Here is a 72,089-nt window from a genome sequence, read left to right as displayed (position 1 = left end):
TATTCTTTACCCGGTTTTCCATTGTGTTCGCATCTGATTTTTCTTTGGTATACTTGTCACAGCTAAGAAACCAACAATAGTATATTATCAGCAACTAAACTCCAGACTTTACTCAGACTTAACTAGTTTCTTCCCTCCCTTCCTATAATGTCACTTTTCTGTTTGAGGATCCTATCCAGGAAAGCTCTTTACACCTACTGTTAATGTCACCTTAGTCTCCATTGGTCTGTGACAGTTTTTTTGCACCTTCCTTGACAGTTTTAAGGAGTAATGATCACATATTTTTAAGCAGATTGAGGCAACTGAAAAACATAAAATTTTTGTATTGAGATATAACCGACATATAATATTACATTAAGATGTATAACATAATGATTCGGTGTTTGTATATGTTGCAAAATGACCACCACCAAAAGTCTAGTAAACATCCATTACCATATATATTTACAGAATTTTATTTTCTTTTGATGAGAATTTTTAAGATTTACTCTCTTAGCAATGTTCAAATATGCAATACAGTATTATTAACTATAGTAGCCATACTGTGCATTACATCGCAATTCTTATTCATTTATTACTGAAATTACCTTTTGACTCCCTTCAACCATTTTGCCCACCTCCCACCCCCCACCTCTAGCAAGCATCAATCTTTCCTGTATCTATGAGCTTGAATTTTTTAATAATCCATATGTAAGTGATATGGTAAATGATATCTCTGCATAACTTATTTCACTTAGCATAATGTGATCAAGTTCCATCCATGTTGTGGGCAAATGGCAAGATTTCATTCATTCATCTCTGAACAATATTCCATTGCATATATGTACCACATTTTCTTTACCCATTTATCAATTGATGAGCACTTGGGTTGTTCCCATATCTTGGCTATTAAAAATAATGTTGCAATAAACATGGAGGTGTGTATATCTTTTCAAATTAGTGTTTTTGTTTTCCTAGGATAAATACCTAGAAGTGGGATTGTTGGGTTATATGACTATGTGATGTTGTGTTTTAAATTTTTTGAAAAACCTCCATACTGATTTCCATATTTGCTTCACCAATTTACATTCCCACCAGCAGTGCACAGGGTTCCCTTTTATCCTTATCCTCATCAACACTTGACATTTCTTGTCATTTTTGATAATAACCATTCTTACGGGTGTCAGGTGATATCTAACCATAGTTTTGATTTGCATTTCCCTGAAGATTAGTGATGATAGGCATTTCTTCATGTAGGTTTTGTATTGATTCTTCTTTGAATGTTTGGTAGAAGAGTGAAGCTGTCTGGTCCTGGACTTTTGTTTGTTAGGAGGGAGGTGTTTGATTATTGATTCACTCTCCTTAAGGTAATTGGTCTGTTTAGATCTTCCATTACTTCATGATTGTTTTGGAGGGTTGTATGTTTCTAGGAATTTGTCCATTTCTTTTAGGTTGTCCAGTGTGTTGGCATGGATTTGTTATAGCAGTTTATTTAATGATCTTTTGTATTTCTGTGGTATCAGCTGTAACATTTCTTCTTTTCATTTCTGATTTTATTTATTTGAATTCTTTCCATATTATAAAAAATTAGTGAGTCAGCTAAAGATTTCTCATTTGAAAAATCTTTTCAAATAACAAAATCCTGTTTTTGACTTTTCTATTGTATTTTTAGTCTTTATTTCATTTATTTATGCATTCATTTTTTTCTTTCTACTAAGTTTGGGATTTGTTTGTTCTTTTTCTAGTTCTTTGTAGTGTATTTTTTAGGTTTTTTTGAGATTTTTTCTGTTTCTTGAGGTAGGCATTTATCTCTATAAACTTTCCTCTTAGAAGTATTTTTGCTATATCCCATACTTTAAAAAAAATTGCAGTATAGTCTATTTACAATATTAGTGTACAAAATAGTGTACAACATAGTGATTCAATATTTTTATAGATTATATTAAAGTTATCATAAAATAATGGTTATATTTTCCTTTGCTATACAATATATCCTTGTTGCTTATTTATTTTATACATAGTGGTTTGTGTCTCTTAATCCCATACCCCTATCTTGCCCCTTTCCCTTCCCTCTCTCCACTGGTAACCACTAGTTTGTTCTCCATTTCAACCCATGCATTTTAGTATGTTGTATTTCTGTTTTCATTTGTCTCCAGGTTTTTTTGATTTCTCTTTTGATTTCTTTGTAGACCCTTTGGTTGTTAAGTAGCATGTTGTTTAATCATATTTGTAATTTTCTAGTTTTCTTCTTGTAATTGATTTCAGTTTCACACCATTGTGGTAGGAAAAGATTCTTGATATGATTTCAGTATGCTTAAATTTGTTAACACATTTTTGTGGCAAAACATATGTTGAACATTCAATGTGACTTGAGAAGAGTATGTATTCTACTGCTTTTGGATGGAATGCCTTAGATATATATGTTAAGTCCAACTAGTCTAAAATGCCATTTAGGGCTAGTGTTTCCTTATTTATTTTCTGTCTGGATGATCTATCCATTGATGTAAGTGGGATATTTAAGTCACCTACAAATATTTTATTTCTGTTTGTTTTTTCCTTTATGTCAGTTAGTACTTGCTTTACATATTTAGGTGTTCCTATGTTGTGTGTATAGTATTTACAAATGTTATATCCTCTTGTTGAGTTGACCACCTTATCATTATGTAATGGCTTCTTTGTGTCTTATTATAGTCTGTGTTTTAAAGTCTACATTGTTGCATATACCTATCCTAGCTTTCTTTTGGTTTCCATTGACATGAAATATCTTTTATCACCCCTTCACTGTCAGTCTGTGTGCATCCTTCCATCTGAAGTGAGTCTCTTATAGGTAACATATTCATGGATCTTCTTTGTTTATCCACTTGGCCACTTGTGTAGCCCTTAACTAATTACTGTAGTTACAGTTTTTTTTTTTACTGCTTTTATCTTTAAACCTACCTACCAGCTTTATAAGTGATTATTCCACTAACTTTACTAGTGATATTTATACTTTCATACATCTTATTGTTATAATGAGTGACCACCCCCCTTAGTTTAGCTTAAAGAAGTCCCTTTAACATTTTTTGGTTTGTTTCTTTTGGTTTAGTGGTGATTAACTTCTTTTCTTTTGCTTGTTTGGAAAACTCTTTATCTTTCCTTCAATTATGAATGATAACCCTCCTGTGACTTAACATATATATGTAAGGCATTCCATCCAAACACAGTAGAATAAATATTCTCTGTTGGAAGTTTTGTTGTTGTTGTTGTTTGTTTCCCCCTGTATTTTGAATACATCATGGCACTTATTTCTGGCCTGCAAAGTTTCTGCTGAAAAATTTACTGGTATTCCTATGGGGGTTCTCTTGTACCTAACCAGCTGTTTTTCTCCTGCTTTTAGGATTCACTCCTTGTCTTTAACATCTGATGTATTAATTATAGTATGTCTTTGTGTGGGTCTCTTTGGTGTTCTTTGGGCTCCTGAATCTGGATGTGTGTTTCTTCTCCAGGTTAGGGAAGGTTTTTTTTTTTAATATTTATTTATTTGTGTATTTATTTTTGGCTGTGTCATGTCTTAGTTGCAGCATGTGGTATCTTTTGTTGTGGTGCGTGAGCTCTTCACTGTGTTGTGGTGCGTGCACAAGCTTCTCTCTAGTTGTGGCACACGGGCTTCTCTAGTTGTGGCGTGCAGGCTCCAGAGTGCATGGGCTCAGTAGTTGTGGCGTATGGGCTCAGTAGTTGTGGCACACGGACTTAGTTGCCCCGCAGCATGTGAGATCTTAGTTCCCTGACCAGGGATCAAACCAGCGTCCCCTGCATTGCAAGATGGATTCTTAACCACTGGACCACCAGGGAAGTCCCAAGGTTAGGGAAGTTTTCAGTGATTATTTCCTCAAAAAATTTTTCTTCACCTTTCTCTTCCTCTTCTCCTTCTGGGCCCCAGTAATGTGAATGTTAGTCTACTAGATACTGTCTCATAAGTCCCTTAATCTATCTTCACTTTGTTTCTTTATTTTTCCTTTTTGTTGTTCTGATTGGATGAGTTACTCTGCCCTGTCTTTGAGTTCACTGATCTTTTCAGCTTCTTTGTGTAGTCTGCTGTTGAACCCCTCTCATGTATTTTTCAATTCAGTTATTGTATTCTTCAGTTTTGTGACTTCTGCTTGAGGCTTTCTTACATATTCTATCTTTTTGTTGAAGTTTTCTCTGTGTTCATTCTTCTCTCAAGTTCAGTGAGCATCTTTATGACCATTACCTTGAACTCTTATTTACCTCCATTTCATCAATTTTTTTTCTGAGATTTTATTTTATTGTTTGTTTAAAACACATTCCTTTGTTTCTTCACTATGTTTGACTCTCTGTGTTGGTTTCTATGCATTTGATGAACAACCAACTCTCCCAGTCTTGAAAGAGTGACCTCATGAAGGAGATGATCCTTATCATTCAGCCTCGTCCTACCTCTTGGTTGTCTCTCAAACTTTTGAGATTGTTTTAGCAGCCTATTTTATTTTTAATAGCTGCCAGTAGTTGAGCGTGTGCCAAGATCAATCAGTGTCCCAAAGGGGAAGATATCAGTTAGCACCTAGATTCAGGCTGATTGGAAGCCAGACACTCTAGCTGCAGTTTTTAAAGAATGTAAATATATACAGTCCTGTGGGACTGCAAACATAAGCCCCACTGACCACCAGAACAAGGTTATCTGGAGGTGTGCCCTTCGTGGCAGTCACAAAAATTGGGGTTCCAGACAAGTATATAAGCTCCTTTCTGGGAGATACTGGTGAGCTGCAGTGAACTGGAGGAAGAGTGCAAAGATGGTGTCCCCAGGCCTACATTCCCTGAGAGCACCTACATAGCCCCTAGATATATGCCAACCTGAAGTCTGCTCCTAAGGCTGAACTCAAGGACAAGCAGGTAGGCCTCTTTCACAGAGAAGATGGACGTTTGTTACACCCTGATGTCTGTGCAGTGCCCTGGAGGTGGTAACCTGCCAAAAACAGTTCATCTGTTACAGTCCCATGGAACCCACCAGAACCAGGTGATCAATGGGTATCCCCTGGGATGCAGCCACAAAAACCAGACACAACCTGTGAAAACTGGGGCACTAGAAACATATAAGATCTTCCTCTGAGAGATGCTGGTGTTCTGGAGTGCAGCAGAGTGTAAAGATAGCGTCTACCCTCCAATGTCTTAGGAAAGGTTTACAGTCAGCCTTTAGATGTGTGTTTAATTAAAAGCCTGCTTCATGCTATAGCTATGATGATAAGCTAATGGGTCTCTTTCATGGAAAGGATGAGCTCCTGGATCAGTTGCTTCTTGCTGTGTTCTGGGGGGTGGTAGCTGCTTAAGAACTCTTTTCCATTAGTTACTGTCTTGTGGGACCTGCAAGTATAAGCCCCACTGGCCACCAGAGCCTAATGATGCAGAGGTGTCTAATGGCAAGGCTCCAAAAATCAGGGCACCAGACAAGGGACATATAAGCTCTATCCTTGAAGATACCAGTAAGCTGGAGTGAGGCAGAGGAAGAACACAAAGATTGCATCTGCCAGACTTTGCTATCTGAGAGCAACTCCATAGGCCCCTATAAGTGTGCCAAACCAGAAGCCTACCCCTCAGATCAAAGCTCCTGGACAAGCAACTAGCCCCCTGTCTCAGAAAGGCTGGGGGGGTGTGTGTTCTAGTCTGCTATGTGTGGAGTGTCCTGAGAGTGGTATTCTGCCAAAAGCTGTCTCTCTAATTGTCTTAGTATCATGGGACCCAGGAACCAAGGACCCCCTGGCCTCCAGAGCAAGGTGATCAAGGGGTACGTCCAGGGTGGCAGCCACAAAAACTGGGTCACCAGACATAAAACGGGGGCACCAGATATGTGTAGAAGCTTCCTTCTTGGATATACTGGTGATCTAGAGTGCAGCAGATGGAGAGCACAAAGATGGTGCACATTGGCTGGGGCAAGGCAGAGAAAGAGGGTTTTCAAAGATGGCACCTGCCAAAAAAGGAAAAAAAGAAATATAAAAGGATAAAATAGAAAAAGAGAACAGAAAACAAAAAAAAAGAAGAAAAAATTTTAAAGTAAAAGGAAAGAAAAAAAAAGAAAAAGAAAAAGAAAAGCAGCACCCACCAGTAGAGCATAAAGATGACACCAATGGAAGAGAGAGAGAAAAAAGATTGTGCCTTCTGAGTTTAGCAAGGCAGAGGAAGAGCAAGAAGATGGTGCTCACAAGCTTTTATCCCCTGAGAGTATCACAGCAGGGCCTGCCCCTTAGACCAACACTTTAAAATTAGCAAATGAGTCCTTTTCATACAAAGCATGGGCACTTTTCAAAGAGCTGCTTCTGGACTGGCCGCTGGGGTGAATGAGTCTGCATGAGCTCTTTAAGAGACATTTCTCAGTCCACCACAGCCCAGCAAGTCTTGTGAGCATAAGCCCTATTGGCTTTCAAAGCCAGATGTTTTGGGGACTCATCTATCAGGTGCCATTCTTCAAAGTTGGGGTGCCAGATGTGGGCTATGATCCCTTCACTCCTCAGGGACTAGCTCTGAGTTTTGAGTTTTCTTCCACTTATGGGTCTTCTCCTTTTTGTGGGTTACCACAGTGGAGGTGGAATTTATGATGAGATTATGTCTCAGACTTTCCTACCTGATTCAGTGTTGTTTTCCTCTCATTTGCCTGATGTGAAGAAGTCACTCCATTAGTTTTTAGGGTTTTTCTCAGAGGAAATTGTTCCACATACTGAAGTAGATTTGGTGTATCTGTGGGGGGAAATGAGTTCAGGATCTTCCTACGTTGCAATCTTGAACCAGAATCTAGACTGTTAATGTTTAAAGTATTATTAATATACTGGACTAATATATGTCACATCTATTACTGTTTTCTATTTGTTGCTCCTGTTTTCTATTTGTTGCTCCTAATGTGGCTAGGATTCAGTATTTTTGCAGATTATACTCCTTTAGAGGTTATTATAAGATAATGAGTATAATTCCTTGTGCTATACAGTATATCTTAATTGCTTATCTATTTTATATATAGTAGTTTGTATCTGTTAATTCCATACCCCTAATTTGTCCTCTCCCACTGCCCTCTCTCCTTTGGTAACCACAAGTTTGTTTTCTATATCTGTGAGTCTGTTTCTTTTTGCATATACATTCATTTGTATTATTTTTTAGATTCCACATACAAATGATATCATAGAGTATTTGTCTCTCTCTGACTTATTTCACTAAGTATAATATTCTCTAGGTCCATCCATGTTGCAAAAGGCAGTATTTCATTCTTTTTTTATGACTGAGTATATTCCATTATATATATATATATATATATATATATATAAATATAAAACCCTGAAGTCTGGGAGAGTTATACCTCCAGCTTTGTTCTTTTTTCTCAAGATTGCTTTGGAAATTTGGGGTCTTTTTTGGTTCCATATAAATTTTAGGATTATTTGTTCTAGTTCTGTGAAAAATGTCATGGGTATTTTTATAGGAATTGCATTAAATCTGTAAATTGCTTTGGGTAGTATGGCCTTTTAAAATATTAATTCTTCTAATCTAAAAGCACAGAATATCTTTCCAGTTCTTTGAATAATCTTCCATTTCCTTCATCAGTGTTTTATAGTTTTCAAAATATAGGTTTTTTTCACCTTCTTGGTTAAGTTTATTCCTAGGGGTTTTTTCTCATGTGATTTTAAATAGGATTTAAAAAAATTTTTCTTTCTCTCATATTTCATTATTAGTGTATAGAAATACAACAGATTCCTGTATATTAATCTAGTATCCTGCAACCTTGTGGAATTCATTTATTAGTTCTAATAGTTTTAGGGTGGAGACTTTAGGGTTCTCTGTGTAGAGTATCATGTCATCTGCAAATAGTGACAGGTTTACCTCTTCCCTTCTAATTCGGATACATTTTATTTCTTTTTCTTATCTGATTGCTGTGGCTAGGACTTCCAATACTATGTTAAATAGAAGTGGTGAGCGTGGGCATCCTTGTCTTGTTCCTGAATTTAGTGGGAACACTTTCAGTTTTTCACCATTGAGTATTAAGTTGGCTGTGGGTTTGTTATAAATTCCTTTATTATGTTGATATCTGTTCCCTGTATGCCCAATTTGTTGAGAGTTTTTATGATGAATGGATGTTGAATTTTGTCAAATGCTTTTTCTGCATTTATAGAGATGATCATGTGATTTTTTTCCTTCTTTTTGTTAAGGTGATGCATCTCATTGATTGATTTGTGAATGTTAAACCATTCTTGTGACCCTGGAATAAATCCAACTTGGTCATGGTGTATGATTCTTTTTATATATTGTTGGATTCTGTTTGTTAACATTTAGTTGAGGGTTTTTGCATCTATATTCATTAAAGATATTGGCCTGTAATTTTCTTTTTTTAGTGTCTTTTTCTGGTTTTGGTATCTGGGTAATGGTGGCATCATAGAATGAATTTAGGAGTGTTCCCTCCTCTTTGATTTTTTGGAATAGTTTGAGAAGGATAGGTATTAGTTCATCTTTATATGCTTGGTAGAATTCCCTTGTGAAGCCATCCAGTCATGGACTTATGTTTGCTGGAAGGTTTTTTTTTGTTTTTGTTTTTGTTTTGTTGTTGTTTTGTTTTTTTAAAAAATAAATTTATTTATTTATTTTTGGCTGTGTTGGGTTTTTGTTTCTGCGCGTGGGCTTTCTCCAGTTGCGGCAAGCAGGGGCTACTCTTCATCACGGTGCGCGGGCTTCTCACTGCCGTGGCCTCTCTTGTTGCGGAGCACAGACTCTAGACGCGCAGGCTCAGTAGTTGTGCCCCATGGGCCTAGTTGCTCTGTGGCATGTGGGATCTTCCCAGACCAGGGCTCGAACCCATGTCTCCTGCATTGGCAGGCAGACTCCTAAACACTGCACCACCAGGGAAGCCCCTGGTTTTTTTTTTTTACAAATTTAATTTCAATTCCAGTGATCAGTCTGTTCAAATTGTCTGTGTTTTCTTGACTCAGTTTTTGCAAGCTGTATGTTTCTGGAAATTTGTCCAATTCTTCTAGGTTTTCCAATTTGCTGGCATACAACTGTTCATAGTACTCTCTTATAATTTTCTGAATCTCTGTGGTATTGGTGGTTATTTCACCTGTTTAATTAATTACTTTGTTTATTTAGGTCCTCTCTCTTTTCTTCTTGATGAGCCTGACTAATAGTTTATTTTGTTTATCTTTTCAAAAACCAGTTCTTGTTTTCATTGATTATTCTATTATTTTTGGTCTCTATTTGATTCATTTTCTCTCTTATCTTTATTATTTCCTTCCTTCTGATGACTTGGGGCTTTGTTTGTTCTTTTTCTAGTTACTTTATATGGTAGGTTAGGTTGTTTGAGATTTTCTTGAGGAAGACCTGTACTGCTATGAACTTCCCTGTTAGAACTGTTTTTACTGCATTCCATAGATTTTAGAAACTTGGGGTTCCATTTTTATTTGTCCAGAAGTATTTTCTGATTTCCTCTTTGATTTCACTGTTGACCCATTGCTTTTTTAGTAACATGTTATTTAGTCTGCACGTGTTTGTTCTTTTCCTGTTTTCTTTCTGTAGTTGATTTCTAGTTTCATACCATTGTGGTAAGAAAAAAGGCTTGATATAATTCTATCCGGAGGGGAGGGGCAAGATGGCGGAAGAGTAAGACGCGGAGATCACCTTCCTTCCCACAGATACAGTAGAAATACATCTACACGTGGAACTGCTCCTACAGAACACCCACTGAATGCTGGCAGAAGACGTCAGACCTCCCAAAAGGCAAGAAAATCCCCAGGTACTTGGGTAGGGCAAAAGAAAAAAGAAATAACAGAGACAAAAGAATAGGGACGGGACCTGCACCAGTGGGAGGGAGCTGTGAAGGAGGAAAGGTTTCCACACACTAGGAAGCCCCTTCGTGGGCAGAGACTGTGGGTGGCAGAGGGGGGAAGCTTCGGAGCCATGGAGGAGAGCACAGCCACAGGGGTGCGGAGGGCAAAGCGGAGAGATTCCCTCACGGAGGATCGGTGCTGGGTGGCACTCACCAGCCCGAGAGGCTTGTCTGCTCACCCGCCGGGGCGGGTGGGGCTGGGAGCTGAGGCTCGGGCTTTGGTGCTAGCCGGGAGGGAGTCCGGGAAAAAGTCTGCAGCTGCCGAAGAGGCAAGAGACTTTTTCTTGCCTCTTTGTTTCGCGGTGCGCAAGGAGAGGGGATTCAGAGCGCCGCCTAAGCGAGCTCCAGAGACGGGCGCGAGCCGCAGCGATCAGCGTGGGCCCCAGAGGCGGGCGTGAGCCGCGGCTAACAGCGCGGACCCCAGACACGGGCGTGAGCCGCGGTTATCAGCGCGGACCCCAGAGACGGGCAGGAGACGCTAAGGCTGCTGCTGCCGCCACCAAGAAGCCTGTGTGCGAGCACAGGTCACTCTCCACACCGCCCCTCCCGGGAGCCTGTGCAGCCCGCCACGGCCAGGGTCCCGAGATCCAGGGACAACTTCGCCGGGAGAACACACAGCGTGCCTCAGGCTGCTGCAACGTCACGCCGGTCTCTGCCACCGCAGGCTCGCCCTGCCTCCTCCGTACCACTCCCTCCCCCCGGCCTGAGTGAGCCAGAGCCCCCGAAGCAGCTGCTCCTTTAACCCCGTCCTGTCTGGGCAGGGAAGAGACGCCCTCAGGCGACCTACACGCAGAGGCGGGTCCAAATCCAAAGCTGAACTCCGGGAGCTGTATGAACAAAGAAGAGAAAGGGAAATCTCTCCCAGCAGCCTCAGAAACAGCGGATTAAAGCTCCACAAACAACTTGATGTGCCTGCATCTGTTGAATACCTGAATACACCGAATCATCCCAAATTCACGAGGTGGACTTTGGGAGCAGAATATATTAATTTTTCCCCTTTTCCTTTTTTTGTGAGTGTATATGTGTATGCTTCTGGGTAAGATTTTGTCTGTATAGCTTTGCTTTCACCATTAGTCCTAGGGTTAGGTCCGTCCGTGTTTTTTTTTTTTTTTTTACTCAAAAAAAATTTTTTTTACTAATAAATGTTTTCTTAATAATTTTTTCCTTATTTTCTATTTCTAGAAATTAAAAAAATTTTAATAAGTTTTTTCATATTTTTTATTTTTAAAAATTAAAATTTTTTTCTTAATAAATTTTTTCTTAATAATTTTGTTCTTATTTTTTACTATAAAAATTTAATAAATCTATTTTTAAAAATTAAAAAAAATTTTTTTTCTGAATACATTTATTCTTAATAATGTTTTTCTTATTTTTTATTATAATAGCTTTATTTTGTTTTATTTTATCCTCTTTCTTTCTTTCTTTCTATTTTTTTCTCCCTTTTATTCTGAGCCATGTGGACAAAAGCTCTTGGTGCTCCAGCCAGGCATCAGGGCTGTGCCTCTGAGGTGGGAGAGCCAACTTCAGGACACTGGTCCACAAGAGACCTCCCAGCTCCACGTAACACCAAACGGCGAAGATCTCTCAGATATCTCCATCTCAACATCAAGACCCAGCTTCACTCAACAACCAGCAAGCTACAGTGCTGGTCACCCTATGCCAAACAACTAGCAAGACAGGAACACAGCCCCATCCATTAGCAGAGAGGCTGCCTAAAATCATAATAAGGCCACAGACACCCCAAAACACACCACCAGACGTGGATGTGCCCACCAGAAAGACAAGATCCAACGTCATCCACCAGAACACAGGCACTAGTCCCCTCCACCAGGAAGCCTACACAACCCACTGAACCAACCTTAGCCACTGGGGACAGATACCAAAAACAACGGGAACTACGAACCTGCAGCCTGTGTAAAGGAGACCCCAAACACAGTAAGAGAAGCAAACTGAGAAGACAAAAAACCACACAGCAGGTGAAGGAGCAGGGTCAAAACACACCAGACCTAACAAATGAAGAGGAAATAGGCAGTCTACCTGAAAAAGAATTCAGAATAATGATAGTAAAGATGATCCAAAATCTTGGAAATAGAATAGACAAAATGCAAGAAACATTTAACAAGGATGTAGAAGAACTAAAGAGGAACCAAGCAACGATGAAAAACACAATAAATGAAATTAAAAATACTCTAGATGGGATCAATAGCAGAATAACTGAGGCAGAAGAACGGATAAGTGACCTGGAAGATAAAATAGTGGAAATAACTACTGCAGAGCAGAATAAAGAAAAAAGAATGAAAAGAACTGAGGACAGTCTCAGAGACCTCTGGGACAACATTAAATGCACCAACATTCGAATTATAGGGGTCCCAGAAGAAGAAGAGAAAAAGAAAGGGACTGAGAAAATATTTGAAGAGATTATAGTTGAAAACTTCCCTAATATGGGAAAGGAAATAGTTAATCAAGTCCTGGAAGCACAGAGAGTCCCATACAGGATAAATCCAAGGAGAAACACGCCAAGACACATATTAATCAAACTGTCAAAAATTAAATATAAAGAAAACATATTAAAAGCAGCAAGGGAAAAACAACAAATAACACACAAGGGAATCCCCATAAGGTTAACAGCTGATCTTTCAGCAGAAACTCTGCAAGCCAGAAGGGAGTGGCAAGATATACTTAAAGTCATGAAGGAGAAAAACCTACAACCAAGGTTACTCTACCCAGCAAGGATCTCATTCAGATTTGATGGAGAAATTAAAATCTTTACAGACAAGCAAAAGCTGAGAGAGTTCAGCACCACCAAACCAGATTTACAACAAATGCTAAAGGAACTTCTCTAGGCAAGAAACACAAGAGAAGGAAAACACCTACAATAACAAACATAAAATATTTAAGAAAATGGGAATAGGAACATACATATCGATAATTACCTTAAATGTAAATGGATTAAATGCTCCCACCAAAAGACACAGACTGGCTGAATGGATACAAAAGCAAGACCCATATATATGCTGTCTACAAGAGACCCACTTCAGACCTAGAGACACATACAGACTGAAAGTGAGGGGATGGAAAAAGATATTCCATGCAAATGGAAATCAAAAGAAAGCTGGAGTAGCAATTCTCATATCAGACAAAATAGACTTTAAAATAAAGATTATTACAAGAGACAAAGAAGGACACTATATAATGATCAAGGGATCGATCCAAGAAGAAGATATAACAATTGTAAATATTTATGCACTCAACATTGGAGCACCTCAATACATAAGGCAAATACTAACAGCCATAAAAGGGGAAATCGACAGTAACACAATCATAGTAGGGGACTTTAACACCCCACTTTCACCAATGGACAGATCATCCAAAATGAAAATAAATAAGGAAACACAAGCTTTAAATGATACATTAAACAAGATGGACTTAATTGATATTTATAGGACATTCCACCCAAAAACAACAGAATACACATTTTTCTCAAGTGCTCATGGAACATTCTCCAGGATAGATCATATCTTGGGTCACAAATCAAGCCTTGGTAAATTTAAGAAAACTGAAATCCTATCAAGTATCTTTTCCGACCACAACGCTATGAGACTAGATATCAATTACAGGAAAAGATCTGTAAAAAATACAAACACATGGAGGCTACACAATACACTACTTAATAACGAAGTGATCACTGAAGAAATCAAAGGGGAAATCAAAAAATACCTAGAAACAAATGACAATGGAGATACAACGACACAAAACCTATGGGATGCAGCAAAAGCAGTGCTAAGAGGGAAGTTTACAGCAATACAAGCCTACATCAAGAAACAGGAAACATCTCGAATAAACAACCTAACCTTGCACCTAAAGCAATTAGAGAAAGAAGAGCAAAAAAAACCCCAAAGCTAGCAGAAGGAAAGAAATCATAAAGATCAGATCAGAAATAAATGAAAAAGAAATGAAGGAAACAATAGCAAAAATCAATGAAACTAAAAGCTGGTTCTTTGAGAAGATAAACAAAATTGATAAACCATTAGCCAGACTCATCAAGAGAAAAAGGGAGAAGACTCAGATCAATAGAATTAGAAATGAAAAAGGAGAAGTAACCACTGACACTGCAGAAATACAAAAGATCATGAGAGATTACTACAAGCAACTCTATGCCAATAAAATGGACAACCTGGAAGAAATGGACAGATTCTTAGAAATGCACAAACTGCCGAGACTGAACCAGGAAGAAATAGAAAATATGAACAGACCAATCACAAGCACTGAAATTGAAACTGTGATTAAAAACCTTCCAACAAACAAAAGCCCAGGACCAGATGGCTTCACAGGTGAATTCTATCAAACATTTAGAGAAGAGCTAACACCTATCCTTCTCAAACTCTTCCAAAATATTGCAGAGGGAGGAACACTCCCAAACTCATTCTACGAGGCCACCATCACCCTGATACCAAAACCAGACAAAGATGTCACAAAGAAAGAAAACTACAGGCCAATATCACTGATGAACATAGATGCAAAAATCCTCAACAAAATACTAGCAAACAGAATCCAACAGCACATTAAAAGGATCATACACCATGATCAAGTGGGGTTTATCCCAGGAATGCAAGGATTCTTCAATATACGCAAATCAATCAATGTGATACATCATATTAACAAATTGAAGGAGAAAAACCATATGATCATCTCAATAGATGCAGAGAAAGCTTTCGACAAAATTCAACACCCATTTATGATAAAAGCCCTGCAGAAAGTAGGCATAGAGGGAACTTTCCTCAACATAATAAAGGCCATGTATGACAAACCCACAGCCAACATTGTCCTCAATGGTGAAAAACTGAAACCATTTCCACTAAGATCAGGAACAAGACAAGGTTGCCCACTCTCACCACTATTATTCAACATAGTTTTGGAAGTGTTAGCCACAGCAATCAGAGAAGAAAAAGAAATAAAAGGAATCCAAATCGGAAAAGAAGAAGTAAAACTGTCACTGTTTGCAGATGACATGATACTATACATAGAGAATCCTAAAGATGTTACCAGAAAACTACTAGAGCTAATCAATGAATTTGGTAAAGTAGCAGGATACAAAATTAATGCACAGAAATCTGTTGCATTCCTATACACTAATGATGAAAAATCTGAAAGTGAAATTAAGAGAACACTCCCGTTTACCATTGCAACAAAAAGAATAAAATATCTAGGAATAAACCTACCAAAGGAGACAAAAGACCTGTATGCAGAAAATTATAGGACACTGATGAAAGAAATTAAAGATGATACAAATAGATGGAGAGATATACCATGTTCTTGGATTGGAAGAATCAACATTGTGAAAATGACTCTACTACCCAAAGCAATCTACAGATTCAATGCAATCCCTATCAAACTACCACTGGCATTTTTCACAGAACTAGAACAAAAAATTTCACAATTTGTATGGAGACACAAAAGACCCCGAAAAGCCAAAGCAATCTTGAGAGCGAAAAATGGAGCTGGAGGAATCAGGCTCCCTGACTTCAGACTATATTACAAAGCTACAGTAATCAAGACAGTTTGGTACTGGCACAAAAACAGAAATATAGATCAATGGACCAGGATAGAAAGCCCAGAGATAAACCCACGCACATATGGTCACCTTATCTTTGATAAAGGAGGCAAGCATATACAATGGAGAAAAGACAGCCTCTTCAATAAGTGGTGCTGGGAAAATTGGACAGGTACATGTAAAAGTATGAAATTAGAACACTCCCTGACACCATACACAAAAATAAACTCAAAATGGATTAAAGACCTAAGTGTAAGGCCAGACACTATAAAACTCTTAGAGGAAAACATAGGCAGAACACTCTATGACATAAATCACAGCAAAATCCTTTTTGACCCAGCTCCTAGAGAAATGGAAATAAAAACACAAATAAACAAATGGGACCTAATGAAACTTAAAAGCTTTTGCACAGCAAAGGAAACTATAAACAAGACCAAAAGGCAACCCTCAGAATGGGAGAAAATATTTGCAAATGAAGCAACTGACAAAGGATTAATCTCCAAGATTTACAAGCAGCTCATGCAGCTCAATAACAAAAAAACAAACAACCCAATCCAAAAATGGGCAGAAGACCTAAATAGACATTTCTCCAAAGAAGATATACAGATGGCCAACAGACACATGAAAGAATGCTCAACATCATTAATCATTAGAGAAATGCAAATCAAAACTACAATGAGGTATCATCTCACACCAGTCAGAATGGCCATCATCAGAAAATCTACAAACAATAAATGCTGGAGAGGGTGTGGAGAAAAGGGAACACTCTTGCACTGTTGGTGGGAATGTAAATTGATACAGCCACTATGGAGAACAGTATGGAGGTTCCTTAAAAAACTAAAAATAGAACTACCATACGACCCAGCAATCCCACTACTGGGCATATACCCTGAGAAAACCATAATTCTAAAAGAGTCATGTACCAAAATGTTCATTGCAGCTCTATTTACAATAGGCAGGACATGGAAGCAACCTAAGTGTCCATCAACAGATGAATGGATAAAAAGATGTGGCACATATATAGAATGGAATATTACTCAGCCATAAAAAGAAATGAAATGGAGGTATTTGTAATGAGGTGGATGGAGTTAGAGTCTGTCATACAGAGTGAAGTAAGTCAGAAAGAGAAAAACAAATACAGTATGCTAACACATATATATGGAATCTAAGAAAAAAAAAAAAAGGCCATGAAGAACCTAGTGGCAAGATGGGAATAAAGACACAGACCTACTAAAGAATGGACTTGAGGATATGGGGAGGGGGAGGAGTGAGATGTGACACGGTGAGAGAGGGTCATGGACATATATACACTACCAAATGTAAAATAGATAGCTAGTGGGAAGCAGCCGCATAGCACAAGGAGATCAGCACGGTGCTTTGTGACCACCTGGGGGGGTGGGATGGGGAGGGTGGGAGGGAGGGAGATGCAGGAGGGAGGAGATATGGGAACGTGTGTATATCTGTAGCTGATTCACTTTGTTATAAAGCAAAATCTAACACACCATTGTGAAGCAATTATACTTCAATAAAGATGTTTAAAAAAAAAAAAAAAGATTTTCTCCTATGAACACATCTAGAAGTTTTATAGGCTTAGGTTTTACATTTAGAGATAATTTTTGAATATGGTTAGTTTTGTATATGGATGTAAATTAATTTTTTTATATAAATATCCAACTGTTGCAGCACCTTATCCAGTGACTTCCCTTTGAACCTTTGTTAAATTCAGTTGTCCATATATCTAATCTGGATGCCTTTTATTTCCTTTTTTGCCTGATTGCACTGCCAGAACCTCCAGTACCATGTTGAATAGAAGTGCCAGGAGCAGACATCCTTATATTTCTTCTGATCTTAGTGAGAAAGCATTCAGTCTTTTATCATTATGTGTGATGTTAGTTGTAGGTTTTTCATAAATGTCCATTTTTAGTTTGAGGAAGTCCTCTTCTATTCCTAGTCTTGGGAGAGTTGTTTTTTTTTTTTTAATTCAGGAATGGATGTTGGCTTTTGTCAAATGCTTTTTCTGTGTCTATTGATATAATCATGTTTGTCTTTCTTTTTTTGTTAATTAATATGGTGAAAATCATCACCTGATTTTTGATTGTTAACGCTGTTGTTCATGATATATTTTCCTTTTTATATACTGTTGGATGTGATTTTGTAAAGTTTTAGAATTTCTGTATCTATGTTCATGAGGGATATTAGTCTACATATTTATTTTCTTATAACATCTTTGTCTGGAGTTGGTATCAGGATAATAGTAGCCTCATAGAATGATTTAGGAACCAGTCCATCTTTTAAAATTTTCTGAAGCACTTTATCTAGAATTGATATAATTTCTTCCTTAGTTATTTATTAAAATTCAGGAGTGAAGTCCTCATGAATTGGACTTTTCTTAGTTGGAATATTTTTAACTAGAAATTTAATTTCTTCCCAATCAAAGGGCACAGAGAGGCTGGAAGGAAAAGACCCAACTTCATGCTGCCTAAAAAGGTCTCAATTCACTAAAGACACACATAGGCTTAAAGTGAAGGAATGAAAGAAGCTATTTTATGCAAGTGGCAAATGAAATAACGTGGGAGTAGCCATACTTATATCAGATAAAATAGACTTTAAGCCCAAATCAGTAACAAGAAAGCAAGAAGGTCATTGTATAATGATAAAGGGTCAATACATCAAGAAGATATAACAATCATAAATATATATGCACCCAACATCAGAGCACCTAAATATATTAAACACATACTAACAAATCTAAAGGCAGAAATAGACTACAACACAATAATAAGGGACTTCAATATCCACTTTCCACAATAGGTAGGTCATCCAGAGAGAAAATTAGTAAGAAAACATTGGAATTCAACCGCACTTTAGACTAAGTTGATTTAACAGACATATATAGGACGTTTCATCCAACAGCATCAGATTACACATTCTTCTTAAGTACATCAGGATAAATTATATGATAGGCCACAAAAAAAGCCTTAGCAAATTTAAGAAAATTGAAACCATATCAAGTATCTTTTCCAACAACAATGGTATGTAGGCAGTAATCAACAAGAAGAGAAAGGCTGGAAAATTTACAACATGTGGAAACTTAACAAATACTCCTGAACAACTAATGGATCAAAGAAATCAAAAGAGAAATTATGAAATATTATTAAACAAATGAAAATGGAAACACACACACCAAAACCTTTGAGATGCTGCAAAACTATTCTTAGAAGGAAGTTATAGCTATAAATGCATATATTAAGAAAAAAAAAGTCAAATAAAAAACCAAATTTTAGGCCTCAAGGAACTAAAAAAACAAACTAAGCCCAAATTTAGCAGAAGGAAAAAATAAAGATCAGAGCAGGAATAAATAATATAAAGATCAGAAAACCAGTATAAAAGATCAGTGAAACTAATAGCTGGCTTTTTTTGGAAAAGATAAACAAAATTGACTAATCTTTAGCTAGACTAAGAAAAAAGAAGAATACCTAAAAAAATAAAATCAGAAATAACAAAGAGGGTGTTACCATCGATAACACAAAAATACAGATGATCCTAATAGGCTCCTATGAACAATTGTTTGTCAACAAATTAAATAACCTACAAGAAATGGACAAATTTCCAGAAATATACAACCTACCAAGACTGAATCAAGAAGAAATTCAAAATCAGAACAGACCAGTAATGTGTAAAGAGACTGAATCAGTAATCAAAAACCTCCCAACACAGATAAGCCCAGAACCAGATGCTTTCACTGGTTAATTCTACCAAATGCTTAAAGAAGAATTAATGTCAATTCTTCCCAAACTCTTCCAAAAAACTGAAGTGGAGGAAACACTCTCAAACTAATTTTATAATACCAGAGTTACCCTGAAACCAAAACCAGATAAGACACTACAAAAAAGAAAATTATAAACCAATATCCCTGATGAATATAGGTATAAAAAATCAACAAAATATTAGCGAAACAAATTAAACAACACATGAAAAGGATCATACTCCGTGATCAAATGTGATTGAATCCTGGGATACAAGGATGGTTCAACATAAACAAATCAATAAATGTGATACACCACGTTCATAGAATAAAAAATAAAAATCATAGAATCATCTCAATAGGTCCAGAAAAATCATGAAAAAATGCAACATTTTTTTCATGAAAAAATCTTCAACAATTTGGGTACAGAAAGAATATACTTCAATATAGTAAAGGCCATAAAAGACAAATCCACAGCTAACATCATACTCAATGGTGAAAGTTTGAAAACTTTTCCTCTAAGACCAGGAATAAGACAAGTATGCCTACTCTCCCCAATCTTATTCAACATAGTACTGGAAGTCCTAGCTAGAGCAACCACAAAAGATAAAGAAATAAAAGTCATCCAAATCAGAAAGACAGAAGTAAAATTTTATTTATTTGCAGGTGATATGATATACATTGAAAATCCTAAAGACTTAGCCAAAACACTCTTGGAATTAATCAACAAATTCAGTAAAGTTGCAAGATATAAGGTCAACATACAGAAATTGTTTTTTGTTGTTGTTGTTGTTTCTAAAGACTAACAATAAAACACTGGATGAAGAAATAAAGAAAACCATCCCATTCACAATAGAACCCAAAAGAATAAACTACTTAGGAATAAATTTAATCAAAACGTGAAAGATCTATACAATCAAAATGACATGATTTTGATAAAAGAAATTGAAGAAGACACAAACAAATGGAAAGATATCCTGTATTCATGGATTATAGGAATTAATATTATTAAAATATTCAGAGTACCCAGAGCCATCTATACATTCAATGCAATCTGTACTATAATTTCAATGGCATTTTTTACAGAAATAGAAAAAATACTCTTGAAAAAGGCACTGAACACCCAAACATCTCTGAGAAAGAACAATCTCAGATGTATCACTCTCCCTGATTTAAAACTATGCTTCATAGCTATAGCTATAAAAATGGTGTGGTGCTAGCATTAAAATAGATATATACACCATAGAGCAGAATAAAGAACCCAGAATTAAACCTCTGTTATATGGTCAACTAATACTTGACAAGGGAGCCAAGTTCCCTTGTTGTGTTGATAACACATATTGTCTCCACCTCACATTGTGCTCTTGAGGATTATGTGACATAATGTAAGTGAAATCATTTATGTCAAATCTAAATTCCAGAACAAGTAAAATTTGCTGTTTCAACTTCAAAGCAGAAACTTGTGGATCTCAGTAACAGACCCCTCCCACAACTCCCATGCACAACTCATTCTGAGCAGAGCCCAGAGCAGGCACCAGGGCAACAGAAGGGTCTACAGGGATCCAGGGAGTCTGATCTCACTGGGTCCTTTGGGAAAAGACAACATACAAAGGGCAGTTGATGGTACTTGACATGGCAGAGAACTCCCGTTCTTAGCTCCCATTAGCTGGTTGAAGTCCAAAATCAGGGAGAACTTCCTGAGCATAAAAAACCTACCTGACTAACAATTTCTGGATTTTCCTGTATGGATGACAACAAAAAATAGTTCTGTCTGCCTGGCAGAAAATGGACAAAAGTGAAGAAATAAATAGGCTGTCAAACTGTGTATTCATGGATTCAGCTAGGAAACTAAGGTAAGATGAAGGAAAAAAGGAAAGTAGTCTACTTTATGACGTAACATTTACCTTGCTTGTATTTAACATGTCATAAGCAGTTTCATCTCGCTTCAGAAATCTATTCTTTTGACTAAGATAAAAAATGTTTCACAAACAAATCCAAAGTTTCAGATTAGAATCTACAAAATGTTTTTGTATCATTGTGAGTTGCCTGTTAAAAACACTGCCTTTAAACCAGAAAAAAGAAGAAAATTGTGTCTTCTTTTTCCTAGTGATTAATTGACTTGAAAGTGATATCGAAGAAATTTCAGAGTGATAATATTTAGAATACTTACTTAAAAAAAACCTCTCAGAAATGACTGTGAATTATGGGTTCCTCTAACCATGTAATGTTCTGTAAAGGAAAGAATGTTCCATCCATCATGATTGTTTAGTCAATAACTAATAAGGAAATAACAAAGCCCATCTCTGTACACCACTGACATATTTTCTGTTAAAATATATTTTCCTCTCCTTTGGCAACCATCAGAGTAGTTAGAGTTTGATTTCCCTCTTAAAGGGAAGGTGAAAGGGAAGAAACAGTGTGTGGTCCTGGGGTAGTTCTGTAGAGAAGCATAGAAAAAAAGAATTAACAGGGTTGGCAGTTAACTGAGAAAAGGAAGTAGAGAGGAATAGTGAGTGGAAGGGTAAAATTTTAAATGAGAGAAAGGAAGATTGAGATGCTCTTTGGAGACTAAACGTGTGGCTTTAAGTGGCATGTGGACTTGAAGTCAATAGGTGTGTGGATAAAGGAGAATCAATAGATGAGAGAAGAGATGCTGATTTTGCTGCGTGCATGCATGAAAGTGTGCCAGGAATGTCCCCACTCTCTGCATCTCTGCCAGTTGGTTCCTGAGGCCAGAATGACTCCTTCAAGGGTCCGTGTCTTTGACTCCTGAATGTATCTCCTGTGGAACTCAGTGCATCCTCACAGAGGACAGGCTGTTATATCATAGGGCATGCATTTACCAGATCTTTTGCTAGAAATATTTAATCAGAGAAAGGGTGTCAGAGTAAGGGGGCATAAGTCCTTCCAGGATAAAAAGAAAGTAATTCACAACAATGCAATGTTGAAAATGGGACAGTTCTCGGGATGAATGTCCCCTGTCATATCATCAACCAAAGAATTCACTGGCACGTGAACTCACCAGAGATGCTAAGGGTGAGCACATTCCACTCTGAGAAATTAACTTGTTTACTACTTTGTTCAGGGCTGCAAGCTGTGGGAAGCAAAGGTATGAGTCTACACATGTGACAATACAAGGGTTAAGACCCAGAAAAAGAAAAGCTGCAGAGCAGGCTATTATGCTTAATAACTTGGGTTTTTATCAAGTAGTGGAATCTACCATAAAATGCAACCACCATGACTGAGTCTTCTAATCTGGTTCTGCTGGTCACATCACTTTGCAGTCCAACTGAAATGATTCATTTACCTAACAATTATAAATAAGACAGTTATCAGAACACTCAATCTGTCAAGGTATGAAAATAACCCAGAATATATTGGCACATCTATTTACAGATCTTCATTCAAGACTTAAGGGCTAAATATGAGTATCTTTTAAATGGGTAGGCATTTTAAAAGTTTTATGCATAAATGAAATTTATAAATATTGAAATTGAATATAAATAAATATAAATTGAATAAATATAGTTGAATATAAATATAAAAATTGAAATACATTGATATTTAGGGTGTGTACCAGATGATAAAAATCCACATATAAACTATAATGAACTAATAATTTGGAAGTTAAAATTTGTTTTTTTCACAGCTTTCTAAACACTTTTTCACCATTCTTACCCATGAGAGTGAATTTTACACTGATGTAGAGCATCTTTGGTTGTTCCTTAAGGGTTCTAGAAGTAAAATAACTAATGTAAATAAGTTGAAAATAAGAAATAATTTATAGTAAAGTCCTGCTAGTCAGGAAAGTCAAGATAATAGTAGACCTGGGTATAGTTCCTTCCTTGTTAACTAGCTGGGTGATATGGGACTAACCATTTAACTTTTCTGAACTGTAAATTCTTCATCACCAAAATAATAGGGAGATAAAAATGACTGGGAATAAGACTGAAGCAGATTTTGCTAAGGTACCTTCTAACTCTAAAATTCAAAGGTTCTACAAATATACAATAAACTTAAAGAATCGTTGCTATAGGCAACCATATCCCCAATGATCCTTGCCTGCCAATATTCATACTGTATTCTGTATTCTGCCCTTGATGAAGGGCTGGACCTTATTACTTCTGATACTAGGTTACAAAAGGACTGTGAGTTCCATCTTGCTCTCACTCTCTATCTCTCTCCCTCTTCCCTCTCCCTCCCCTCTTTCTTAAAGGAAGCTACGATGGTGTGAGCTGCCCCACGGAAAGGCAAGGAACTGAGGGAGGCTCCCAGACAACAGACAGCAAGGAATTGAGGCCCCTCAGTCCAAAAGCCCAGGGGGGATGAAATGAACCCTGACAACAACACCTAAGTGAGCTTGGAAGCAGATCCTCCCCGCAGCTGAGAATTCAGATGAAACTGTAGCACCAGCCAGCACTTTGATTATAATCTTGTCAGAGATCTTTAGGCAGGGGCACCAGCTGAGCCTCACTCAGATTGCTATTGGAAGAGCTGTAAGGTAATAAATGTGTGTTGTTCTATCTTGGGATAATTATTATGCAGCAATAGATAACTAATACAGGCTCCAAAGAAAGATCACAACTATTTTGAAAGGGCCAAGCATTGGGACCATGGAAGGGGAATGAAGAACTTCTCTCCTGAGTGACTAGAAAGTTATGCTCCATTCAGTTCAATGAGTACTGATAGCACCACCATTATGGTCAAGTAAAGTGGTAAAGGAATGCAAAACACTATTCCCACTATGAACCAGCTTATAGGCCTTGTGCAAACACAAGGTAATTTAGAAGTGACAGGGACCGGTAGCTGTTTGCCAAACCTATTTCTGTTCTCTCTGTTAATCAAGCTAGAAACACTTCCCAGCCTGTCCTAAAGTGAGGTATGGCTATGTGACTAGATCCAAATATTAGGAGAGGGCTCATGCAGCAATTTTAGCTTGGCCCATTAACACTTCCACATCTTGCGTGCTGCCTGCTTGGTACAGAGGAACAGAATGACCTTAGAAGTCCGTGTTGAAGGTGGTAAACAACAAAATGGCAGGAGTCTGGGTCCCAGAAATGTCACTCAGAGGAGAGCCATCTGCCTAACAATGATGCCTATTTTGGACTTCATCTTATGAGAAATACATGTCTATTACCTTAAGCCACAGAGATTTGGAAGATTATCTGTTCTGGGAGCTAGACGTATCCTATTAAATGTACCACAGAACAATACAAGGCTATATGTAATAAAAGTGCTACCATTAATATACTTTATGAGGATTTGAAAGCAGCCTGTGATTTTAAAAAAAAAGCCAGGGCGTGAGTTTTAGTCATTTCTCTTCAACGTTAAGTAGTGATGTGACCTTGGACAAGCCATTTTTCTGGGCTAGATAACCTCTGAAACACCCTTCCTTTCTAAATGCCTACAATTCCACGACGCTAAGTCTTAAATTTGATGGTTCAGGTTAAAGGTTGTGTGAGGTTAGACTTTGCCATCATGTAATTCCTCTAGCTTTTGAAAATGAAGAATAGTTTGCATCTCCATTGTACAATGTATCACGTATATTCTTCCATTATACTGATCATATCTTTCATATATTTTTCGTATGTACTTTTCACTGGTCACCTTCTTCAATAAGGCTAAAGGTCTTTGGCATCAGAAATTATACTTTATTCATCTTTGTCTCTCTGAGACTTAGCGTAGTGTCTGGCACAGAGTAGGATGGAAAAACGTGTGATTGAGTGAGGGTGGAACAAATGTCATAAACTTTTCAAAGGTTCAAGTAGGGGAGTGAGACTGCATAAAGAGGAGGGGGGAAAGGAGCCTCTGAGCAATGAGGTGGGAAGGAGGGGAGGTGGTAGTATTGGGTCTGAGCTACTACTATGTACTAGATGTAGGCTGAACGTTAACTGTTCCCGGTGGTGGCAATTTGCTCTGTGAGTAAAGGAGATAGGTGGGGACTTGAGAGAGCCTACTTAACCAAGAAATTGGCTAAAATGCTGTCATTTGCATAAGTATCATAGTCTGCTGACACTTTAATAAGGATTAAAAAGGAAAGAGCTTAGGAACAGAATCCAATAAATCTTCATGAGTTCTACACCTCTGGTTTTTTCCCAGGGTTGATTAATTCTAACAAGGCAGAGACATGGATAAAAGGAATGAGTCTCCAAATACAGATCTCATCCTCTTGGGCCTCTTCCCTGGTATGAAACATGTCAACGTCCTTGTTTCTGCCATCCTCCTGATCTACTCTGTGGCTCTCACCACAAACTCCATCCTTATTCTCCTGATCTGCGTGGATCCTCACCTCCACACACCCATGTACTTCCTGCTCAGCCAACTGGCTCTCATGGACATGATGTTAATCTCTAGCACAGTACCCAAGATGGCAACTGACTTCTTCTCCGGGAGAAGAAACATATCACGAGTGGCCTGTGGGACTCAGATCTTCTTCTTCCTGACTCTAGGAATTGCTGAGAGCATCCTCATCACCCTCATGTCCTATGACCGGTATGTGGCCATCTGCAACCCTCTGAGATACGCCCTCATCATGAGCCAGAAGGTCTGTCTGCAGATGGCTGCCATTTCCTGGGTTGGGGGCACCCTTACATCACTCGCACACACGGCCTACACCATGCATTTCCCCATCTGTGGTTCCAGAGAGATTTCCCATTTCCTCTGTGAGGTCATGGCCATTCTAAAATTGGCCTGTGAAGACGTCTCTGCCTATGAGAAGGCTGTGGTGACGACAACCATCATGGTGCTCTTCATCCCCTTGTCCTTCATCCTGTCCTCTTATGCTCTCATCTTCCTTGCTGTCCTCCGCATGAACTCCCCTGAGGGTAGGAACAAAGCCCTGGCCACCTGTTCCTCCCACCTGACTGTGGTGATTCTCTACTTTGGTCCAGCCATGCTGGTCTACATGAGGCCTAGTTCTTACCACAGTCCCAAGCTGGACGAGGTTCTTTTTATGCTTGGTGCCATCCTCACCCCTATGATGAACCCCCTCATATACAGTCTGAGGAACAAGGAGGTGGTGTGTGCTTTGAAAAAGGTGTTGGGACGCTGCCTAACCTTAAATTAGATACAAATATATGATGGACATTAATTGCTAGCTCTATTTCACTCTAGAACAGCATTGCTTAGATTCCATTTCAGCGCTAGTCTTTTCATACTTGAAATTGCAAAGGGACCACTGACTCCATGGTTTCAGTTCATATATACATAAAATTGGTGAAATGTGTTTATCTTCTTCATGCTTCCTTGAGAATTTCAGGCCCACATTCTCAAATTGTGAACCTCCAGGAGTTAGGTACTCCAGGACTGATGATGATGACGGTGGTAGTGGTGGCAGTGATTGTGGTGGTGATAAGGGTGGTGTTGGTGTTGGTAGTGGTGACAGTGGTGATGATGGTGGTAGTAAATGGTGTAATTGGAGTGGTGGTAGCTGAAGTGGTAGAGGTAGTGATGGTAACGATGATGAAGTTTCACCAAGAGAACTGAATCAATGAAGCTTTATTCAGCTACGAAGGAAATGTGAATCTATTTCAGTCTTTGAAAGAGGCCAACCATGACTCAAAGTCCAGAAATGCTCCAGCTTCCAAAAGACCCTTAAGTGAAGATAAAAACTGAGTTGAGTTCTTGGTGTCAAATCTTTAAAATGAAAGGACTAAATTATAGACCCAAACAAAAATCCAACTAAATTACTCTATTTTAATGTTGTAATAACCTATAATGGAAAAGAATCTGAAAAATACATATTTTTTGAAAAAAATATAGTGAATCACTTTGCTGTACATCTGACACACAATATTGTAAATCAACTACAGTTCAATAAAAATAAAAATAAAATAAAATAATTTTAATTACTCTACTTTTGTTCTACATAACATTTTAATTATTTCATGAAGTTTCCCCCATTAGCAAAAAGAATCTATATTAGGACTCTTTATTTTTAAGAATACATAATGGACAGTTATCTACAAATTTATATCATAAAATGAATTTGAATTTTTTACCTTTCTAGTGACTTTCTGCCATGTAATGTAATAGGAATAAACATTCACATTTCAGCAGAGGGGAAAATAGAGCAAATGTAGCTGAATCTATAAATGTGGAAATATTACTGTCCTAACATCAGACAGTATGAATATAAATGGACTGCAGTTGAATCTAATGGATTTAGTAATTTACTAGTATATCTATCACATTTTAATTGACTTGGTTGGGTGACTGAATTAGCACAATGGAAAACTATTTATAGACACAAGTCATTTAAAATACAGAAGGAAAAGTGAGAAATAAGAAACCTACCTGGACTACGAAAAAAACCAAGGTCTAGGAATTAGAAGGTATATCCATAAATTATCCCTAAATCTCTGGGAAAAAAAGATGATTTATTTTTAAATACAAAATATGTTGAGGATTATATGGAAGAAATGTTTTGATCTAAAAAATGGATAAGTAACAAAGTTTTAGGACATTCTTCATATAAGTGATTAACATAAATTATCTGCAGAAGAAGAAATGTATGTGCCTATCAAGATGTAGAGCAGGGAGGGTTAGGGGAAAGGTATAAACCAGAAATTTTTGACAGTGATTGAGCAAGGACACGTGCTTCAGCCCATAAGCATTTATTCAGGTATCAGTTGTCATGTTTGAGCCCATCTACTTCTGACAAAAAAGCTGCACTTTAGTTGTTTTTATGATATAACCATTATATTATTACACTAAGTGACACGAGAGGGAGTGGTTTATAAATGTCCACACAAAGTTCTATAAGTACCCTCTTCGTCCATGCAAGAACAAAATGAAGTTTTAGTATATTGACTTGTTTTTAAGATAATAAAAGAGGAAGACTGGGAAAAGAAAATCCCTAGGCAAAGCTCTCATCTCTTTGCTCACTATTGCCAATGTCACACCCCTTATCAGCAGACTTCTGGTAAATGAGATGCATAACCAAAGCAGTTAGGAAAAAGACAGCAGCCCCAGTGCCCCTGAAAAGTCCACTGCCCTATCAAAATCTCTCTCCATGGAGAACAAAGCCATGTGGCAGAAACCACTTTTTTTTTTTTTTTTAAATTGGGGTATAGTTGTTTTACAATGTTGTGTTAGTTCCTACTATACAGCGAATTAGAGTTCCCTGTGCTATACAGCAGGTTCTCATTAGTTATCTATTTTATACATATTAAAAATCACTTCTTTCTGATCTAATTGGAAACCTTTGTCTAGAAATGTCTGAAGAGGGAAGATGGTTATCTAGTGAGATATCTTTGTCTCATTCCATAAAGTTACGAAAAGAAATGAGATACCTCAAAAGATAAAAAAAGACTCAGAAAAGACCTGTGACAGAATAGGGGTAAGGCAGAATGGGACACCAACTTTTCTCTTTTCTTAGATTGCAATTTCTTTGGAAGGGAAAGTATTAACAGTTTCTAAAATAAACTTAATCCTCACTGAAACAAACATTACTCTTTGTAGATGACTGAAATTGCCACTGGTCCCTTATTGCCCTTTTCCTCTGAAATGAACAATTAGATGACCAGCATCCTATCAAACCAAATTGAATCACTGAATATAGTAAAGTCATTCCTAAATTCTAAATAATTTATCTAGCACAACAATCTCAGTTCCCTTATTTGAATCTTTTTTTCCTCTTCATGATTTAGATTCTACCTCATTAGCCTTTTTTATTATGATTTAACTATCCTCCCTCCCCCTTTGTTCTCACTAAGCAACATAAATGCTAAGAGCTAACTTTCTAGTGCTGCATATATATATATATATATGGTGCTCCAAGCCTGAATGACTCCAGCTACAGCTGCCCAGTGGTGAACCACATACAGAATCATCTCAGGGAAGGAGGATAAACAGCATCCTCCTCCCCCCGTGTGGACAGGACCTTTCTGTGAGTGACCATTATGTTCTCCCCAATTTTTCTTGCAGCATCCTTTAGTTTGCAGTTTTCATACAATGCTAGAGACGCAATGACACAAATTTTAGATGGGGAAACCAAACCCATCAATGTGAGAGAGAATTTGAACCAAAGAATTAATTTAAAACTAGAACGAATGCCAAAGATTCAGAATGAATAAAACAGAGAGACACTGAAAGAAGGAAAGTAGGGAGGTTGCAGATATATTTCCACTAATTTAATGTCTAGATGACTTCATTCTAAAGATTTGACACTGTAATTTCTCAGATTTAATCCATCTGACACCAGCAACAAGAGTGCAAACCAAAGCCACTTGAATTACAGTGACAGAGCCGCCAAGTTGCTGTCATAGCTGGTAATTCTGCACAGTCACCCACCAAGGATGAACCCAAATGTAGACTGTTCATCCCTATGTTTGCTTATCAGAGCACCTGACACTCCTGGGTCATTTCTGGACCATTCTCACTAAGATCAAAGATGTTATTATGTTCTTGGGGTGAACCAGGCATTGTGCAAGAATATTACATTCTTAGGGTAATCCAGGCAAGAATACAGTCTCTCAATCCTAGGTTTCTGTGCTCACCAAACCAAGTAGCTATTTAGTACCAATAAATGAATTGGAATCTTCCACACATTCAAAATGTTGCCACGTCTGCACATACCTAATAAGTAGAGTCAGAAGTTAAAAGTCTGTATTAACAAAATAGAAAAGTTTTGCAAAAATTTATAAAAACTCACACTCTGGTTTTCCTTCCCGTAATTTTTCAGGTGAAATCAATTGAGGCTAACACATGAGGAAAGGGAATAAAAGTTAACACAGGACTTCCTTTTCCAGAACTGTTCTCTAAGGACTTCTCTGCTAACTCACTTCCACTCACCTTCTTTCCACGTCGCTTCTGTCACTGGAAACACAGTCCTGATTCTCCTTCATGCAATCTGCACCTTCTTCCCTGTCCTAGCATCATCCACTGCCATCCTCCAAACTGCCCCCAGCTTCTAAAGAATATGAAGCACTCACAAAAGGGCTTTTGTTGTTCAATGACGTCTTATTTGCTAAATGTTTCCTCTTGACTTGTGTGTCTTCTGACTGACCTATGGCTGTCACCCTTCCAAGGGTCTGGGTGAAATACCTGCTGAGTGCTATGTTAGAAGTGGCTTGTTTTTCCTAAAACTTATGGTTTGTGCCATATATTCCACTACCAGTGTTCTGGAGCTGGCTTATACTGACTCACAAGAGCTCTTAAATTTTAAATAATTTTGCAAGTTGGTTGTTAAACCATTGGTAACTTACAAATGGCCATGGTGGAAGTATTTAGACCACAGGAACTGATAAACACTACCAACAAAGGCTTTTTGTGTGTTTTGTCTTGGAATTTTTCTTTTTTTTTTTTTTTGGAGAGCTAATTTACCAACACATCACTCTCTCTACCTATGCCTTGAAGGAGATTTCTTCATTTCTTCTGTGAAATCACTGCCCTCCTAAAATTCACTTCTGAAAATACCCTACTAGAAAGTTTTTGGATTTCAGGTTTTGTGTTTCTTTTATAACTTACCCTCCCCAGTCCTCACAAGTACTCCCCCCAAGTGCTGAGCCCCTACTCTTGTCCAGTCACTGTTAAATCTCAGAGGCCACCCATCTACAGAGAGAAAAACAACATCCTTTTCCCTTTGATGCTATATTCACCCCCACACCAACACCCCTCATCTATCATTCAAGAAACAAGGACAGTTCTGAAGAGTACCACGACGTTTAAACAAAACATTTGATGAAAACTATGAACCTACATAACCAAGAAGCTCAAATAACCCCAAGCAACAGGAAGAAATATGAAGAAAACTACAAGGTACAGCATAATAAAATTGCTGATAATCAGTGATAAAGAGACAGTCTTAAAGCACCTGGAGAGAAAAAGACACATTTTGTACAGAACCAAGAGAATAAGAATTACAAGAGACATCAAAAAACAATGCAAGCCAGGAGACAATAGACAGATATCTTTAGAGTATAGAAAGAAAAACTTCTCAACCTAGAGTTCTATATGCAGCAAAAACACCTTTTCAAAAATAATGTTAGCAAAAATGGCAGAGTAAGGACTTCTGAAAATAAATTTTATATCCATAAAAGCAATGAAAACACTGGACATTTTTCCAGAATCAACTTTTTCAGAATTCTGAAAATCAAACAAAGGCAATCTGGGGAGCATTTACTCAAGAAAAAAAAAATGAATCTTACTAAATCAGTGAGTTTTATGGCCTGTTAACTTGTCATTTCTTACTGTCCCTTCTCCTGTTTTGCTATAACCTTGAAAACCAACACCTGCAGTGGTGAAAAACAGGAGCAGGGCAGTAACTAGAGGGGTGGGACAGCACTGGATCTCCTCCAAAGACCAATCCCCAGGGAATTATCATGTAATCTGTTTGTTGATTCCCTGGAAGACCCCACTAGCAAGACCATATATATTTGATCTGACTCGGCACTCATCCAGTACAAATAGGCCCCAGGGGCATTTGGTAAAAACAATCAAAGGCAATTGTTGGAACATCATGACTGCCAAAAGCAACACATAATAATTGGGTAAAAACTGGCTAACCAAAAAGCCTAAAAAGAAAACATGGGGAATGAGATGTCTATAGCAGACTCTGAAAAGCTCTCACATACTTCTGGGATTCTTGAAGGCCATGTGCTTTCATAGGATTGTGCATACTCCCAGAGATGTGTGCTTGCTCAGGAATGACCTGAGAAGCCCTAAACACTCACTTCTGGTTAACGTGGAGGCTCAACACAAGCTAGAAATGAAGGCTGAAATGAAACTGTATGCTGCCTGACTGAATGCTGAAGGCAGGTCCCAACACACAAACTGAGGCCCACCACAACGACTGGGAGACTTCTTGGTTACACACGTCCTGAAGGAAGACGGAAAATGAGTCATTGTTCAATTGGTAGAGTTTCACTTTTGCAAGATGGGAAATTCTTTTGCACAACAATGTGAACATAATTAACACTACTGAACTATATACACTTAAAAATGGTGAAGATGATAAATTTTATGTTATGTGTTTTACCACTTTTTCTTTAAAAAGACATAATAGCCTGGCAATCAATGAAGTCTTGTAGACAAAGTCATTTTCATGGTTCATTTGAAAAGTTTCAATGTTGTGCATGCTTCCACAGTTTGGTGTACTAAGTTTTGTTTTGTTTTGTTTTTAATTTTGTCTAGTTTCTCAACAACTAGAAGAATTTTAAAATGTCATCCAGAATAACCAGGGCAACTTTCATATCCTTTCTAGTTAAAAGATTCATGAATGGTTCTGCAGTACTAGAGTAGACAAGGCAGACAATCTGTTCAAGTGCTTCCCCATTTGTGGGATTGGTGACAGAACATAGTTTCATTTTGTACCTTAAAGTCTTCCTTTGGGAATATGCCAACAAGGAATGTCATCTGGCCTTGACTGCCAGTTGTGATACTTGCTATTGTCTACATAGTCTTCTACTGTGTTAGTTTTGGCATCATTTAGTGGCCTGGGATATACTGCACATGCTCCTACATCAATTACACATGCTCCTACATCAATCCTACGTCAATTACAACCTGAGACCAAACATCTGTCTAAGTGTAAATATTTCCTTTAGCTCTTAAGAGAGGAATCACAACTGGCCATTCTGTAGCTTCTGGAAGCTTCACAAACTGTTTTCACAACCATTCAATTAATTGATTTGGACCATCAGTAAGGTAAAAAACACCTGGTTAATATTTCAGGATCATCATGATGCAAGAGATGAAAACTGAAAAGTAGAATTTGATGAACAAACTTCTCCTTAAGACAAATGTTTTGAAGTGTCCAGGCTAGATTTCTAAAGACGGAAATAATGCACCAAAGGTATAAACATTTTTAAACGTTCACTCTGAAAGTATTTCAAACCTACAAAACAGTTCCAGGGGTACAGATAGGTCCCTTTTACCGATCTTCCCCAGATGCTGACATCTTGCATAACCACAGTACAGTTGTCAAAGCCAGGAAATTAATATTTGTAAAACATTATAACTACGGATCTTATTCAAGTTTCACCAATTGTCCCACTAATGTTCTTTTTGAAAGTTTTGCGGAACCTGGCCAGTATCACACATCACACTTGTTATACTTCCTTGGTCTCATCTAGTCGTGGACAGATCCTCATTTTCTTTGTCTTTTACAGCCTCAACACTTCCAAAAGGTATTCACCAACTGTTTTGTGGAATGTCCCTCAGTTTGTGTTTGTCTCATGTTTTCTCATGATTTAGAATTCAGGCTGTACATTCTGGGCAGGAATATCACAGTGTAGCTACCATACTTGGGGAGAGTGGGGTAGGACACATGATGTCTCTATCTCAATACTGGTGGTATTAACTTTGACTGCTTGGTTTGGTGGTGTGCCTGATTTCTCCACTAAGCAGTTTCTGTTTATTCCCCCTGGATATCTTGTGAGGCAATGCTTTGCCCTCCTAAGTTTAGTATCCACTGACAGTTCTTGCCTGCAAAATTACTGCTGTGGTGTTTGCCAAATAGCAGTAATTTATTTCCATCCTTCCTTCTACATTTATAATTGGGATGCCACTGAAGGGAGGATCTGCCCCTTTTATTTATGTATTCACATCACAATGGACCAAACATTTCCTTTTCTATGGGTATGAACAATTTTTAAGATTTTGGATAGACCTGATAAATTGCCTTCAGAAAGAGTGTACAGATTTACACTCCCTCAGGTACTACATGAGTCTGTCACCTTTCTATACCCATACCAACAGTCATTATGTACAAATAAATTCATTTGTTTAAGAAAAGGATATCTAGTAATTACTTACCTTTGCAGTTTATTGCCTCTTATGTATCTTCACTGTTCATTTGTTTTTCATCTTCCATCATTTGTTATTTTCTATAACATTGCACATTTTACCCTTGTCACCTATGTGTTTATGAGATCTTTTTGCACTGAGGATATTATTACAAATGGAATAATTTGAACATATTTTCTCAATTTCTTTGCATTTTACCTTTACTAATGAATGTCAATTTTACAGTTTTATACGGTCAAATATATTGATGTGTTCCTTTTTTATTTGTGCTGTTGTGGAAAGTTCTTTACCAAATAAAGATACTCAACATGTTCTCTTAGATTTTTGATTAAGTCCAAATTTTTATATGTATTCCTTTTATTCTTCTGAATTATATTCCACTAGGTTTTCCAACATAAACTTTTTTCTTTGTTTCAGTATTTCCCCCCAAAGTTCAGGAATTTTTAAAGGTAGAATTTAAATCACTGGGGAAATATATATATATAACTTTTAATATTAATATGATAACCATCCATTTGGGGGAAAAAACTCCCTACTTCACACTATTTATAAAAATGGATTCCACATGGATATGTGTATTAGAAAAATATTTTTTATCAAGAAAATACAAACTCTACAAATCTAGTCAGCTGGATAAATACATGGCAGATTATCTATCCCTGGACAGTTTGCTAGCATTAGATTAAAGTGAAATAAATATGATTAAGATATCCTTCATCATATTGATACAATATTGCCTGTATCTTAGATTATAACTGAGAGCATACACTATAAAATCTTTTTACTGTTCACGAAAGTTTCTCTAAAGATTTTGGTTACATTCAAGTCTCCTTATCAGGACAGCTATACCCCAAAGCAAGATTTTTATTTGAATAAAAAGGGGCCCATAAGTTGAAATAAATAACAGTATAAAATATATATTTACAAACATTTATGCTTACTAACATAAATATTAATTTATATTACATGTAGGCATAATTGAAGATGATAAAAAGATAACTGTAATGAAGACGAGGAAAAATACAAAACCAAATCAGGGATTCAGGTCTCTTTTTGTCAACACAACACACAAATGCCCCAAATGCTATATGTAATTAGCTGTAAACATCTCATAACAAACCAAACATCCAGGGGGCTCCCTCTGCCCAGGATGCGTTACCGGATGTGGTACGCCCTGAAGCACTTGGCATGGACGCCCTTCTGGCACTTCTCGCAGCGGGTGTTGGTCTGTGAGTGGCACAGGGCACACCGGGTCCTCTTGTCCTGGTGGATGATCCAGTGCCCAATCATGTCAAAGCGGCTCTCGGTTTCCAGCCGCCTGCTTCGTCTCCCTTGGGATGACGTATCCGCGTTGCTCTCTAGGTACACGCAGGCCACATATCTCCGGAAGGCCAGAAGGTCCACCTGGGCATCATGGCAGCATATCCTGTGCAGCTGCCATGCATTGTTAAGAGCAGCGTCAATAACATAGCCAATGAAACTCGAGTACCACTTCATACCCCGGATCTTCACCTTGTACTTGGCGATGTTCTGGTCCATGCGGCCGACACCCCCGACCTTCTCCTGGTACAGCCTCAGCAGTGATGGCTGATGAACCTGGGCCTGTGTCTTGGCTGCTCCCGAGTGATGGTTGGTCAGCCCTGCTGGCTCTATGCCCACAGCGTTGGAGCAGATGTTGACCACACTGCTATCATGCCAGCGGCACACGATGATCTCCTCACTCTCATCAACTTTGTAATCAAACGAACCCCTCTTCATTCTCTTCAGTTCTTTGGGATCTTTAAGGGGACATCGTTCAGTTCTGTACTCACGGACAGTTCCTGTGGCCTTCACTCCTTTCTTCCTTAAAATGGACATCAATTTGACACTTGTAAAAACCTTGTCAAAAAATATGTGGTATGGCAGACACCCACGTGTCTGAAGTGCATCCACAAATTTCACCACCATACTGCCTCCTAGGTCCAGGCCCCTGTCTGGCTTAGTGAACAGTGTGCCCTGTGAGGGCTCGAACCACACCAAATAGCCCCTGCTCGTCGTCCCACACCAGATCTTGTAGCCCAGCCGCACAGGTTTCCCCGCAGGCAGATGCTTGGACCCCCGGTGTCCAAAGTATTCACACATAGACTCGCCAAAGCTGTAGAACTCTTCCAAGGGTGCATGCTTCTGGAAATTGTAGTTCATGCGGACAATGAGAGGCCTCACCTTGGCAAACCTATCACTTTCATCAAGCTCACTGTTATCTGCAAAATGCAGGTATGAGAAGATCAGTTCAAATCTGTCCCTTCTAATTGCATCAGCCACAAGATGATGATGTGAATCAGGGGATGTTTCCCAAAACATCCTTCTCCTTGGATAGGAGATATACCCACTTAAAATCAAAATGCCCAAAACACACTTCAATTCCTGGGCTGTGAGACCCAGGTTGACATTCTTCTGCCAAGCATAACGATTGGTTTCATTAACAATAAAATTAATTGTTCCTTCATCAAAAAACAATTCAAAGAGGCCTACAGGACTCAGTTCCTGGCTTTTGAGATCCTCCATATGAGGATCTGATGCTGTCCAACTGGTGAAGTCCGGGCGGATATCTCTTCTGGTCCAGACATGTGGAGGTTCCACTACTGCCTTTTGCTTCTTCATGGCTGGCTGCAGCTGCAGCTCATCCTCATCCTCCCCGGAGCCAGAGTCCTCAGGCACAACAAAGGCATGCAGCACATTGCCGGGCAGGTGGGTTCCTCGCCGGCCATCTTCATCACCCGAGTCCTCATCAGTGAAGTCCCCTGAAGCATTGTTGGGCGGTGCAATGAAGATCTCCTCCCTACTCTGGCCAGACTCCTCCTCCTCCAGAGCATTCAGAACCTCAAGCAACTTCATGGACTTCAGCTTTGAGCCGGTTCTTCTCCCGGGAGTGAGGCTGCTGCGATGACAGGAAACAGAATGAAGAGAGGCCATGCAGGAAAGCCAGTGCTTCAGCAGAAAACTCCACTGAAGCACTGCCCAAGAGGAGGGCACTCCCGCTGCAACAGCATCCTGGGCCTAACACCGTAAGGCATAGTGCCAGATAAGTGAGTTTTCCAGACAAACACAAATTACTCATCTAAGTGCAGAAGTATTTTAATGAAGGGAGGCATTCTAAAGAGGTATTCCATATTTCCTTTCCTTCTTAAATAAAGTGTCTGAATAGAGGATCCCCTCTAGTGATGAATCCAGGTGCCACTGTTATCACCTGGTTAACAGTAACTGTCAACGGGAAGGCTCGGCTGCTGAAGTGACATCCACCGATGTCTCCTGACTCAGTGGCCCTAGCAGCTCTGCTTTCATGCTTCTGCCTTATCTGTCTCTTCCCTTTTTCTTATTCACTTGGCATATATAAGTTTCCTCACTTCCCAACTTCTCAAACTCTCCCTACTTGAACTCTCACTACCCAAATTCAGGACCTAAACAGATTCAGACAGATTTTCACAAAGCTCCCTCAACATCTGATATCCTACTGCATACTGACTGTTAAATAGATTTGGAAACATGGAACCCCCTGCTATTCTAACTCTCCCTGTGCGTGTAGGAACCAAATACAAGAGATATCTGTATTTAGTGGGCACCAACCACGAGCAGGTGCTGCCCAGGGGCTGGCAGTGGGCACACTCCACTCCCTGACCTGCATAGCACTTGTTTCCAAATGGAGGAGACAGAAAACACATCAACAAACACGTAGCTATGCAGGACGGCATCAGGTAGCGATGAGGGCCATCCTGAATAAGGGACAGAGAATGCAGCAAAGGAATAGGGCTGGGGGTGCTACTTTAGACATATGATGAGGGAGGGCTCACAGGGCAGATGGCCTGGAGAGGTGAAGGAGTGAGCCTTGCAGACAGCTGGAGACTGGGTGTCCCAGAGGGAGAGAAAGAACTGTAGGTACAGGTGCAAGGCCCTGTGGTTGAAGGGACTTGATATCTATGAACAGCAAGGAGGTTAGTGACACTGCAGATGTAGTGCGGGGAGGAGAGTAGAGTAGAGCAGAGGTGGCTGGGTTCAGGGCCAAGGCCCCACAGGGTTCCAGAGGTCCTGATCAGGACTTCCAGTTGTATTCAGTTATCACAGGAAGCCCCTGAGGGGATGGAGCAGGACAGTGAGGGGTCAAATACATTACTCTGGCTATGAGAACAGACTGGACTTGGGAAGGTGGGCACTGCTGCTGCCCTATGCCTTGGCCTCTGCATGAGAAAAGCCGTGCACCAGAGGGAGGATGCAGGCTTTACCACAAAGGCTATTTCTCTGCCTGCTCTTAGGCTTTGGAGTTTAAGCTGCATTACAGATTCACTCCAACCTCACTTCCAGGACACTGACTCCACCAGCCACCCCTGCTGGAGGCTAGAGCACAACAAGTCTGACCTCTGGGGAGATGAGGTATGCCTCAAGCGCTCCATGGCCAGCCAGAAAAGGAGAGGAAACCTGAAGCTCTTCCTTTCCATGGACCTCGAACTAAGACACGTTCTCAAAGGGTAACAGCCATCTTCATGCCTCCCCTGACCTCCCCTGGTCTACAGCAGCAGATCCAAGCCTGCCCAGCCACAATCTCTGCTAGTCTCACCACTCAAACTGCTGCTCACCCACAGGCTCTCAAACCTCTGTGCATACCTGTTCAAACCCTTGGAGTGAGAAAGCCTGCAGGAACTGAGGCAGCCCCACAGACAACCATCTTGTGTCTTGAAAGATAAGGAAAGTAAATCACATTTTTAGATCAAGTGCAGAACTAGAGCTACAGAGCTGCACCTGTACTGTACCACACACACTCTTTTGTCTGCCTTGTCTTTTCTCCAATCTTCCTCTGTCCTCTCCCTCCTTGGTGCTTCATAGACACCAAGTGCTTAGGGTGGCCAGCAGGACTGAGAACTGAAAATGTTATAGACTTGGTCTTTCAAAAGCAGAGAAGTAAATAGAGTCAGCCTTGAATAACATGGGTTTGAACTATGTGAGTCCACTTATACATCGATTTTTTTCAGTAAATACGTCCTGGAGTACTACATGATCCTCATTTGGTTGGAACCGCCAGTGCAGAGGGACCGATTATAAAGTTATACACAGATTTTCAAATGCGCAGAGTCAGCACCCCTAATCCCCATGTGTTCAAGAGTCAACTGTACTTGCATAAAGCCTTTCATCAAACATTACTCCTACCTTGATGATGAAGCCATGATATACTGTGAACATGAGGTTGTCTTTACTTGCAGAGTCTAAGAATCTGTAAGACAACAGAAGTCAGATTTAAGAAATCATATCTTAATTAGCAAAGGAATACGACCTTCTCTACCATTTAAGGGAAAAAAATCTCAAGATTCACTATCAACCAGAGGGAAATAGATCAAGTACACACAGGAAATGATGTGTAGTTGACTGGCTAGTCAGAGGGAAAAAGAATAAGCTCCCCCATCTCACACCTCACAACAAAATACATTCTAGAGCAGGGTTTCCCATAGTCAGAACTATTGGCATTTTGTTTCTTGTGGGGGGCTGTCCTATGTATTATGTGATGTTTAACAGCATCCCAGGCCTCCATCTACTAGATACCAATAGAACAACTACCCCACTAGTTGTGAAAAACAAAAAGGTTTCTAGACAAATGTCCTCTGGTGGGGAGAGTAGGAGGTAAAATCTCCCCTGGTTGAAGACTACTGTCCTACATCAGCACTGCCAATAGAACTTGCCACAATGATAGAAATGTTTTATATCAGTGCTGTCCAATATGGTAGCCATGAGGCACATATGGGTATTAAGCACTGGATATATGGCTAGTGTGACTGAGAAATTGAATTTTTAATTTTATGTAATTTTAAGTAATTCAAATTTTAATACTCACATGTGGATGGTGGCTACTATATTAGGTAGTGAAGTCCTAGATGTATTAAGTATTAGTTGCAAAAAAGCAAAACTTTTAAAGTATATTAATGACCAAAGAGGGAAACCTTTCTTATAGAAAACACAGAAACTTAAAGGAGGATGGATAATTTTAACTACAGCAAACTTCCAACAAATCTGTAGTAGGCAGAAGGCCCAAAGGACCCCAAATAGGTTGAACTCAAATAGGGTTACACCAAGACACATTATAATTAAATTGTCAAAAGTCTAAGACAAAGAAAGAATTTGGAAAGCAGCAAGAGAAAGAGAAATTACATACAGGGGAATCCCTATAAGACTAGTAGCAGATTTTTCAACAGAAACTTTTCAGACCAGGAGAGAATGGGATGATGATATATTGAAAATGTAGAAAGAAAAAACTATCAACTAAGAATGTTATTCTCGGCAAGCTGTCCTTCAAAATTGAAGAAGACATAAAGACTTTAACAAGCAAACAAAAGCTGAGGGTGTTCATACCACAAGACCTGCTTTAAAAAAAATGCTAAAAGGAATTCTTCAAGTAGAAGTAAAAGGGCACTAATTACATCATAAAATCATATGAAGATAGTGTAAAACTCATTGGTAATGGTAACTATAAAGTCAATCAGGTAATAGGGGTGTATAATTCACTAACAACTCTAGATTTAAAGTTAAAAGCTAATGCATATATGTAGAATCTAGAAAAATGGTACCGATGAACCGGTTTGCAAGGCAGAAATAGAGACACAGATGTAGAGAAAAAAATGTATGGACACCAAGGCGGGGGAGCGGGGGCAGGGGGTGGGGGAGTGGGATGAATTGGGAGATTGGGATTGACATATATACACTAATATGTATAAAGTAGATAACTAATAAGAACCTGCTGTATAGCACAGGGAACTCTACTTCGTTTTACTGTGCAGTAGAAACTAACACAACATTGTAAAACAACTATACCCCAATTTTAAAAAAAAGGGAAAAAAAAATTTTAAAACAACTATAACTACAATAATCTGTTATTAGATAAATACTATAAAAAGAATGTAAACTGTAGCATCGATAATCTAAAGTGTGAGGGGGAGGAGAAGTAAAAGAGTAAAGTTTAGAAATGTTATAGAAGTTAATAAGGTGTTACCAGTTTAAAATAGGGTGTTATCATTTCAAGATTATTTTATGTAAACCTCATGGCAAACACAAAAGAAAAACTCATTGTAGTTACACAAAAGAATATGATAAAGAAGTCAAGACATAATGATACAATAATTCATCAAATCATAAAAGAACACAACAGGAATAGAAGAAACAAAGGATTTATAAAACAGAAAATGATGGACAAAATGAAAACAGTTAGTCCTTACCTATCAATAATTACTTTAAATGTAAATTCATTAAATTATCTAACCAAAAGCCACGGAATGGCTTAATGGATAAAAAAATAAGATCCAATGATATGCTACTGACAAGATACTCACTTGACCTTTAAATATACATATAGGCTGAGTGTAAAAGGATGGAAAAAGATATTTCAAGCAAATAGTAACCAAAAAAAAAGCAGGGGTAGCTATACTTATGTCAGTCGAAATGAACTTTACTAAAATGGAAACAAGAAAATAAGATAATTACCTAATGAAAAACAACAATCCATCAAAAGATATAACAATTGTAAATATTTAAGCACTAAATATTTGAGCACCTAAATATATAAACCAAATACTAAGAGAAGAAAAAGGAGAAATAAACAATGATAAGATAATAGTGGGAGACTTTAATACCCCACTCTCAACAATGGTAGATCATTCAGACAAAGAATCAGTAAGGAAACATCAGACTTGAATGCCATTATAGACCAAATGCACATAAAAGAGATATACAGAACATTCTATTCAACAACAGAAAAATATACGTTCTTCTTAAGCACACATAGAACATTTACTGGGATGTTACATGTTAGGCCACAAAAAAAGTCTTAGCAAATTCAACAAGACCAAAATCATACTAAGTATCTTTCCTGAACACAGTGCTATAAAGCTAGAAATCAGTAACAGGAGGAAAACTGAAAAACTCAAGAATGCATAAAAATAATTCTCCTGAACAACCAATGTAGCAAAGAAGAATTAAAAGGAAAATAAAAAAGTATCTTGAAACAAACAAAAATGGAAACACAATATACAAAAACAGTGGATGTTAGCAAAAGCAGTTCTAAGAGTGAAGTTTATAGCCATAAACACATACAGAAAGAAAAGAGAACTATCTCTAATAAACAACCCAACTTTACACCTCAAGGAACTAGAAAAAAGAACAAACTAAGCTTAAAGTTAGCAGAAGGAAGGAAACCATAAAGATTAAGAGCAGAAATAACTAAAGGAGAGAATAAAAAAATGAGAAAAGATTAACGAAACTAAGAGTTTGTTCTTTGAAAAGATAAACAAAATTGACAAACCTTTAGCTAAACTATCCAAGGAAAAAAAAAAAACCAAACCAACAAAATTATAAATCAAAGAGAAGACATTACCACTGATACCACAGAAATACAAAGGATCTGTGCACCTGAAACTATCACATTGTTAATCAGCTATACTCCAGTATAAAATAAAAAGTTAAAAAAAAATACAAAGGATCATAGAGGGCAGTAGGAACATTTATATGCCAACACACTGGACAATGTAGAAGAAATGGATAATTCTTAGAAACAAAAAACATACCAAGACTGAATCAAGAAAAAAGAGAAAAAGTGAACGAACCAGTTACTAGTAAGGAGACTGAATCAGTACCCAAAACCTCCCAACAAAGAAAAGCCCAGGACCAGAGGGATTCAAGGTGAATTTTACCAAATATTTAAAGAATTAATGCCAATCCTTCCCAAACTCTTCCAAAATATCAAAGAGAAGGGAACACCCCTAAACTCATTTACAAGGTCAGTATTACCATGATACCACAGCCAGAACAAGGACATTACAAGGAAGGAAAACTACAGACAAATATCCTTGATGAATACAGATGCAAAAATTCTAAATAATATACTATCACATCAAATTCAACAGTACATTAAATGATCAAATGGGGTTTATCACAGGAATGCAAGGATTCTTCAATATATGCAAATCAATCAATGTGATATGCCATATTAACAAATTGAAGGATAAAAATCATAGGATCATCTCAATAGATGCAGAAAAAGCTTTTGACAAAATTCAACAGCCATTTATGATAAAAACTCTCCAGAAAGTAGACTAGAGGGAACCTACCTCAACATAATACAGGCCATATATGAAAACCTACAGCCAACATCATTCTCAATGGTGAAAAACAGAAACCATTTCCTCTAAGATCAAGAACAACACAAGGTTGCCCACTCTCACCACTATTATTCAACATAGTTTTGGAAGTTTTAGCCACAGCAATCAGAGAAGAAAAATAAATAAAAGGAATCCAAATCAGAAAAGAAGAAGCAAAACTGTCACTGTTTGCAGATGACATGATACTATACATAGAGAATCCTAAAGATGCTACCAGAAAACTACTAGAGCTAATCAATGAATTTGGTAAAGTAGCAGGATACAAAATTAATGCACAGAAATCTCTTGCATTCCTATACACTAATGATGAAAAATCTGAAAGAGCAATTAAGGAAACACTCCCATTTACCACTGCAACAAAAAGAATAAAATACCTAGTAATAAACCTACCTATGGAGACAAAAGACCTGTATGCAGAAAACTATAAGACACTGATGAAAGAAATTAGAGACGATACAAACAGATGGAGAGATATACCATGTTCTTGGATTGAAAGAATCAACAGTGTGAAAATGACTATACTACCCAAAGCAATCTACAGATTCAATGTAATCCCTATCAAACTACCAATGGCATTTTTCACAGAACTAGAACAAAACATTTCACAATTTTTATGGAAACACAAAAGACCCCGAATAGCCAAAGCAATCTTGAGAAAGTAAAACAGAGCTGGAGGAATCAGGCTCCGACTTCAGACTATACTACAAAGCTACAGTACTCAAGACAGTACGGTACTGGCACAAAAACAGAAATATAGATCAATGGAACAGGATAGAAAGCCCAGAGATAAACCCACACACATATGGTCACCTTATCTTTGATAAAGGAGGCAAGAATATACAATGGAGAAAAGACAGCCTCTTCAATAAGTGGTGCTAGGAAAACTGGACAGCTACATGTAAAAGAATGAAATTAGAACACTCCCTAACACCATACAGAAAAATAAATTGAAAATGGATAAAAGACCTAAATGGAAGGCCAGACACTATAAAACTCTTAAAGGAAAACATAGGCAGAACACTCTCTGACAGAAATCACAGCAAGATCCTTTTTGACCCACCTCCTAGAGAAATGGAAATAAAAACAAATATAAACGGGACTTAATGAAACTTAAAAGCTTTTGCACAGCAAAGGAAACCATAAACAAGATAAAAAGACAACCCTCAGAATGGGAGAAAATATTTGTAAATGAAGCAACTGACAAAGGATTAATCTCCAAAATATACAAGCAGCTCATGCCGCTCAATATCAAAAAAACAAACAACCCAATCCAAAAATGGGCAGAAGACCTAAATAGACATTTCTCCAAAGAAGACATACAGATAGCCAACAAACACATGAAAGGATGCTCAACATCATTAATCATTAGAGAAATGCAAATCAAAACTACAATGAGGTATCACCTCACACCGGTCAGAAAGGCCATCATCAAAAAATCTACAAACAATAAATGCTGGAGAGGGTGTGGAGAAAAGAGAACTCTCTTGCACTGTTGGTGAGAATGTGAACTGATACAGCCACTATGGAGAACAGTAAGGAGGTTCCTTAAAAAACTAAAAACAGAACTACCATATGACCCAGCAATCCCACTACTGGGCATATACCCTGAGAAAACCATAATTCAAAAAGAGACATGTACCACAATGTTCACTGCAGCACTATTTACAATAGGCAGGACATGGAAGCAACCTAAGTGTCCACTGACAGATGAATGGATAAAGAAGATGTGGCACATATATACAATGGAATACTACTCAGCCATAAAAAGGAACAAAATTGAATTATTTGTAGTGAGGTGGATGGACCTAGAGTGTCTCACAGAGAGTGAAATAAGTCAGAAAGAGAAAAACAAATACCATATGCTAACACATATATATGGAATCTAAAAAAAAAAAAAAATGGTTCTCATGAACCTAGGGGCAGGACAGGAATAAAGATGCAGACGTAGAGAATGGACTTGAGGACATGGGGAGGGGGACGGGTAAGCTGAGACAAAGTGAAAGAGTAACACTGACATATATACACTACCAAATGTAAAATAGATAGCTAGTGGGAAGCAGCAGCATAGCACAGGGAGATCAGCTCGGTGCTTTGTGAACACCTAGCGGGATGGGATAGGGAGGGTGGGAGGGAGATGCAAGAGGGAGGGGATATGGGGATAAATATATACATATAGCTGATTCACTTTGTTATACAGCAGATACTAACACACCAGTGTAAAGAAATTATATTCCAATAAAGATGTTCAAAAAAAAAATCATACACCATGATTAAGTGGGAGTCATCCCTGGGATGCACGGGTGGTATTGATAAAACATTTGCAAACCAACGTGATACACAACATCATTAATAGAATGAATGATAAAAATCATAGGAACATCTCAATAGATACAGTAAAGCACTTGACAAAACACCATATCCTTTTAAGATAAAACTCTCAACAACTTAGGTATAGAAGGAACATACCTCAACATAACAGAGGTCACAGATGACAAGCACACAGCTAACATCATATTCAGTGGTGAAAGACTGAAAGCTTGTCCTCTAAGATCAGGAACAAGACAAGGATACCTACTCTCACCCCTCCTATTCAACATAGTACTAGAAGTCCTACCAGAGCAATAAATTAAGAAAATGAAATAAAAAGCATCAGAATTGGAAAGGAAGAAGAAAAACTGTCTCTATTTACAGATGACACGATTTTACATACAGAAAACCCTAAAAACTTCACAAAAAAACTGTTAAATCTAATTAATGAATTCAGTAAAGTTGCAGGATATAAGATCAACATACAAAAATCAGTAGCATTACTATACTTTAAAACTGAATTCTCTTAAGAATTGGAGAATGGGACTTCCCTGGTGGTCCAGTGGCTAACACTCCATGCTCCCAATGCAGGAGGCCCGGGTTTGATCCCTAGTCAGGGAACTAGATCCATACGCTGCAACTAAGAGTTCTCATGCCGCAACTAAGGATCCTGTATGCCGAAACTAAAGATTCCAAGTGCCGCAACTGAAGATTCCGCATGCTGCAACTAAAGACCCTGCATGCCGCAACTAAGACCTAGTGTAGCCAAAAAATAAATAAATATTTTTAAAAAAGGGAATTGGAGAATATTACCCCACTACAAGAGCATTAAACAATAAAATATATAGGAATAAATTTAACCAAAGAAGTAAAAAAAAAAAAATCCCTATACTGGAAACTACAAATCATTGATGAAAGAAACTGAAGACAAAAATATCCCACGATTATGGATTGGAAGAATTAATATTACAATGTCTATACTACCCAAAGCCACCTACAGATCCAATGCAATCCCTATCAAGATTTAATGGCATTTTTTATAGAAGTAGAAAAAACAATCCATAAGATTTGAAAGCTTGTTCCATAAACAAGCTTTATAAAAGCGTGTTCCATAAAATTTGTATGGAACCACAAAAGACCTCAAATAGTCAAAGCAATCCTAAAAAGAAGAACAAAGCAGGAGGCATTACACTTCCTCATTTCAAACAATATTATAAGGTTATAGTAATCAAAGGGATCAAGATAGCAACGTGAGAGGACATGGAGCTCACTGCCCACCACAAACAAATCAAAAATATATCTACACGTAAACAATTTTCACTGAAAACTGAGTGGAAACTGGCAGAAGGACTGCTGTACAAACAAGGAGGTAGGAAAGATATATACGTGATCAGGTATGAAGGGAAGAAAAGATGGGGTCAGGACCTGGTGCTCCTGGAAGGGGACTCAGAGGAAATGGAAGATTATAAGGGCAGACACCTGCCCTGGGAAGTGAGCAATTCAAGCCACAGATTAGGTGCCCCAGTCCTGGAGTGCTACATGGAGGAGATTAGATATTTTTCCAAAGAAAATATTGAATGGCCAACAGGTACATGAAAAGGTGCTCAACATCACTAATCGTCAGACTTCCCTGGTGGCGCAGTGGTTAAGAATCCGGCTGCCAATGCAGGGGACACAGGTTCGAGCCCTGGTCCGGGAAGATCCCACATGCCGTGGAGCAACTAAGCCCTGTACGCCACAACTACTGAGCCTGCACTCTAGAGCCCGCAAGCCACAACTACTGAGCTTGCATGCCACAACTACTGAAGCCTGTGCGCCTAGAGCCCATGCTCTGCAACAAGAGAAGCCACCGCAATGAGAAGCCCAGGCACTGCAATGAAGATCCAACGCAGCCAAAAGTAAATAAATAAATAAATAAATTTATCTTTAAAAAATCACTAATCGTCAAGGAAATGCAAATCAAACCCACAATGAGATATCACCTCACTCCTGTTAGAATGGCTGTCATCAAAAAGACACATCAAGCATGTGGAAAAAAGGGAACCCTTGTGCACTATTGGTGGGAATGCAAACTAGAGCAGCCACTACGGAAAACAGTATGGAGGTTCCTCAAAAAAGTAAAAATAAAGCTACCATACAGTCCAGCAATTCCACTTCTGGGTATACATCCAAAGGAAATGAAGTCACTATTTGAAGAAATATCTGCATCCCCACGTTCACTGAAACATTATTTACAATAGCCAAGATGTGTCCACTGAAGAAAATGTGGTACATATATATAATGGAATGTTATTCAGCCATAAAAAAGAAGGAAATCCTATCATTTGTGACAGCATGGATGCACTTGAGGGCATTATGCTAAGTGAAATAGGTTAGACAGAAAAAGACAAATATCGTATGATCCCACTTATATGTAGAATCTAAAAAAACAAACAAATGAACTCACATAAAAAGAATCAGATTTGTGGTCACCAGAGGTGGTGGGTTTAAGAAGAGGGAATTGGTTGACGGTGGTGAAAAGGTCAAGTGTCCAGGTATAAAATAAACGAGGAAGTCTCAGTTTATAACTGGGGAAATATGTACATGATGACCATAGTTAACACTGCTGTATAGTACCTTTGGAAGTTGCTAAGAGATTAAATCCTACAAGTTGTCATCACAAGGAAAAAAAATTTCTTCTTCGTAACTATATGAGATGGATGTTAACTTACTATAGTAATTTACAATATAAGTATGACAAGTCATTATGTGGTACAGTTTAAACTTATACAGTGTTGTATGTCAATTATTATCTCAATAAAACTGAAAAAAAAAAATTAAAAAGCCAACTTCAAAACAATAGGAACGTTTCGTGGAGTTCTTACTCACCCTTGACCTACCCCCTTTCCAGTGCTGCAGCAATCTTAGTCTTGAGTAGCCAGAAGCCCAATTCCCAGTTTTCCCCTCAAACTAAAGGGAGAAAGAGCAAACCTGACTGCAAATTATTGTGTATTTCTGTTCTAACGTGTCTTAAGGATACCTAAAACACTGGTGTGGCAGAAAAAGCTGTGAGGCAGAATACAAATCCACAGACGTATGGAGCAACAGACTGTGGGTAAAGATACATAACAGACCATTTAAGGCTATTTGGAAATACAGGACATTCAAAAGCTTCCACATATATGGAGGAATTTAAGAAAGCCACATGCAAGCCCAAGACACACGCTCAGAAAACTCCTGAGAAGACCTTAAACTTTTACCTCGGGCTAATCCCAAGATTAAGAGTATCCTAACTAAGTGATGAAGGAGTGTCCCAGCAAAGAGCAAATATGTAAAGACGGGGAGAGGTAGATGGTCTTTTTTGGGTTTTTTTCAGTGTTTTTTTGTTTGTTTCAGCTCCTGAGATTCATGGAATTCTCTGTCAAAAGATTAGCTGAACACAAGCTATAGGAACAGAGTTTCAGTGATCACACATGACAATATACAGTCTTTGCAGAAATAGTTTGGAAAAGTCCCAAAACAAATGAACTACAATGGCCTTCAAAAAATTTAAAAAAGCAAACCCTGGGGAAGGCAAGGAGTCTAATTTCCAGAGTTACCACATCATAATAGAAAAACATTCAATTTTTAGCAAAAAAATCACAAGGCACAAAAAGAAACAAGAAAATGTGGCTCATTTAAAGCTGACAGAACCAACTCTGAGGAAACCTAGACATCAGACTTACTAGACAAAGACTTTAAAATAATCATCTTAAATATGCTGCAAGTAAATGGAAAACATGGACAAAGAACTAAAGGAAATCAGGTAAACAATATATAAACAAAGCTGAAATGAAAAATTCACTAGAGGAGTTAACACCAGAGTTGTGAAGGGAGAAAAAAAGGACTGAACACAGGACTATTAAAAATATCAACTCTTACAAACAGAAAAAATATATATATGAAGAAAAGTGAACAGAGCCTAAGAGACTTGTGGGTCACCATCAAGTCAGTCAACATACACATTTTTAGAATCTCAAAAGGAAAAGAGAAAAAAAAGGGCACAGACATTACTTGAAAAAACAATAGCCATAAGTTTCCCAAATTTGAGGGAAGACACAGATCTACAAATCTTGAAGTAGGATAAACTAAAGAGACCCACACCAACACACATCATAATCAAATTGGCCAAAGCCAAAGCAAGAATCTTGAAATCAGGAAGAGAGAAGCAATTCATAGTATAAAGGATCTGCAATAAGATCATCAGTCAATTTCTCATCAGAAACCTCAAAGGCCAAAAGGTAGTGAGATGATATATTTAAAGTGCTAAAAGAAAAAAAATTGCGAACCACAATTTCTATATTCAGCAATACTGTCCTTCAAAAATGAGGGAGAAATTAAGATATTCCCAGACAAACAAAAGTTGAAGGAATTCATTACCACTAGACCCACAATACCAGAAATGCTAAAGAGAGTCCTTAATGTTGAAAGGAAAGGATGCTGGACAGTAACTCAGTCATACTCGAGAAAAGATAAAGTTACCAGTAAGGGTAAATATATAAACCCATATTTTAAAAAAAAAATTGTTGTCATTTTAGTTTGTAACTCCACTTCTTATTTTCTACAGAATTTAAAAGATGAATGCATAAAAAACAATTTTAAATTAAAGATGTAATTTTTGACATCAGTAATATAAGGGGGGAAGAACTTTGTAAGAGAGGAGTTTATGTATGCAACTGAAGCAAAGTTGCTATCAACTGAAATTAGTTACATTAGGATATTCTATATAATCCCATGGTAACTGCAAAAAAAAAATCTAAAGAATATGCATGAAAGGAGATTAAAAGGAAATCAAAACATGTCACTGCAAAAAATCAACTAAACACAAAAAAGGTAGGCAGTAATGGAGGAAAATGAGAGACAAAAGAGCTATAAGATAGATAGATAGACAGACACAAAACAAATAGCAATGTGACAAAATAAGTCTCCCCTTTTCAGTAATTATTTTTAAAGTAAATAGATTAAACTATCTAATCAAAAGGCAGATATGGGGGAGGTGATATCAACAGATGATGGACTAGGAAGCTCTAGGTCCTCATTCCCCACAGAAATGCAAGTTAACATCAATATACGGGCCAGAATACCTTTATGAAAACACTACTAAATTGGAAAAACCCAGTCTTCCTCCTCCTGGGTAGGAAAAAACCCAGTCTTTCCCTCCTTTGTTTCTCTCCTGTGTGTCTTCTTTACCACTCGCACAGAACATTTCACTTCTGACACTTCTAGTGACCAAATTCGGGGTAGGGGGGTCCGCACAAGTAACTCTCTGCAACACCAGCTGGGTGTCCAACAGTTCTGACACTAACTACCTGGAGACTACCTGTGTCAGATCCCACAGGTTAAGGGCTCAGTACCATAAAACTGCTCCCCACATCAGATGCCAATTACAAGTAGTAGGTCCCCAGGTTACCCACAACTTCTGTCTGACTTGGCTACAAATCAGGGGTTCCCATGATCCCTTCCTTGGGTTCAATGAATTTGCTAGAGCGGCTCACAGAACTCAGGGAAATGCTTTATGTTTACCAGTTTATTAAAGGATATGATAAAGGATGTAGATGAACAGCCAGATGAAGAGATGCACAGGCCAAGGTATGGGGAAAGGGTGCAGAGCTTCCATGCCCTCTTCAGGCATGCCACTCTCGCAGCATCTCCATGTGTTCACCAATCCGGAAGCTCTCTGAATCCCGTACTTTTGGGATTTTTATGGAGGTTTCATCATGTAGGCATGATTTATCATTAATCCCGTTTTCAGCTCTCTCCCTTCTCAAGAGAACGGGAAGTGGGTGGGGCTGAAAATTCCAAGCTTCCAATCATGGCTTGGTCTTTCTGGTGACCATCCCTCATCCAGGAGCCATCCAGGCACCCAACCAGAGTCACCTCATTAGAACAAAGGACACTCCTATCACGCAGGAAATTACAAGGGTTTCAGAAGTCCTCTGCCAGGAACCCAGGTCAACAACCAAATATTAGGACAAAAGATGCTCCTAGTGCTCTTATCACATAGGAAATTACAAGGATTTCAGGAGCTCTGTTCCAGGAACTGGGGCAGAGATCAATATATATTTTCTATTATCTCATAGCCCACCCCCTGGGCTCTGGCCACAGACCCCTTACAGCAAAATGATACCCAAGTCAAAAGACACTGGCACATTACTAGAATCCCATGCAATCATTAATAATCATTCCAGTTCATCATTTTGTTGTATGAGGATGTCTCCCAGGGTTAGGCCACTCCTGTTTGCAGTCTTTCATTCGATCATATCAGGTTCCAAAAGGAGTGGTTTCAGCAAACAGATGGCTTCACTCTTTCAGACATCTGACATAATTGAGCTAAGAAACAATGTCATCTCTTGCTCTGAGCTCTTTTGAGGTACTAATGTAATACTGAATTTACCTTTTTACATAACACATTTATTCACTACTTACCCTTAGCTACTATTCCTCCTTCTCTTCACTTATACCCAAACTCTTCCATTTTTGGAAGGTTCATTAGATTCAACCATTGTGCTGGTCTAGGTTGCAGAAAGCAGTATTAGCCTAGCAAGTGCCTTCCCTCAGTCCACTCCCATTTAGAGAGGGTGAGGTTATGCAGGTACAGAACTAGTGGGCTATCTTTACCACCAAGCAATATAGCTACATTCAGTCTTGTCAGATGGGATGAAGGCACATTCTGCCCCATCAGGCCCTTAGGAATTAAAAATATAGTTATAGTTTCTTGCCTAGGAATCATTCTTGTTTTGGGGCACTTGTATTTGCAGCCCTGGTCACATGACCACTGCCATCAGGTAGGAAAAACAAAAAGTTGAGGTGATGTGAGGAAGAAAAAGAAAAAAAAAGAGAGAGAAAAAAAAAACTATAGTTATTATACCAACATCCTTCTCCTTTGGCAAGAAGGTAAGTCATATCAGCATCCTTTGTCACCCTTACTCCCCTAGATCCACCAGAAAAATAGAGGAATCTATCCAGTGGGGACACTCTTCTAGTCCCACTCATGTTTTTTATGAGTAGACACTCATGAAGGTGTGTAAAGCCAGCCCTTCATGCCTTTATTTTCCTCCATTTTAGACAACCAATGCTTCAAATGCCCATTCCAATTCTCTATCAAACTAGTAGTCAGAGGAGAATATTTCTGTGCCCATTGTTGGACACTACCGATTGTAAAATGTGTTCCTTGGTGTAAAGAAATGACAGTCAGCAACCCAAATTGGTGCAGTATCTTCTGTTCCAGTTCTTTCACAGTATTCTGAGCATTTTCATCTACCATTGGGCAGGCATAGCCCTGTCCAGAGTCAGTGTCTATTCCCAGTGTCAGGACCCATTTGTAGCCCCCCATGGCTACCATCATTGTCTCACATGCCAGCCATGATCAGAGCCTTCCCACCAGGGAATCTACCATATAGCCATGTGCAATCTCTGTCTCTCTCGTTGACAGAGAGAACTTCTCTTACTGGCATTTTGTGCATGAGAGTACAAGAAGACTATGAGGAAATTCAACCCATCTTTACTTTACTGCAGTGACCCCTATGTCCATACATTTCATGGACCCAGGTGGCCATCTCAAGGGAGCACACAGGAGTATCTGCTTGCTAATTCCAATCACTTACTAAACCTGGAAAAGAGTTCTTCTGATGGGCACTGACATGTCCTCCTTTAATGCACCCCGCAAATTTCCACAAGCCTGTGCCCCACAAGGGCATCCCTTTAATGGGCCAGGTTTCCATTGCCCTCCTGCCTGACCATATGGCCAGTCTATTGGCCAGCATCCATGAATCAATAAAAACCCAAACATAGGGGCTTACACCATTGTTCAATTCTTCCATCACTGTTAGGAAAACAGCATGCACGTCAGCCCACCAAGCTGATTTGTTTTACCTTCTTCAATCAGAGTGGTGGCCTTCCAAATAGGATGTTGCCCATTCACCTTCTAAATGCCATCCACAAACCAAGCAACTCTTTGTTGGTCAGTTGAGAGTTCTTTATAGGGCACTGTCCAAGTGACAAAAGAATCCAGCAACTCCTCACACAGTTACAGAGTCAGTCCTAGAGAAAAAGAAGCCCCCTACTCGTGAGTATCTCCTTGCACTCCCCAGGCAGCATCATCCTGTATAAACCATTTCTATTTTATTATGAAATCCTTCCAGGCACTGCCATCCCCATTAGAGTGATTCTCTGACATCATCCTACACATTGAGTATTTCAGGTTTTAAGATAATTTTATGTCCTTCAGTCATAGGGGAGCTTCAATTAATAATGTCAAATGGCAAGATAGTAAATGCCCCTCAAATGGAAATTGTCTAGTATAAATTCCCAGTAGTGTTCGCTGGGAGGCACTCACAGGCTTTTGTCATAAACCACAGTCTAGGCTCCACACGGGCTATCACACAGAGAATTTGTCCCTACCAGCAATCCAACTTCTATTCCATGCTCCTTACTGGTTCCAATTTATCAGGTCCGATTAATATTGCTCAAAGGGTAGAGTTACATGCCTTCTGTTTACAATATTAGGTAGGGGAAACATCCCCCAGATATAACGTCCATCCCCATAATACAATCAGAAAAAAGAGACGCAACCACTTCACATAAAGCCTGTTCAAACAACAATTCTACAAACTTCAATCTTAATTCTATCAACCCTAACTGTGGCCTCCATTAGGATCACATCAACAGGTTTTGTCTTACAATATTAAGTAGGGGAAGTGTTCCCCAGCCAAACACAATATTGATTCCCATAAAACATTCAGGTAAAGAAGACACAACTTCTTTACATAAAACTTGTTTAAACATTTCAACTTTCACAATCTTATTAACTCTTACACTTTTTTTTTTGGCTGTGCCACGCGGCTTGTGGGGATTGTAGTTCCCTGACCAGGGACTGAACCCAGGCCCTTGGCAGTGAAAGCACAAAGTCCTAACCACTTGACCGCCAGGGAATTCCCAACTCACACTTTTATACTCTCTAAATCTAACTGTAGCCTGTGTCAGGGCTTCACCAATAGGTCTTGGTACCACAGTTCGTAGGACTCCTGTATCAACCCCCTGACCATTTTACCCACTCACGTGCAAAAGGCTTTGGGTCTCTAGTAAGGGTTGAGCCAAGGTACCCTGGTCCTTTTGTCAATTGTCAACTTGATTAATCTGCCTAACCATTGCCCCAAGTGACTGCTGGCGAGGTTTCTCATTGTAGTCTCTGCCTTCTGGCTTTTTACTTCTCCAAACTGGGATAAATAGAGCAGACTTGTTTGGGACCCCTACATGCTGGGGGACCAGCAGGAGATCCCTTTGCCTAACACCCAGTCTTTGGTATTGCTGTATTAAAACCTTTGTTTTAACCCCATCAATGTCCATTTTATTCATCCTACTTGTTTTTGTTTTTTTTTTAATTAACATCTTTATTGGAGTATAATTGCTTTACAATGGTGTGTTAGTTTCTGCTTTATAACAAAGTGAATCAGCTATACATATACACATATCCCCGTATCTCTTCCCTCTTGCGTCTCCCTCCCTCCCACCCTTCCTACCCCACTCCTCTAGGTGGTCTTCATCCCACTTCTTAACAACCATCTAAAGATTTCCACCCTGCTGAGACAAGTCCTGTGACTCTCCCCTTTCTGTTTCACCTTTCTTTCACCCCATCAATATTTGCTTAATTCACCTTATTCCTTAATAACCATATAAAAATTTCCACCCTGCTAAAACCAGTCTCTTGATTCTATCCCTTGATTTTTCTTGTTCTCTTGTCCCAGGAACTGGGGTCAGAGACCAATGGAAAACCAAAGCCAACAGAAAACCAAGAAGGGATTCCATTGAAAAGGGTAGGAAAAGTTCATGGCATTTTGCACACACATGCTTCTCCCCCACCTCAGTGTAGTTAGGTGCAACCAGGAGAAAATTTAGTTCTGGTTTGCCTGGGGCCTGCCTGAGGGACAAATTTCTGTCTCACCAGACTTGGAGAACTGACAGGCATGTTGGCATAGTTTGGAAGACACTGAAAATGTAGGCAGGTGCCACAGCACAGTAGCTGCAGAGATTCTGCAGTTCAGCAGGCAGATATCTGGGAGAGCAAGAAATTACAAGCTCCTGAGAAGAAATAAAGACAAGCAGTGTAGAGAAACTGAGACAGTTAAAAAGTACACACACAAGTCCAGAGAAGATACATCACTAGAAAAGTATGGGGAGGTCCCAAACTTCCAGGTGAGCTGATTGGTGAAGGTATTCTGCTAAACGAAGCCAGTCCATTAAGACCGGGACAGGAAATTGTTTTGTCAAATGGCCAAATCTCAGCAACAGATCACAAAGTATACAAAGAAACAAGGAAACATGGCCCAATCAAAGGAACAGAATAAAACTCCAGACTGGACCCTAAAGAAAAACAGATTGCTGAATTTCTTAATGAAAAATTCAAAACTACTTCTTAAAGATATTCAATTAGCTATAAGAAAACACAGATATACAACTAAACAAAATCAGGAAATGCATGAACAAAATGAGAATATCAACAAAGAGATAGAAACTATAAAAAAGAACCAAACAGAATTCTAGAACTGAAAAATATAATAACTGAGCCAATCTTACCCTGATACTAGAGCCAGACAAAAACACTAGAAGAAAATTAAAGACCAATAGCCTTGATAAATATGAACACAAAAATCCTCAATAAAATACTAGCAAACTGAATTCAAAAGCACATTGAAAGGATTATACACAACAAAGTAGGATTTCTGGAATGCAAGAATAGTTCAACATGTAAAAATCATGTAAAATAAAACATGTTCATATTAATTGATGCAGAAAATGCATTTAACAAGATTCAACACTGTTTCACGATAAAAACACTTAATAAACTAGGAATAGAAGGAAACCATCTCAACATAACAAAGGCCATATATGAAAAAATATCACAACTAACATCATATGAAATAGTGAAATACTGAAAACGTTTCCTCTACCAACAGGATCGAGGTAAGGATGCCCACTCTGGCCATTCTACTCAACATAATACCAGAAGTCCTAGCCAGAACCTTTGGGCAAGAAAAATAAATAAATAAATAAAAGGCATCCAAATTGGAAATGAAGAAATAGCATTACCTGTTTGCAGATGACATGATCTTATATGTAGAAATCCCTAAAGATTTTTTAAAAACCTGTTAGAACTAATAAACAAGTTCAGCAAAGTTGTAGGACTCAAAATCAACACACTAAAATCTATTCATTTTAGTTGCACTTCTATACACTAACAATGAACAATATGAAGTGGAAATTAAGTAAACAATTGCATTTACCACAGCATTGAAAAGAATAAAATATTTAGGAACAATCCTAACCAAAAAGGTGAAAGAGTTGTAAACTGACAAAAAAACATTAATGAAAGCACTTTAAAAAAACACCAAAAAATGTAAAGACATCTCAGGTTCATAGACTGGAAGACTTAATGTTGACAGTATGTCAATACTACCCAAAGTAATATACAGATTCAGTGCAATCTCTATCAAAATCCCAATGGCATTTTTGACACAAATAGAAAGAGCCACCTAAAAATTCACATGTTATATCAAGGAACTCCAATGGCCAAAACAATTTTGAAAAAGAACAAAGTTGGAAGACTTACACTTCCTCATTTCAATACATATTACAAAGCTACAGAAATCAAAACAGTATAGTACTGGCATTAAAGACAGACATATAGATCAATGAATCAGAATAGAGAGCCAGAAATAAACCTTCATGTATATAGCCAGGTAATTTTCAAAAAGGGTGCTAAGACCACTCAGTAGGGAAAGGACAGTCCCTAACAAATGGTGTTGGAAAAACTGGATATCATGCACAAGGATAAAGTTGAACACCTACCTTGCATCATATACAAAAATTAACTCAAAACATACCAAAGACCTAAATGTAAGAGGTAAAATTATAAAACGCTTAGAAAAAAACATAGGGGAAAAGATTCATGACATTGGATTTGGCAATGATTTCTTGAATATGACACCAAAAGCAGAGGCAACAAAAGCTAATACAGACAAATGGGACTACATCAAACTTAAAACTTCATCAAAGGATATAATCAACAAAGTAGAGAGGCAATACATGGAATGGGAGAAAATATTTGCAAATTATATCTTACAAGGAGTTAATATCTAGAATATATAAAGAACTCCTATATCTTAATAACAACAAAAAAAGTAACCCAACTAAAAAGTGGACAAAAAACATGAACAGTCATTTCTCTAAAGATATACAAATGGCCAATAAGCATATAAAAAGATGCTCAACATCACTAATCACTAGGGAAATGCAAACCAATACCATAATGATTTATCACCTCATACCCATTAGGATGACCACTATCAAAAAAAAAACCCAGAAAATAACAAATGTTGGTAAGGATGTGGAGAAATTGGAACCCTTGTGCACTATTAATGGGAACATAAAATGGTGCAGCCACTATGTAAAACAGTATGATGGTACCTCAAAAAATTAAAAACAGAACTACCATATGATCTAGCAATACCACTTCTGAGCATTTAACCAAAAGAATTAAAAGCAGGGTCTCAAAGAGACACCCAGGTTCACAGCAGCACTATTCACAATAGCCAAGAGGTGAAAGCAACTCACATGTCCACCTACAGATGAATGGATAAAGAAGATGTGGTATGTCTCTACAATAGAACATTATTCAGCCTTAAAAGGAAGGAAATCTTGTCACATGTTACAACACGGATGTAACGAGAACATTATGCTAAGTGAAATAATCCACTCACAAAAAGACAAATACTGTATGATTCCACTTACATGAGGTATCTAAAGTATTTAAATTCATAGAAACAGAAAGTAGGATGGTGGTTACCAGGAGTGGGTGGAGGGGAAAATGGAAAGTTGATGTTTAATGGGTATAGTCTCAGTTTTGTTAGATAAAAATGTCCTGGAGATTAGCTGCACAACAATGTGAATATACTTAACACTACTGAAATGTACACTTAAAAGTGGTTAAGATGGTAAATTTTATTTCATGTGTTTTTTACAATTAAAAATAACAAATAAAATTTAAAGCAAGCATTATCAGAGAAAATGAGGGTAACTTCACAGGGAAAAAAGGTGGGACTCATCAGAAAGATATAATAATTTTAAACTTTATGCATCTAACAATATAACTTCAAAATACAGTAAAAATTAATAGAATTATAGAAATTGACAAATCTATCGTAACAGTAAGAGATTTCAACACACCTCTTTCAGTAACTGATGGTCAAGCAGACAAAATTACTGAGACTTGAACAACAGAACTGACATGTTTGACCTATCCTACGTAAACGGAGACAGGGAATGACATTAGCAAGGTGGTGGAATAGGAATGCATCTCCCTAAACAAACAATGATTTGGCAGGCAACCACAGACAAAAGTGCCTTTGTGAAAGCCTTGGGATCCAGATAGGAGGTTGCAAAACGCCAGTGAACCCCAAGACCAAGGATAGCTGCTCTAAAAAGGCAGGCCCACACCCTGGTGGCAAGCTCACACGGTTCTGCCAGCAAACTGAAAGCAGCCCCAACTCCCTACAGACTCAGCTCCAGGCCTGCCTGGTCACGGTCCTGTAACCATCTGACAAGGGACCCAGGAGGAATCATGCATCCATATACCCCTGGTAACAGGCCTACCATCCTTGGACCAGACTACAGATCCTGAAGCAGCCCTGTGACCTGGCTCTAGCCCTGCTCTCAGTCCTGCTCACCCAGGGATCCAGCAACACCCATCTGTGCCCCTGGCAGCAGGCCTGCCAACCTTAGTGCCAGCTGTGGGTCCTGAAGGGGCACTGAGACTTGGTTTCAGCACTGCTCCAGTGTGGTCCTAGAGGCAGTCCTGCCCACCTGGGGATCTGGCAGGAACCAACCAACCAGCAAAAAGCATTTAACCATAAAGAAAATGATTGATAAATTCTACTACATTTAAATTAAGAACTTTTCAGTCCATCAGAACAAACTCAAAAATGGGAGACGTTATCTGCAACAAATATAAGGGATTAGCATCTAGGAGGTAAGAATAATCTAGGATATATAAAGAAATCCCAGACACAATTAAGAAAAACACAAATAACACAACAGGAAAATGGGTAAAATGATATCAGGAGGCACTTCTCAAAGGAAATACAAAAAGAAGACAGACATGAAAAGATGCTCAATCTCATTACTGTTCAGGAAATGAAATTAAAACCACAATCAGATATCATTTCACAGACACCAAGTTGGCAAAAATTTTAAAGGCAGAGATTATCAAGTGTTGAAAAGGACAATGAGTAATGCAAGAGGCCACATACTGCTGAAAGGAGTGTAAACAGTATGCTAGTATCTACTAAAGTTGAACATGCACAAACCCACCCACCCAGCAGTCCACCCCAGGTATTTACCCTAGAGCAGGGGTTCTCAGCCTCAACACTCACATTAGGGGTCGGACAATTCTTTGGTGTGTGGGAGAGCAGGAGGAGATGGGAAGGCTGTCCTGTGCACTGTAGTATGTTTAGCAGTGTGCCTGGCCTCTACCCACTAGAGACAGGAGCACACGACCTCCCAGTTATAACAACCAAAAGTGTCTCCCTTTCTTCCCTTACCCCTATCTCACCTCACCTCCCTCACCCCTGTTTGAGAACTACTTCATCTGTGCGCCAGGAGACCAGGACAAGAATGTCCACTGCAGCATTGTTTATTTAGAGTAGCAAAAACTAGAGACAGCCCAAACGGCCATCAACAGAATGGATGCAGTGCAATACCACAGAAAAAGTGAGTGAAGAACTTTAGCCACACACACGACTGAATGGATCTCAAATAAAAAATAAGCAAAAAAAAAAGAAAACTTGCTACATGATTTCATTTTATAAGGATCAAAAAGTTAAACAAAACTAAAATATTATCTGGAGACACATACACATCGTAAAACTATAAAGAAAAGCAAGGAAATGATTAAGAGGAACTTCAGAATAGTAGTTACCTCTGAAGAGAAAAGATGCAATTGGGGCAGACGTACAGGGGATTTCTAAGATTTTGACAAGGTTCTATTTCTTAAACTGAGTGGAGTGTTCAAAGTTCTTTCATGACTCTTTAAACTGTTGCTATGCATCTTATATGTTTTTGAATGCATATTTTGCACACTTATACATGCACTCACAAAGGCACAGGGACACTCCCACACACCTGAGCAAATATGATCAAGCTGACCCACTCAGTGTCCTTTGAGAAGACCACTGTCTGCAGTGACACGGAAGTGGCAGGCAGAAGGCATTCATTTGTGGTGTTCCAGAGCACATATATCTTTTGGAGTTAGAGGAAGAAAATTAGAATACAGTCATCTCCGCACTCAACAGTCTGTGTCTCTCATGAAGAATCTCCTTATAGAATCCTCATAAAATCATTTACCTAAATTTTCTCAAAGCCCAGCTAGTCTGCATCCCAGCTTGTCAACCCAGTGCCTCTGATCACCCATGTCCTCCTCTGGTCCACCTGACAGTGCACTTAACTTCCTCTACAGCTTGTGAGAAGAGCTCACTGCCCAACCAGACCACAAGCTCCAGGCATCAAGGAAGTGAGTCCCCACAGGCATTCAATGAATCTGTGTATGTAACCACAACCTCTACAGGGCTCCTGCCTCCCTTCTCTTCTGACCTTCCTTGGCACTCACACAGGCTGGCTGCAGATGCCAGGTGTCTGAGGTATGGGAGAAAGACTTTGGTCCTGCAACTCCCCAACCTCCCATTCACACGTATGCAGTCTGGTAAGAATATGGACTATGGAGCCAACAGGGGCGAGCTGTGTGACCGTGCGCAAATCACTTACCTTCTCTATGCCCTCATCTCCTCACCCACAAAATGGGATCTGCATGGTACCAACCCTTGTAGGGTGTTATGAGGATGAGAGTCAATGCCTGTGAAGCACACACAACAGGCCTGGCTCTACAAGTGGTAGCTATTTTTTCAGATCCACAACCCTTCACCTGCTATTCTCAAAAGTCAAAAATGTTGTGAAAACTGAACATTATTTCAAAATTTGGGCAACAAACTGCCTGGCAGCAAAACCTGAAAATATCTGAGGCTCTTTATAATACCTATTTCTATTACTTACTATAGATATTGATAGATATTGCTACAGAAATCCTATGTTTGATTAAGGAGTGCTTCAGTGTGACTTTGATAAAATTCAAACATTCTGACTTTTCCCCATGTCTGGTTGGGTTTGGGTCAGAGAGTATGACCTGTGTTACCATTTCAGTCACACCACTCCCAGCAGCTCATCTCATCACCTTTTCCTCTGCTGTACCCTAGGCTGACCCTTATCCACTCACCAACATTCAGTGACAGCCCCCAACCAGTCATTCCCACACCAGCCCATCTTCATAGCCTAGGGAGAACTTCCCGAGGTCACAATCCCACGAGCCCTGGAAATAGGTCAAGGCCCCTAACAGCTGGGTCCCCAGCCTTCTCCCACCTAGGCTCAGGCCAACTCACGTCCTGCAACCTCCTTCTTCCAAGGTGAGGCTTCCTCTATCACAGATTTCACCTCAATTACAACACATGACCCCACCACATGCCCTCTGATGGCAGGGCAGGTGCAGAATTTATTCACCTCTCTATCCCCAGAAGCCAACACAGCTCCTGGCATGCAACAGGCACCCAATAAATACTTGCTGAACTGAACAACTTGTACTGCTGAGAAAATGGCCATACTGCAGGGCATCCTCCTCACCCTGTAGCAGGGCTTCATCTTCATCTTCACTTTCTGGCTTTAAGACAGCTATTTAAAAAAGTACTAGGAACTCTTAATATTTGATTGACCCTAACCAAAATGCATTCCCAAAGATTCTCTGAAACTCTGCATAGGAAATGTCTATCAGTGGAGACCCAATTGATATGGTGGACTAGATGTGGGTGACTTGGAGCTGTGTTTTGTGCATATTGGGATGGAAATGCTTTTGAAATAACCCAGAAAAGTAGCGATAGGCCACAGTCCCTGTGGGTCTGAGACAGAGAAATGGCCTGGGCTGAAGTGATAAACAAGTGAGTTTTCTGAGGATTTATGGAATGCTCAAAGCCACAAGAATCCTTGAAGCCACAAGAATCCTTGAAGCCACAAGAGATCATGCAAGGGAGGAAGTCCACACTGAAAGAGAAGCTGGCCAAGGAGGGCATCTGCAGAGATCTGAGGGAGGAGGTTGACTTGAGAGGTAGGAGGAGAACTAGGAGAGGTTGAGCAGCCAAGGGCCGGATGGGTCAAGGCACAGAGGGGGACCACCTATGCCAAAGCTGCCCGAAGGCTCAGCTGTACGTTCTCAACTGGCCCTGGCATCCAAGAAGAAAAGCCTCCTTGATTTGAGATCTGGTGGTCCCGTCCTAAGGGCCACTCTGAAGGATCTTGGAGGTAAGGGGGCTTCTACTGTTTAAAATATAAATTTTTCCAATGAGACACGACAACTAAATGCATCTAAATCCTGACTTGGATCCTATACCACAAAAAGGAAATGGACAAGAAGAGCAAAAAATATCTGAATAAGGCCTGTAGATGTTAGGTGTCCTGGTTTTGCTAATTGTTCCGTTAAATAAGATGTTAACATTTGGGGAACCTAGGTGACTAGAATGTGGGACTTCTTTGTACTAGTTTTAAAACTTTTTTCAAATTCTTAAGTTACTTCAAAAAAATTTTTTTTAATAAGACATTTTATAAACGTAAATGCCTCAAAGTTAAGCCAGGTGTACCACAGCTCAGGAATGGCCTTTGTGAAACGGGGCCCTCCTCCTTCTTCTCCTACCCATCTCAATACCAAACAAGAAGGGGGGAAAAGGGGAAAAGAAAGACCCTATGCAACGTCGGCGACCCCAGAAGCAGGCAGAAACTATAAATGCCAGAAAGGCCCTGCATCCAGCACGTCCCCGCGCGGAGCCGCCCCTCCCCCTAAGGGGCGTGGCGTGGGAGCCGCACCCCACCCACCCCGCCCGACCCCGCCCGACCCCGCCCACAGATGTCCACCCACGCCGCCCCCAATCTGCCCCGCGTAAGCCTGACCCAGCCCCAGCTCCGCCCACAGTCCGTCCGGCCTCCAGCCCGGGCCCGCCCCCGATTCCGCCCAAGGGTCCTAGCCGCTCCTCCCTTAGTACATCCTGTGTTTAGCAGGCCCCGGTCCCGCCCATAGCCCGGCCTCGCCCAAAGTCTCCCGCCCCCAAGCCCGCTCCGCCCCAGCTGAGTCCGCCCCGGTCCCAGCCCAGCCTCCCCGTCCCGCAGCGAGAGCGCCCCCGTGCGGCCCTCTGAGCTGCGCGCCCGGAGGTCCATTGTCCCTGTCCCGGTCCCACCTACCCGTCGTCCGCCCGCGGCAGCGAGGGCCAACGCCTCGGGCACCGTTGAGAAAACGCAACACCAGGGCGCGCCGCTCCCACATCCAAGAGGAGCCCAGTCGGCGGTGCAAGCGGGACGACGCCTACCTGCGCCGAACGGGCCGGAGCCTCGTGGGTTCCCGCCAGATACCACCAGCAGCGCGGAGCCCAGAGCGCCGCTGCCCCGCCGGCGTCGGGCGTCGCGGCCGCGCAACGTCCGGCACGAGAGCGCTCGGTTCGCCTCGGCCCGCCTTCTGCTCTCCGCCCAGGACACGCCCCTGCCCAGGACACGCCCCCGATTCGAGCGACCATCGAGACATTGGGGCCTCCGCGGCGCCTAGAGGGGACGCAGAAGTGCCTCTGAGGCAGGGCCCAGGACGGCAGAAATATCTTCCGCCCCTTTTTGCAGCCCCTTCTCGTCCTGTCCACTTACATGCTAGCCTAGGCACTTTCCTCGCTGTTACTCACGAGGGCACGAAGTCTTTTTTCTTTCTAGGTCGGTGGTTCTCCAATGTAGTTCCAGACCAATGGCAGCTTCACTTGGGATCTTGATAGAAATGCAAGTCCTGGGGCTCCACCCCAGACCTACCGAATCAGAAACTCCGAGGCCAGGCCCAACAATCTGCGTTACCGGACCAACCTCACACCCTGGACTTTTGGTCTGGATAATTCCTTGTTGTGGGGCCCTGTCCCATGTATTGCAGGTAGGATCACCTGATAAAATATAGGGCGCCAAGTTAAATTTGAATTTCAGATAAAAATATACTCTAAAATTAATCTTGGAGTTATGTATTTCATCTGGCGACCCTACCCACAGGTACTTTTATTTGCTAAAGCTGGCAGCCGTGATTTTAGGATTTTGAGCATCCCTCGCCTCTACCCACTAGGTGCCAGTAGCACACCACACCCCTGCTCCACCAGTTACAACAACTAAAATTGTCTGCAGACAAGGTATCTTGCGCGCGGCCGGGGTGGGGGTGTGGGGGGGGGGCGAAATTGGGGCGGGGGAATCCCCCTTCCAGCCTGGGCCACTCCCATCGCCTCCCCATACACACACTTTGAGACTCTGCTCCATAAAGTATATCGGAAGTGACTTTACAGAAAAGGGTGCCTTGGCCTCCAAGGGTTTTTCTAAACACAAAAATCCTTGGGACCAAACTGTGCTAAACATTCAAGAAGAGGGCCACGTAGTGAAGGTTTTGTGTTTGCTTCTCCACCCTGGCACTTCTCATAAGGGTTTTGGTCACTGTAAAGTGTAAACCACCTGGGTCAGAAAAATAAGTTATCATGCCCATTTGTGAGAGTCTGGAGCCAAGGGCACACTCAAGTTTGTCATTCCTTTTTCCACAAATACGTATTGATGCCATGCAGACCAGATACAGCGGAGAACAAAAAGTTCTTGTTCTCATGGGACTCACTTTTTAATAGAGGAGGCACTCAAGAAACAAATAGTATCAAAAGGTGATAGGTGCTGTGAAGAAAAATGAAGCAAATTAAGGGGGTAGAAGATGAGCTCTGGGAGGGTGGGGTGCTATTTTAGGTAACATAAATGCAGTGTTTCCTACCTTCCTTTGTTCCCCAGAACCTACATCCCATTAATTCATTCATTCAACAAGCATCTACTGGATGCCCACTCTGTGACAGTCACTGCTTACATTCCAGTGAGAGAAACAGACAATAAACAAACAAGTGAAATATATGGTATGCCCAGTGGAAAGTTCTATGGAGAAAAAAAAAAAATCAGGGAAGGGGAATGTTTAAATAGTGTGGTCATGGAAGGTCTCCCTGAAAAAATTATATTTGAGGGAAAAGCCAAAAGATATGAAGAATAAGCCATGCAGAATTCAAGGAGGAAAATACTTGAAACAGGGAGAAAGGCATGTTCAAAGGCCCTGAGGTGGGAGCAAGCCCAGCACTTTGGAGGAACAGCATGGCTGGTGCTGAGTGAACAAGGAGAGTCAAAACAGTGAAGTTGGAGAGGTGATAAATCATGTGCCAGGTATGTGGCCAGCCTCTGTGTGTGCTTGGGGCTCTAGCAGAGGAGGAATGCAGTCTGATGAAGCCTTTGTAAGTGCCCTTTGAGGTGAAGCAAAGAGCCAGACAGGAGGCTATTATAGTGGTTCAGACCAGATATGATGGTGACTTGGACCAAGGTGCAAATAATGGAGGCAGAGAGAAGTAGTAGGATCCTGGATATATTTTGAAGGTAAAGACACAATAGGGCTTGCTCTTAGATTGGATGTAGAACATGAGAGAAAGGAGGCAGGGAAGACTCAAGGGTTTTGGCCTTCAGAAGTAGAAGAATAGCGTTGCCATTGACTGACAAGTGAAAGATGGCAGAAGGAGCAGGTTTGGTGGGAGGTAAGGAGTTTGGTGTTACATGCATATGGAATCCTCATTCTTTTGGGACCTTGTTTAGCAAATTAGTGGAGGTTACTGACTGGCTTGTCTTTTCTAGATGAAGAAATACCTATCCAGCTCATACCCACCTTTGTCTTAATTAGGATCCTGACTAAGCCATTTTCTCCTTGGTGACTTGGACCAAGGAGAAAATGCGCAGTAAAAATCTGAGATTTTGCTTGGATGACTGGATTGTTCCACTCAGAATTTAGGTTCCTCACTCCCATATGAATAATGGGAATATTCACAACCCCTAGCTGATTCATAGAGTTTAACCTGGGGAGGGATTACACTGAGCCTTCCTCCTCCATTCTAGCTCCCCAGTTCCTTCCTCCTCAGATAATAGAAAGGGTGTATGAAAGGACTTCACTATTCATACAACAATACGTGTGCTGAAGACTGTGGCTCTTCATTCATGAATGACCTCAAATAGAGGATGGAGGAATCTGAGAATAAGAAGCAAACACTCTTCCAGAATGAACAGCATACAAACCACCAGAAATATCAGGTCCCTATTTTGGGCTATTAGGATCATAGAGATTTGGGGAAGGGGGAATCTAAGATATGGGGAGAAATAAGTATAGAACAAAAATGGTGATAGTCATGAAAAGATGGACTGAAGGTGGAGAAGAGAGGGAAGAGGAGAGTGATGGAGTAGTGGGTGACAGTGTCCTCCAGGTGAGCCCATCTAGTGGCTCAGGTGCTCTCTCCTTGACTGGTGTTACCTTAAAACAATAAAACAGCCAAATATTTTACCTGCAAAATGGGTTTATTTGGGAGCAGCAAAGAACTGCAATTTGGGACATGCAATCATGGCGAACCACCTGCAAGTCCTGTAAAGCAAAGGAGAAGAAACTGTTTTATAGAGGAGAAGGGAAAGTTGGGAGGGGCTGTTACAAACAAAATGTCCACTGAAGTATGGTGGTTTTTCATTGTCTGAGTTGTGACAACTTCACATTGGCTGTGCTGTTGCCAAGCAAGGAGAAAAATCTTTCTTTCTCATGCTGGCAGTGGTAAAGTAGGGTCATTTCCAGCCAGAGATGCAAAGTATGTGTCTCTTCCTACTAAGATTCGTATTGACTCAGTGGTACATGTGTGGAGCTCCCCCTTGTGGCCTCTCAACTCTAATACAGTAAAGTTCCCTTTCATTAATTTTCACACTGGACTGCCTTCTTGGAGTATATTGAAGGAATTTTTTTTTTTTAAATAAAGAAACCGTTTCTTTACTTGTGGTAGTGGAGGTTTTAATCAGCCTTGTAGTGAGTTGAATGGTGCCCCCTCAAAAGATATGTCCACCCGGAACCTCAGAATATGACCTTATTTGGAATAAGAGTCTTTGCAGATGTAATAAAGGTAAAGTGAAATCATCATGGATTAAGGCGGACCTTAAATCCAATGATGAATGTCCTTGGTGTTTTTTGGCTTGTGGCTGCATCTGTCCAATCTCTGTCTCTTCTTCACATGTGTCTTTTTTTTTTTTTTTTTTTTTTTGCCACACACACAGCATGCAAGATGTTAGTTCCCCAACCAGGGATTGAACCTGCGTGCCCCCTGCAGTGCAAGCACGGAGTCTTAATCACTGGACCCCCCAGGGAAGTCCCTTCACATGTGTCTTTGTGTGTCTTCTGCTTTTCTGTCTCCTATAAGGACATCCATCATCCCACCTCTGTGTTTTAAGCTGTTGCTCATAGTATTATGGCAAAAAGAAAAAAAAAAAATGTGTTCTATGAGTCATTTAGGTTTAGGGCTCAGCATAATGGGGTCTTAGTTTTCATGTATTTAAAAATGTTAAAGTCACTTTTGTAGCTTATTTTTATTTCAGCTGGAGCTTTTTTATGGCTTTGGGTAAAATTTAACTTTATTTCTTGTTTCTCTTAAACACACTTTATGCCAAATTTTGTTGAGTTCATCATATGCCCACAGTGACTAGCATGAAATTTACCAACTCTTATATATGCTGCTGAGTATAACTCAAACTTTCATTTATTGCTTAATTCTTATTATGGCTGTGACCCATGAAGGTGAATTGAGCAAGGAATAATGAGATACATAAACAGTGTGCCCCATGCCTGCTCCTTTCAGCTCTTTATAATCTAGAGAGCATTCTCCCTGCAATGTGGATGCTAGCACGTGTAATTTTACCAAAAATTAATTAAAAAATCAAGGCCAAGTCTACATGTTTACAGAGGTTTGCAGACCCCATTTAGACATTTTCAGTGCCTTGCTTGGAAATAAGCTACATTAATAATTTTTTAAAGTTGAATTTTTTTTTTAATTCAAATTTGGAGTGAGAAGGAGGAAAAAAAACCCTACATAATAGGAATTGGAAAATATCAGCCCATTAAAGTAGAATTCTTCTAAAAATGCAAATTTTGAAATTGTCTTTAATTGAGAAATAGGCTAAGTTTTAAAGAAAACTTTTTGGAAAAAAGTATTAAAGTTAACTTCAGATTTTTGGCTCTGAAGAAAGAACCAGATGCCAAATATTGTGTCAAGCTACAATCTCCTGCTATTAACGGGCCCAGGGCAATAAAAGTGGCATTAACCGCGAGGTTGTTGGTTTCTCAGAACTTGCTTGTTAAGAGATGATACTGAACATGATATACATGCTGACGACTATTGAATTGATTGGGTGTACTCTGTACAATTAAGGATTTAATGTCCTATGTAAAGTTAAGAATTACTTTTGGTAAAGAATATCCACAGGGATGATAAATATATGCACAATTAAACATAACATGTATTATACAATATCAGGAATGCAATGCACATGCTTATATTAATGCTACATTACTATTATATTGTGTTAATTCCATGATACTTATGTATGACAATATATAGTATATACTATGCAAAATTAAACGTATATAGTATTAATAGAAATATAAGTGAGGAAAGACACTGAAACATGGCATACAGAGGAGTATATTATTCTTCTTCATGTCTTCTATAAGCACATGAAAAGAGTTGCAATGAATATAAATAACTCATTTCTTGGATTTTTAAATATATATCTTTTTATTTTAAAAGTATTTTTTATCCAAAATTCTAATTTAATTTGGTGTCCTACAACCCATAGTGTGTGATGCCCTTATCTTCAGGTAAAGACTTAAGAGAGGAGGTCTCTATCTTCCGTGTTGACAATAGATAAAAGGGGGCCCAGCAAATGCAAGGGGAGAAGCTGGGAGGCTACAGAGATATCCAGACCGGAAGTGGTGGTTGGAACCGGGATGGGAGCAGTGGAGGTGCTGTGAAGTTGAAAGTAGAGCTGATGGAATTTACTGATGTGAGTGTGAGAGGAGTCCAGAATGACGCCCTGGAGAAGTGTGGGGTTACTGCTGGTTAAGACTGGGAAGATAGGGAGGTCAGGGCCAAGATGGATAGAGATCAGGAGATCGGTTTGACCTATTCTGTGTGAGGCGCCTATTAGACACCCCAATAGACCCATGTGGTGTTCCCAGCTAGAGAGATACCCTGGGGTAATCAGAATATAAATGGTACTGAAAGCTGCAAGCCTGAATGAGAGCACCAGCCATGAGGGTAAGTGGATTGGATTGCAGGGTGGGAGTGGAGCCCCTTCCAGGCCACCTGTCCTCCCCACCAGGGAGGCTGAGCTGAGTAAACTTCAATCCCTTAGTTGGCCACGATGCCTACCAGGGCATGCAGGCCAGATCTCAGCTGCCAAGCTGGAGAGGACAGGGCACTGGCCTCCCTGACGTGACCTGGGAGCCCAGGCAATTCAGATGGATCTCAAGGAAGGCGCTTAGGGTTCTGTATTCTACTCAAGTTTCTGTTATGTGGAGATAAAGCAGAAACTTCGGGTTGAATTCTTCCTGAAACACATTGATCTCCTCGCAGTATGACAACCATCACTGAGTCACTCTCCAATCATTCATTTTTAATAGAGCAGGGCCCCTGAACTTGGACCTCCCCACTAGCAGCCAGGCGCCGCAGGCTGCAGTTCCCTAATCTCGGAGTTTGCTTGTTTCCCTATAATTTAACTCCTTCTCCCCCAGAGGGATATGAGAAAAGCACTTTTCCAATTAAATTAGGGAACTGATTAACAGGGTTCTGAAAAAAGCAAGTCTTGACTTTGTTTTTCCTGATCCGCCAAAGACAGACAGGAGCCTTTCCCCGTCCTCAGCCCTATGCTCCTGCCTCTCCCTCAGCTGCTCTCTCGGGGCCAGAGTCCTTCAGTCACAACATCCTCAAAGGCAGTCTTGCCACAGCTTCGCTCCCTTGAGCAGCAGACCCCTCGCTGCCCACACTCACCCCCTTGTCACCCCAGTGTGTGTTCAGCTGGGCTGACAGTATGGCCTCCACGTGCATGGGGGCCACTCACCACCAAAAAGAACTAACACTGCAGGAGAGGCACTGGTCTCCGTGAAGTCAGAGCAAAACTAGATACCAGCCACAGTCACACCCCTGTGGCTTCTTTCTGTTTGTTAAGTTCCCAAACAATAGCCTGCTGCTGGGGGTCCCCAAGACCACTCTCAGCTTCGATAGAAGGACTCACAGAACTGAGAAAAGCTGTTACATTCATGGTTATGGTTTATTCCAGTGAAAGGATACAGATTAAAATCAGCAAGGGTAAAACATACAGGGTCCAGAAAAGGCCAGGAGCAGGCTTCCAGTTGTTTTCTCCTGGTGGAGTCACATAGACAGTGCTTAGTTCTCCAGTGAGGACGACACAGAGTATTATCAACCAGGGAAGCTCACCCGAGCCTTGGTGTTCAGGGTTGTTACTGGGAGTCAGTTTTGCTGGCTGACCTTAGTCTCCAGCCCTTTCAGAGGTCAAGCTGATACTGCATGGCCCAAGGCCCCCAACATAAGTCAGGTTGTTGGTATAGACTATCTGAGGTGGCCCAAGCTCCAGGTAAACAAAGACACTCTTATCAGACAAGTTATTCCAAGGCCTTATAAGTTACCTCTCACGAGCCAGGCAAAGCCTTCTCTGGAATGTGCAGGGTTTGGCAGCTCCAGACCTGCTGAGTCAACTCTTTACTGCATAGACCTCACGAAGGGCTTAGAAGTTTTCATTTTGTTGGTCATTGCCTAGAAAAGTAGAAATTGGCTATAAAGACTTTGGCTACAAGGGGTTGGACTTTTCTTCAAAACATTTTTTAGAAGTATCTTTGACCATCCTCTGTACTTTCCATCAAAGCACATAATTCTTATTAAGCAAAAGGGATGACAGGTTACTGAACCAAACATCTTTGAAATTTACATGAGGAAACTCAAAAAGTTTAACCCATATTCCACACTCATAATTACAGATTTTCCCAGAAATATCTGTGTCACAGCCAGTCCACACTGTCTTCACCCTCTGGGTCCCTCTGCTATCTGGCCCCGGGGTTGACAGATAGAGGAGAGGATAGTGTGAGCATCTCTCAGGCTAGTGGGATGCAGGCAGGGTTTCCCCATCCTTCAGAGAACCATTAATGTCATCAGCAAAGTCCAGCATTTTTAAAAATAAAATGGAAGACAAGACAAAAATTCAGGCATCAAGCCTGGTAGAGATAGATTCGGCACAACCTCTATTTTGTTTATGTAACTGTGTGAGTATGAGTAACTGTGTGAGTATGAGTAACTGTGTGTGTAACTGTGTAAGTGTGTGTGAGAATGTGTGTGTGGTGTGGGGAGGGTGTGTGTACATGAGTGGGCTGGGTCCTTTCACGACATGTATTACTCCTACCGCCCTTTCGCTGGTTGAAGGCAGCATGGTATGTGGTGAAGGGTCAGACTCAAGGGCCTGGAGGCCTGGACTTGAGTTCCTGGCCCTGCATCTTAGGAGCTTTGTGACCTTGGACAAATTTCTTGATCTCATTGGGTCTCAATTTCTTTAAGAATAAATAATAGTAACTACCTCAAGGTTATCATAAGAAATGAATTTAAAAAATTAAATGTAAAGCGTTTAGTACCATGTCTGACTCAGTAAGTATCCTTTATTTTGTTATTTTCATCATTCTTATTACTACTGCTATTATTATAG

General features: G+C 39.6%; 2 protein-coding genes across 13 annotated transcripts; one reads left to right on the top strand and one right to left on the bottom strand.

The window, feature by feature from the left end:
* Positions 1-16,388: 16,388 nt before the first annotated feature.
* On the top strand, positions 16,389-26,869 carry LOC309658773 (olfactory receptor 2V1-like). Of its 2 annotated transcripts, none has more exons than XM_082457789.1 (2): positions 16,389-20,972; positions 23,336-26,869. In XM_082457789.1, exon 2 carries the CDS (start codon positions 25,247-25,249, stop codon positions 26,183-26,185), a length of 939 nt encoding a protein of 312 aa, XP_082313915.1. In that variant the 5' UTR covers positions 16,389-20,972; positions 23,336-25,246; the 3' UTR covers positions 26,186-26,869. The 2 variants fall into 2 exon arrangements, with proteins under 2 accessions (XP_082313915.1, XP_082313916.1); XM_082457790.1 differs by having other exon boundaries at positions 16,389-23,620; positions 25,219-26,869.
* Positions 26,870-31,970: 5,101 nt separating this feature from the next.
* PGBD2 (piggyBac transposable element derived 2) lies at positions 31,971-64,634 on the bottom strand. Of its 11 annotated transcripts, XM_082457662.1 has the most exons (4): positions 63,681-63,782; positions 53,232-53,399; positions 39,043-39,106; positions 31,971-36,903 (listed from the first exon to the last, which is right to left on the bottom strand). In XM_082457662.1, the coding sequence occupies exons 3-4, from the start codon at positions 39,073-39,075 to the stop codon at positions 35,023-35,025; spliced, it is 1,914 nt and encodes a 637-aa protein (XP_082313788.1). In that variant the 5' UTR covers positions 39,076-39,106; positions 53,232-53,399; positions 63,681-63,782; the 3' UTR covers positions 31,971-35,022. The 11 variants fall into 11 exon arrangements, with proteins under 11 accessions (XP_082313788.1, XP_082313782.1, XP_082313785.1 ...); XM_082457656.1 differs by lacking the exon at positions 53,232-53,399 and having other exon boundaries at positions 63,681-64,634; XM_082457659.1 differs by lacking the exons at positions 53,232-53,399; positions 63,681-63,782 and adding an exon at positions 63,806-64,634.
* Positions 64,635-72,089: the final 7,455 nt, after the last annotated feature.

This window comes from Balaenoptera physalus (assembly GCF_965194825.1).
Source record: "Balaenoptera physalus genome assembly, chromosome: 3".
Taxonomy (NCBI): Eukaryota; Metazoa; Chordata; class Mammalia; order Artiodactyla; family Balaenopteridae; genus Balaenoptera; species Balaenoptera physalus.
This window is presented reverse-complemented; position numbering and strand designations above follow the sequence as displayed.

What these genes read in the sequence shown, in the direction of transcription:
- LOC309658773 (XM_082457789.1), top strand. Translation starts at nt 25,247, where the DNA reads ATGGATAAAAGGAATGAGTCTCCAAATACAGATCTCATCCTCTTGGGC.
- PGBD2 (XM_082457656.1), bottom strand. Translation starts at nt 64,009, where the DNA reads ATGGTCGCTCGAATCGGGGGCGTGTCCTGGGCAGGGGCGTGTCCTGGG. An exon ending in CTGCCGCGGGCGGACGACGG is followed by an intron (nt 39,107 to 63,680) that starts GTAGGTGGGACC and finishes GTTGTCTTACAG; the next exon opens with ATTCTTAGACTCTGCAAGTA. An exon ending in ATCATGGCTTCATCATCAAG is followed by an intron (nt 36,904 to 39,042) that starts GTAGGAGTAATG and finishes TTACGGTGTTAG; the next exon opens with GCCCAGGATGCTGTTGCAGC.